Source organism: Toxotes jaculatrix, chromosome 1 (genome assembly GCF_017976425.1).
Source record: "Toxotes jaculatrix isolate fToxJac2 chromosome 1, fToxJac2.pri, whole genome shotgun sequence".
In the NCBI taxonomy this organism is placed as follows: Eukaryota; Metazoa; Chordata; class Actinopteri; family Toxotidae; genus Toxotes; species Toxotes jaculatrix.
The window spans coordinates 12451669-12522862 of NC_054394.1; the positions used below are offsets into that span (position 1 = coordinate 12451669).

The window sequence follows — 71194 nt, forward strand, 5'->3', positions numbered from 1 at the left end:
ACAAGTATTACTGACAAAAATTTCTCTCAAATCAACTTTCAGTCTCGCTCTACCCTCTGAAAGGCATTTCCACAGATGAGGGGGAGGAAGTGGCCTTTGAACATGGTCCTATCAGGGTTTGTTCTGCAGTGTAGCTGGACTGTTTGTATGCAGAGGTGAGGTAAGGTGGTGGTGGTTGAAACAAACTCTGATAAGAGCAGCAGGGAGTGTCAGAGCAGTCCCTGTGGTAACTGTAAGACACCTGAAGCTAAACCCACACTGCCACCCCAGTGTATTTTTTGACACATTATGTGTTGTCCCATTGCTTGGATTGGGGATGGGAATTTGTGACTGGACGAAAAACATGAATAAAATGATGTGTGATGGGGGAAAAGTGTCTGTTGCATTAGACAAAATGACAAAAATAGTTTCCAGTACTATTTAACACATTATCAGATAGTGTAAAATTCATGTGCACACAGTTAAGAAAACTGTTGTCTCACTGGAGAGACATAATAATGACTTTAACTCAAAACGTTTTTTTAAAGTTAAGAGTGATGTGCGTTCTAAGATAGTTTGAAAATAATTTGATTATTGCAGCCACACAAACACATTCTCCAATTTCCTGTCATAATCCAATGTCTCCCAGTAACTTGGTTTCAAGGTGCATGCAGACACAGTCATTGTAGCAACAGGCACAAAAGTCAACATCAAAATTCTTTTAAGATCTTCCTTTGATAAAAGCATTTGTGACATTTGGTGTGGATGACACATCCAGTAGAGATGACAGAGCTGATGATGAGCTACAATCACTTTATCATCATATGTTTTTGTTTAAACAAGTCAGAGTGATTTGTGTGTGTCATCTCTCTGTAACCTTTTGGCACAGTGTTAAAATCCAGGTTGTATGAATCATCCTTGAATGTGATGTATCATGTTAATAATCATCTCCCAGTATGGCTGCTTTTGTAAGCAAATAGCAAATATCAGTAACTCAACTCAAAGTCGAAGGTAGTCAGCTGTTGTGTCTGATGGTTATTAATCCAGCTTTATGAGTGCTAACAAAGGTGTAACACAAGGTTCTATTCTCGGACTATTTTATTCACAATCTTTAGAAATGAATTAGGTGTTAAAGTTAGAAACAGTACAAATCATCTATATGCAGATGTTATTTTATACAATAGTGTTCTCTATTATTACTATTCACTGGAGTAAATATAACTACTCTTAATGGGTCTCTAACTGAAGGGTACGAGCATCCTCCTATACATACTGTAGTTTCTCGCTCAGTGAGGCTCGATAAAGCACAAGCTGTGCTTCAAAGAACATGTTAATGAACCGACCAAACCCTGAAAAGCACAACTTGCCTTTTTTAATAGACAATTGGCATGTTTTACCCCGAAATGAAGAAAGCACACTGTTCAGATAACGTATGGTGATTTATGGTGATTGCATTTATATTCACTCTCCTGCCCCAACTCTTAAACCTGTTGATGGCTTTAGAACGCACTGCTGTTCTGTGCTTTAGTTGTTTAATATGCACTGTACTCAGAGAGCTTGCTCTCAGTGGTCCTCCCTGTTTGAATAAAGGCTCTAATAATATTATTATTTTTTTCTTATTGTAGCTCAGTATGTAATGTATGATGATCTTCAGGACACACCCTGAGCTGCTGCACATGACTGGGAAAAACAATTTGGGATGGGACTAATCATTTGCTCCTGTCTAATTCTACAACTTGAAACTGGCTCGTTTACAGCATTTCCTAAACATGCAACGTGATCAGTTTGTGTGGAGGGGAAAACCATCATGCAAAACATGTCGCTGGGTCCCATGTAAGCAAACTGTAAAAGTGAGCGACAGAAACTTAACATCAGAAACATGGACAGAGGTTCCTTTGAACACATGACACCAACATGTAAAACTACAAAAGCATGTGTAACATTTGTAACGTGTAACAGAAGCTCATGAAATTAAATCACATGTATTAACAATCACAATAATATAGAGGACAACTGGCAAACTGTATGAAAGCCCTGCTAATCTCTCCAGCCTTTTCTACAGTAATAAATCTTTCACCAAAGTGACTGGCGTCCTTGGGGGCTCTGACCGCACAGATCAATATCACATGCCCACCAGTAAGAGGCAGCTGCTTGTTTCCCCACTATCACTGAATAAGTTGCAATAGGTAACCCCATCTAAAATTAAAAAACAAAAAACACCTGTGAAACACACACCTCTAAACTGCAGTTCTATAAAGCGCTTTCAAACTATCAGGAAAAATCCCCACTTTCTTCGCTTCCCAGTATCAACAAGGATAAAACTAATCTTAGAGTGACCAATAGAGAGAGAAAGTAACCAGTGAGACAAAGCTATGAAAAGAGTGAACTGATTGCTTAGGTTAATATTTGAAGGTTCAGCACACAAACTAACCTACAGTGGAGCTGTTACCAGGCCTGTATGAGGCACAAGTGACATCAGCATTTAGACCAAACTCCCATGAAAGTGCAGCCGTCTCAGGTAATGCTCTGAATGTCATAACCCACATAGTACCATTGCATTATAGCCTCTGAAAGACTTTAAAGAAAAATATTTGTTTTAATTGATTGCCCAAACCAACCTGCTTGTGCATGCACAGCATTCAGACTACAGCAGCCCAAACATCACCCCTAACACTGTGGTCCAGCATGATAATGAGAGGGTTTTACACTATGAAATACTGGAGGGGCGGGATAGGTCCACCCAGTGCAAACAAACATTCTTGTGAGGGTGGTTGAAAAACATGTTTGGCAACATAAGCACTTTTGTCAAAACACATCGCTTGGAATGGGAGGAACCTGTAAGCAAAGAAAGCAAATTCACGTCTTGGTCTTAAAGAAGTTGTCGTGAGCGACTGCTGAGGATGTAGCCCATAGATCTGAAGGCCTGCCCTTCTGCCTGTCCTGCAGCCTAAAAGCAAGGTGCAGTCCCAGGTAAACATTCCACCTTCCAGATGTCTGCAGCACAAATCAGGCCGAGACAAGACTAGACCTGTGACTCCTCCTTATCTCCACATGCCCCAGGCTTTGCCCATCCTAGCTTCTACAAACTGTCAGCAGAGTTTAACTGTCAGGGCCAAACCAATGACAGAGCTCAACCAGGTGGAAGACCTTTTTTTTCTTTTTTAAAAAAAATAAAGGTCATCAATGAAATTTGACACTCCTCACATTAACTTAAAGCTTAATACCAAGTCAGGCTTGTCATGTCACATCTCGCTCAGGGCAAATACAAAGAGGAAAGTTGTCTTGGTTTAATTAGCTTCTGAATTTCCCATAATGTTACCAACAGCAAAGTTATTTTAAGGGCTGTTGCTGTGGTTTTCTTAATGTATAAATGAAGTGCACCAGTGAGGTGTTTCAAACTTAGAGTGAAAAACTGAGAACCAGGACTTTAAAGGCCTTCTTTAAATGGGAAATAAATATGTAAACATTCCTTACTGGAGACTGACCAGTGAGACTCACCTGTTGCAGGACTTTGTCCAGGGGCTCAGCTTTGACAATGTCGTCCAGAGTCAGTCCCGTCTCCTCTTTACACTGGTCTGTCAGCTCCAAAGTGTCGGGCTTGACAAGACATCTATGGAGCTTCCCGACCTGTGAAGGGATTTTAGCGTTTCATGGAGCAAAATGAGGCGTGAAAAGAAAATGCTAATTGTATGGCAAATGTATAGGCTATAGCCCCCACATTCAGGAAATAAACTCTTAAAAAGAAAAAAAAAAAAAGGTCAAACAATTGACAATGTAGTTGCAAAAAGCACTTAATTGTCAATAAAGCTGACATGCCAAACCAAAAAGGTGTGTTTTCTCCATTAGGTGAAATTACACTCGCTCACCTGCTTGTTAAATTTTGGTCGCACACCTGTACAAAAAAAGGTGAGCTAACGAGACTGCCGGACAGAGCACTGATGTAGCGTTAGCTAGCATTAGAGAAAAGCAGGCTACAGACGGCTTTCAGAGAGCACACCATGTTGATTTAAATGTCAAACATACTGTTCCACTACAGGTAGACACTATGCCACAAACACACTTGGGGAACATAAGAAACCGTACAACGAACGAACGGGTCAGAAAGGTCCGTACCTTTTTCTCATGTAGATCCACAATTTGCCACACCAAGAGAATTATTTCCCTCTCATCCGAACCCAGTTTACCCCCATTTGCACCAGCTGTTGCCCCAAAGAACACCACCAGAGTATCACTGTGCGAAGCCATCAGGGACCACAAGGGTAAAAACTACAATTAAAGCAAAGATTAAAATAAAAATAACACGAGGGTTCACCTTTTTCCAAGTGATAAGAAGAGCGAACAAAAGGGCTGGAAACTCAATTGAGGTAAACGGAGAGAGAAAAAGGGGGGAGATTATTTTCAGAGGAGCCACGAAAGAGTTTGCGGTCAGACACTCTACCTGTTGCAGTACTTGAGTGTGTTCTATCCAGAGATACTGGTTTAACTGGTAAAGAAGGGTGGAAATCCGTGTTTCTTTCACACGAACTCCATAACAAGCCCTGGAGTTTTTTTTTTTTCAGTTACCTGTGTGGCTCGGTCTCTGCGCGAGGAGAATGCCTGCGGCGTCTACTATTGGCTGGTTTGCAAAGGTGAGGGCGGACGCTGAGGTGAGTACTGTAATATCATTGGACAGATCTGTTAAATCAGGAAGTACTCTGGCAAAATAAGGCCGTAGTACCTACATGAGGCAAACATCCCCATGATGTTTCACGTTAATGGAGCGCATATGAAGAGTACTCCTTAAAGAAGAACACCCACTGGACAACTTTTGAATATTATAAGAGGGTTTGTGTTTTAATAGGTTTATTATCTTCCGTTCAGAGAAGAGAATTTGATTTTTGTAATGTGACGTAAACCTTTTTTTCCCAAAAAGTTTCAGCAATCTGAGTTTCTGGTAATATAGAACTGTATAAGTTGGAGACATAACATCTATGCAGACTGTTAATATTTGTTATTTGTCCTCCATCTTGTCCCGTGTGTTTGTGTTACAGTTTGAAGAAGAGGAGAGAGTGTCTGACCCTTTTGAATTCATACCCTCGGAAAACGTTTATCAGCTGTTTTCATCTTAAACATCCTCATATAAGTAGTTTTGTAGAAATTCACACAAATGAATTTATTACACGTCTGATGCGTCACATACATTTTTTTACATAATGTGCACTTAATATTAACAAAACTTGCACACATGCAGAACATTTCTTGTGTGATCTATCGGGGAACAACAGAGGTCCATTAAGTTGTTCAAGTTGGCAGCAAACTAATTCAACATTAAAACAGCATGTCAGAGCGCAGGCACTGATTATGCCCCCTGGCTGAATCAACATAACATTCATCAAATGGAAAACTAAAGTACTCTGTTGTAGAAAGGAGCTGGAAACAATCTTGTTCTTAAAGTTTGAAACTGTAAACCTGTTATTATTGTTATAGTGTCATCATAAGAAAGGATTTGCCCCAAATTACATCTACTTAGCAGAGTTTCTATGCATTTGTTAATGGTAAAGCAGCTTTAGGTAAAAGGTCAAAGGGAATGCAGGAAGGACAGAAGGAAGGGAGAAAAGAATAAAAAGTGAAAAAGAATGAACAAAAAATCACACTTTGATATTGTATGTAACCATTTTCTGGTCACATATATGAAGTCTCTCACTCACATGCAAGGCTTAAATATTTTTTGTTGTTGTCGAGGATCAGCTATTATACAGAGAAAAATATGGCACTTCAAAAGAGCAACAATATACAATCTAAAGTTGTTAATCACTCCACAGGTCCTTGCTGGCCGGGTGGAGTTTTCACTAGTCTTTGGCTCTGTTCCCAGAATGCCAAGTTTTGTTGCTCCTGACACTCCCAGCTCTGCTCCCTGTGGGCCAGCAAACTGTAGTGAATGCAAGGCTTTTTGTCTGTTCATCTCCTTTCACTCATTTAAATCCCCCAATCTTGAGAGTAATTCCCAGTGTCTCCTTCCTTATGTGAATTTCATTCTTTTCAGATGAACCAGTCTGATTAGTTGGAGGGCGTGGGTGCACTGGGGAACATTTCAGCTGAAATCTTAGACACATAATGATATTTTACCACAACAACAGTGAGGAACATTTATCCTCATGACATCACACAGCAGGCGTGCTTAAACATGTTGTGTGTTCGTGGCACTAAAGTGACAAGCACAAGTCTTTCTTTCAGCAGGTGTAATTGGTAGAAAAGTTTTACAATGGAGAAAGCAACCTGTTCAAGACACTGTCATACCCAGAAAATGGCTTTGCTTTGGTGTATGTGGTGACTTAACTTTGTATGGTGTGAGGTGCATGCAGGTTTTCCACTGAGCCAGAGGCAAAAACAGTGTGTTTCACAAACCAGCACTTCTTAGTCAACTTCAGGAACAGCCAAGATTTGTGGCTCAGTTGTCCCAACTAGCAGGTCTTGTCCTGTGGTGTACTTTTGGCTGGGGCCTTGGAAAGAATGAGTTACATTTAAAGGGATTACAGTAATCTTTTTACTAAAATAAGTGGTTGTTAATACAGCGGGATTTCTGTGAGGCAAGTGTTGAAGCAAAAAGTATTGATAACATTTAATATTTAACCCCAACATGTCACATACGTTAAATGCCAAGGGGCAGGTGTGTGCCTAAACTACTTTTCAGTGCTGTAGGAAATTTTCAATGTCACAGTATTTTATTATTTTAAAAATCCTAAACCCCATCCAGAGCATAAAGGACAATGTGTTAATTTGATGAAGTAATACACAAGCATGTTGTAGGAATACACTCATAGTGAAAGGCAGTGGTTATGTTAGTTGCATACCACACTGCTGATGTTGTCTCATACGTGCATTGCTTCTTCGTTCAGTGAAAAAAACGTCTAGTGCAGGGGTGTCCAAACTGTTCCACAAAGGGCCGTGTGGCTGCAGGTTTTTGTTCCAACCAATGAAGAGCACACAGTTTGACCAATCAACTGTCTGAAGACTGAGATCAGTTGATTAAATGAGTCAAGTTCTGGTGTGCTGGTGCTTGGTTGGAACAAAAACCTGCAGCCACAGAGCCCTTTGTGGAACAATTTGGACACCCCTGGTCTAGTGTGTCTCAGTGGCAGCTATGTTTTCTTGAGTGATCTCGCCTGTATTTAGTCAGACCCTTTGCTCTCTGTAATTTTCCACTGTTACAGTTGAAATAATCCTGACCTGATAATATCCAAGGGCTCCAAAAAAGTGACGAGAACTGTCACACTGGGTTTATTCAATCATCAGTTCAAGTCATTATCACAAATTAGCCATCTCATAGTATTCAACACAATACACAAACGATATCCCATGGGAAAATCATTACTGTGAAATGTCAATTCTTCCTTTAAAAAAGAAAAAAAAAAATACTCAATATTTCTTCCCTGTGTGTCAAAATCTGCTTTGAGCTGCCCTGAAAGGCCATAGTCACTTATATTTGAGGAACTGTAGTGTAATATGAATACCAATATATATGTTGTTGTTGTTATGATTATTATTATTATTATTACTGATATTATTATTATTATTATTATGATTATTATTACACCAGACTGAAATAATTGCAAAACTGAATTTGTGCACAGTGATGCCATTGCCATCTACTGGTCAGTTGGGAGCAACCATTTTGAGTTATTATGGCAACAGACAATCTCAGCATGGTGATAATGGTAATAGAATATTATATATAACTGGCCTGTGTGAGAAAAATATGCAAACATTAGTAAATAAGCTGACACTGAACTGTCAAGATTGACTGTGACTGTGACAAGCCATTAAGACATGATTCCGCTTTTTGCTGCTCACCAAAGGGAACATGCAGTTTTTCATTTTGCAATCTTTTCATTGAGAGGAAGTTGAAAGTATGACTGATGTCTGTAGTGTGATAGAAGGACAATTGTTACCGTATTTGTCGAGAGTGAAAAACATTTTTACAACAGTAGTAATTTTTGGATTCCATGAGAGATTAAAACACGGCATCATGAGAAAATTAAACAAAATTTCTTGTGAAAATTGACATTTGCACAGTCCAGTGGTATCAACGGTTACAGCTCCCGAAGACATAAAGAGACAGCAAGATTAAACATTTCTCAAAGTCTTGTATTCATCAAAACAGCCGCAGCGTGTGAGTTAAATATTTCCCCATGGCACAAGCAGATATAAGAAGTGGGAGATACAATCACAGGATTTCCAGCTACTGTGTTTTGTCTAACCACTTTCCCAGAAATACAGGCAGTTTAAGAAAATGCCTTAAACAGAATTAATAACATGATCAGTACAATTTCTTACAGTGAGACATTGAGACGTCGTGTATATAAGTATTTACTGTACTACTTTTTAATACTGCATGGCATAAGTCTTTGTACATAATATATAACGTGTTTATAAATATATGTTCACAACTAAAAAAAAACATGTAAAGTGGGTCATTTACAGAGTTGGACAAGTATTGTTTGGACGGACAAACGGACATCCTGTTAATCTATGTTGTAATTTCATACAAAATAAGCTTCATTTCAGGCAAAGTTTCCATCATTACAAGATACATATTGTCTACCCATGAATATCTACACTCTCACACACAGCACAGACATTTCCCCATAGATTTTCCATATCAGGATGGATTTTCACACATTGTGACCAATATGTTCATTTGGTCTTTTGACTCCGACACACACTGAGAGCTGTTGGTCTGTTTGCTGTGTCTCTTCGACACAAAGGACACCTCTCTGTTACCCTCGCCTGGGGAGGTGCTGGAGATGTGGCGGAAGAGCTTCTGGATGCCAGTGTCACGCAGGGACTTCCTGAAGGAGCGAGCTGCAAACATGTAGAGGATGGGGTTAACAGTGCTGCTGATGAAGACCATGGCTCCAGCGATGAAGCTCATGGTGCTCCTGACATTCTCCAGACTCTCTGCTGCATCAGAGAAGGAGTATTGAGTGGCCAGGATGATGAGCGAGAGGAAATTTCCTATGTGATGAGGTGTCCAACAAATGGCAAACATAACCACTACACTGGCGATAAGAACAGTAGACTTGCGCTTGGACTTGAAGGTCATCTGAGTAATCCGGCTGCACAGGCAGCCATAGCACACCACCAAGATGGTGAGGGGTAATATGTACCCCACCAGCGTCTCTAGCAGCACGCACACCAGCTCCTGGGTGTTAGAAGTGTACTGGCGGTACAGACAGTGCTCCTTACCAGAATCCTCCCCTACAACCTGAGTTGGGATGACAGGTATGCTGAACAAGAATGCTGCAGTCCACAAAGTCAGCAGTACTTTATTCAGAGCTTTTTTCCTCTTCCAGTCAGCTGAGGCAAAAGGATAGCGCACGGCCACAAAACGTTCCACGCTCATGAGGGTGATGAGGAAAACGCTGCTGTACATGCAGGCGTTGATCATGTACACCATGGCTTTACAGGAGGCCTCTCCAAACACCCAGGAGTGGGCCAGGGAGTAGATCCACACAGGCAGGGTGATGAGGACCAGCAGGTCCGCAGCAGCCAGGTGCAGGATGATCACCACTGTGTGGGAACGCTGCTTGACGTGTCTCAGGATGGTCCAGATCACCAGAAGGTTCCCTGGAGCTCCTATCAGAAAGGACAGACCCAGGATCACACAAGCCACCGCTGTCCCACCGTCAAACTCCTCGGGGGCCATTTTTTCTGAAGAAGACAGCTTAGCTGGGTGGTTCGTGCTGCAAGTGTGTGTGCTAACTGTGGTGTCTGCATGAAAAGAAAAACAAAGTGCTGCACAAGCAAGTCTTCACTTCCCTTTAAGAATAGACTGCACAGGAACAGGGTTTCCTCACAGGCCTATTTCAAACAAAGAGGTGATTCATGCATGTGTCAGAAGTGCATTTTTCACCCTAGATTTGGGTAAAAATGAAAAATGTTTAGAAAAGAGTTTCAAAGAAGCAAGAAAAATCATCTAAGAGAAACTGTTATGATCTAAAAATGAACCTCAGCTGCTGACAGTAAATAGGGACACAGTAACATTATCAACTTAAGAACCACATGTATTAGAACAAAACTTGTTCTAAAAAGTTTTCTTGACAAACACTAAAATTTTTAACTAGATGGAGAACAATAGCAACATTTTTAATTAGCAGGTAATACATTTTCATTTTTATTTAAATAAAATTCAAACGTGACTATGCATCTGCAGTACTTGCTTGTTGCTCAGATATTGTAAAAAAAAAAAGAGAGATGTGTCCGCTCCTTGTATTTGGAAGGTTTCACTGAAATTACATGACTCAAAGTTTTTATAGGGCTCAGTTCTTTTTAACTGCTTGGCCACCACTTTTGTGTCTATGATGGCGACAATCATACTGTAAAAACTCCCGATTTGTGTCTGTGAGCATTTGCCCACATGAACTTGTGGTAACAAATGACTATATTTGAATGTGGTTTGTGGGAACCAATACTTGTTCATCATAACATATTCAGTATAAAATATTACAGTGTTGTTTTGAATGATGCATGAATAACGTGGACCTACTGTCTCCCGAAGAGGCAAGAAATCTAATTAAGTTTTTCTCTCTTTGATCGAAATAAGCTACAATGATGCTCTTATCAAGTTTTAATAATCAACAAAAATGAAATAATTGTATCATTTTCCAAAAATATTGATTTTAGAGGTGTGTCATTTCATTTTTCAAGTCAAAAAACAGATGCTTCATTCATTGTAAAATACACAAAGAACATTATACAAGACAGGAGCATTTCACATTTTAAACTTTTCAAAAAATATATAACTATAACAATAACTTGTTGTAAACAATGAGAACCACGTAAATGTCACAGTCACATGTTTGCTTATATTAAATCTGAAGCAAGGATGTGGGAGTGTGGTATCTGTTAATGATATAATTTGCAGCACATTGCCATTGTCAGCACTGTTTTCAAAATTCAAGCTTTCAGAACCTCAGATCACATACAGGCCTTCAAAATAAAATGTAGTCGCTTAATTAACTGCAGAAGACAAATCTCACATTTTCTTTTTGTCACAGTCTCAGGGATTCAGTTTGTCAGGTCTGACATCATCTCTTCCTGTATATTTGCTGCCCTCTGGCCAGTCTGCTGTTGTACTACCACCTCCCTGGGTTTGTTGGTGTGAGTGACCATTTCCTGGAACAGCCTGACAAGTCGGGACTGCTCGAGGCTTTGTTGTAAGTTCCGCGAAAAGAAGACATATAACACAGGATTCACTGAACTGCTTATGAATACAAGGGCACCAGAGCTAAAGACAATACTCTCCGGCAGACATCCATGTTCTTCACCTAATCCTAAGATACAAACCAGATCAACAATGTTGATAACATGGTAAGGCAACCAGCACAGAGTGAATGCTATCACCACGGCATGGACAAGAGCCATGGATTTCTGTTTGGTGCTGTAATTCATTTTCCTAATCTGGGCAGCTACCAGACAGTAACAGATACTAAGTATGCTGAAAGGAACTGCAAATCCCATCACAGTCTCCAGACATAAGAAGACGATCCCTTGAGTCACAGAGCTGAATTCTCTGATAAAACACTGCTCAGATTCATCAGTTTCATCCAAAGGCTGGGTTAGTAAAACGGGTACTCCTAGAAGGACGGCAAGGAGCCACAAAAGTACGAGACATCTTCTCATAACACTCGTGGTCTTCCGGCGCATCATCACAAATGGATGGCAGATGGCTAGAAAGCGCTCCACACTCATAAGGGTGATGAGGAAAATGCTGCCAAACATGCACACAATGATAATGTACACCACGATATTGCAGGTGGCCTGTCCGAACACCCAGGTGTGTACCAGGGAGTAGATCCACAGAGGTAGGGTGATGAGGACCAGCAGGTCCGCAGCAGCCAGGTGCAGGATGATCTCCACAGGGTGGGAACGCTGCTTGACGTGTCTCAGGATGGTCCAGATCACCAGAAGGTTCCCTGGAGCTCCTATCAGGAAGGACAGACCCAGGATCACACAAGCCACTGCTTTCCCACTGATGTCCCACTCAAACTCCTCAGGGACCATTTCCTCCGAAGAAGACAACACAGCTGAGTGATTCATGTTGCAAGTGTGAGCGCTGTCAGTGGTGTCTGCATGAAAACTAAAACAAAGTGCTGCACAAGCAAGTCTTAGAGTCACTTCCCTTTTAGAATAAATGCACAGGAACAGGGTTTAAGTGAAAAGGAAAACAGAAAGAAAAAAGTTATGGGAATCTACTCTGGACAGCTAATCTGCTGTTGAGTCTTTCACAGTGTTGTTGATTTTAGTCAGCTGAAGGTGTTCCAAAAAAAAAAAAAACCTGGTAAGCCAGTATATTATTAACAGAACAAGTCAGGAAGGACATAAGCAGATAGGTATGTTTGACTATATGATTTACTCTGCATATCAAACACAAAGGTCAAAGGCCTTTTATGGTACTCTCCTCCAGAGTGTGTTTACAAAACAGGGTTTTGTTAATAATAGTTTTGTTTGTTCCTTACATTTGCTTCCTAAAAAACTTGATGAAAAAGAAGAGATTTTGACAGACTGCTGAGCAGTAGTCACTAGGCTAATTTATTTGCAATTTATCTGATATGGTAAGTGAAAAGCTAAGCTGCTGTGCTTATTGTCTCTTATCCTTATTCTCCCTTAACAACCTTCTGTAACATCGCTCACACACACCTTAACTTTGGACTCTCTGTAAACTCCATCTATTGCATAAATGGAAACCATTTGAATAGTTAATTATTACCATCATTTGTCGTTTCAATTATACAGGCTGAATAATTCCTGAGCCCAGAACAATGTATGGAATATTTTGTCTATTATAAACCCTTATCCTCCATTATTTTTAACTTTCACAATTATCCTATTGCATGTGTCGCCGAGGACATGTTTGAAGTGTTGTTCATTTGCTAATAGGCTCTTTCCATTGATACGATTCTGATTAAACAGCAGGTGCAATATTTCCTTGTGACCTCCTATTCATTTTTGTCACAGACTGCAGACAGAGCTACAGAAGTACAGTGCTTTCATTTCCACTCTTGATGTTTAAGCTATCAGCCTTCAAAAGGTTGGAGTCCTGCTATAAAGGTTTATGGTTTAATTATGTCAGTGCTGCATCAAGCTCCAGACTGTAGCTATGTTTTACATCAGATTGTAATCTGGCTTTGTGACACAGCAGTTTAAGGCTATAATTCATGCATGTCACTCATGAATTCCTCTCCCTGCTGGATGTATGGCTTAAAACCCGAGGGTTTCATAATTCTCATACACAATTTCAATGTAATTTTCACAGGACAAATAAACAGTGAGTGCTGCTGCACTGACTGTTTATTTGTGATGTGATGTGATGTGAAACTTTTTGGATTGTGGTCTGATTATCGAATCTTATTAGTTCAGTCACAGCAGAAGTGATACCTGACCTGCTATGACCCCCCCACCCTCCGCTTTTTTTTTAAGTCTATTTCTGACAGTTAAGAGGAACTTCTCTGAACAAACAGCTGTCTCTAACAGCAGTGATGGTTAAAAATACCTGTGCGTTTGTAACGTTTGCAGCAGAGATAGGCTAAGAAGGCCTAAGCAAACGAGGACGCATCCAGTGGTTGTCACATTTTCTAGAAAGTCCCTGAAACTCGCCAAACTCGTCCCTTTAACAAATTTATAGGACGCACCTGAATTTTTATTAAAATAGCAGAATTTTTAAAAGCATATATATATATATATATGTGTGTGTGTGTGTGTGTGTGTGTGTGTGTGTGTGTGTTTAGCGTTTATTGGTCACCAAGAGTGAAGAATTTGTTGTTTAAGTTGAGTTGAAACGGTGAAAAGATGTTTTTAATCGCTATGACTTTAAAGTTGTAACGATGACGTTGTTACAGTGCGCAGCTAAGAAAGCCTCCCCTCAGCCAGCTGCCTGCTCGGTGTAATAAACATGACGATGTTGTCAGCCACGGTGTTCCCAGCGTAGCAGCACTAAAAGTACAGCACTGCACACAGCAAGAGACGTTGGATATTGTCTTTAACTAAGTTCGCGACCAACTGTAAGTGACATTTCATACGAGCTTAACGCCTAAGGTTCTGTAACGGCAGCTAGCTGCGTAGCTAAAAAGTGAGCTAGTATTAGCTAACGTTAGCCCAGGTAGAAAGCTAACGTTAGGGGCGTGAACTCCAATAGAGTCAGTTCAACTACGGTATTTATGCTAGTGAGTTGGGCCGCTGACCCAGGATTTTTTACTGTCTTTGGTTGAATTTAGCCTTTACACATCACCGATGACAGTCCGATACTGGTTTAATTTGCACTTGGACCGACTGTTTTGAGCTAGCATTAAGTTAGCCTGCTTGAGGACTGAGAGTCAGGTAGCTAACATATCCGGTTAACATCAGTCCTGTGACTTCTTGGAGACTACAAAGATCATTTTGCATTCGTGTCCAATCTGGCCATTGCTCTCATAACTCTCATATTGACACCAAATAGCCACAGTCCCGTGCTAGCAATGTTGTATTTGTGAAATATTTACGCTGAGTTTGGTCAAATTTGGCCAACGTCAGCTAACTCACTTCTGCCCTCATAGGTTGTTGGAGCTCTTTGATCGCGACAAACACCATTCTATCAAGTTGAGAAGTGGACCGTAAACACTGCAATGCCTCTGCTGTTTTTGGAGAGGTTTCCATGGCCCAGCCTGCAGACCTACACAGTACTGAGTGTGGCTTTGCTTGCTGGTAGCATCTTTAGTGCCTACACCACTGTGACTGATCCAGGCTTTGGGGTCTTGGAAAGTGATGAAACTCCAGCTCCCTCTGAAGTGGATCTTGAACATCTAAATAATGAAATTAGTAACACAGAATTGGCAACCACTGTCCTGTGGTATCTGGTTACTGACAGTCTCTTTGTATGGGTGAGTGTTGCCCAGTTTAAGAGTTTGCATTGTTTGATAAGAAGATGGTGTTCTTTCAAAACCTAACTGGCTCTTTGTTCTTGTACTCTTTTAGGTGTTAGTCAACACATTCTGCTGCTCTTTGATGCTGATAGCAAAAATGATTCAGTATGTGGTGTTCGGCCCTCTTAGAGTCAGTGAGAAGCAGGTGAGTCTGTGTCTGCAACGGTGTTAAGATGATGCATGCAGCTACTTTCCTGCCAGGGCTTATTAAGCCTTTTCCCCCGAAAATGGCCCAAAGGATCTTTGCAGCTCTTCTTAAGTGTAGCTCTATTAGACAAAGGCATCTCATGTACTCTGTGTTTATTCCTCAGCACCTGAAAGATAAGTTCTGGAACTTCATCTTCTACAAGTTTATTTTCATCTTTGGGGTATTGAACGTGCAGACAGTGGAGGAGGTGGTTATGTGGTGTTTGTGGTTCTCGGCCCTGGTTTTTCTCCACCTCATGGTCCAGCTCTGCAAAGACAGATTTGAATATGTAAGTATTATGAACTACACCTGTGTTTTTTTTACTCTTTTTTATGACCACCCTGTATGATAATCTAGGCCTGGACAATTAAACAAGTTTATTGAATTATCAGCAATAATGTAAGTCTTATTGTGCTAAACCAGTGTTTTCAAGAAATAGTCTGAGTCCTGTATTGGAATCGTGTACAGTTAGGTCATTTTGTAGTGTCAGAGATGAAGGCTGTTTTAAAAGCCTGTTAACTGTGAAAGAAAACACCTCTGAAGTAGATGTGTCATGGTCAAGAACACTCCTGTCACAGGTACCTGGAGAGTATTTCTTTTCTTCTGTTTCAAACAGTTTCAAACAGTACGCTAATGTTATTACCACATTATAATTTGTATGAAGATACAGGCATTGGATATGGCCAGTATGTCATGAAGCAAGTATAGGAAGCAATACAGTTAACACAATTAAATCCAGAGCTTGTTCACAAACATATTTGCAACAAGTTTTCTGTTTCTTTGCTATGAGACATTATAAAGGAAAACAGATGGCACCAATATCCCTGTATGAAACCTGTTCCTATTTAAGCTTCATAGTAAACATGATAGGACTAGACCTACATTCATTCTGGCTGCTGTGATACTCATAGGGATTGAGAGTAAATGCAAGGTGGCAAAAAGCCTGGCACTTGATGATAACTGATCAGTGCACCCACAAACTTCATACAGTAGTCGCCCTTAAAAAGTGTGCTGAGTGTTCCCCAAAAGTCTAAGACTGACTGTACTCTTTTTCAGCTCTGGATCTATTAATAGTTCCCTTGTAATGGCATGTTAGGCTACTGATACAGTTTCAGCCACTATGTTAACATGTCCCTGTATCAGATTGTGCTCTGCATGTTGGGGAAAACAAAATATCAGATTTAATCACCTCCTTGCAAGCAATGACATTTAAAACCGGCAGTAAGCTGGTATGTTTCCTGTGACGTAATGCTGACAGGCTGAGTGTACCATGAGGGTTATGTTTGCCTGCTGTGCTGCAAAATATATCCCAGTTTGTGAGTGTAGATATATTGTTTTAGGTTGAAGTCTGTCAGTTGTGTCAGTGCAGCTGTCTTCCTTCCTGTTTCCCTGCTTCTGTGGGTTCTAGCTTTGGGGGGTTAAACTGCTAAAGATGATAGGTATACCGTGTGTGTTGGTGAAACCTTGTGGTATTAATATTTTACATAATTGATAAAACCTTTATTAACTTTTTTTCAGTTCAGCTGTTTAAATGTTTGTAATGTTGTAGATCCTGTAATTATGGGGTCATGTGTGAGGAGTTTATTGATTGATTGTTTATTTATTTTTTTTTTAAATGGGTTGTGTGAAATTTGAAAGGGGAAAGTTCAGTGTGTTCAAGTGTTTCCCACAAAATTAGATTTAACAATATATACAGCTGCATTTCTTCATGTTGTGTCAAACAAATAACAATCCTCAAGACTTGGGATGGTGAGGGTTGATTACATATTGTGATAGGCCAGTGAGCCCAGTCCCCGGCACACGCATGCAGCATACTGTCATGCGTGCCCCAAATGAAAGGCACACAGAGAGGGCCGATAAAACTTAATGGATTTTCTGTCGGTATGCTGGCCCACCGGTTCAGTGGGATTTCTCCCAACTCTCCCAATGGCCATTCTTACAATGACAGACAGGTCTTTTGTCAATTTGTTTGTGAGACAGAGAGAGAGAGAGAGCGAGTCAGGGAGGGGGTTGAGCAAATCAATGTGCTGCACCAGCTTTACAATGAAATAAGATTTTACCCATTTGAAACAGTAAATAAAAAAAATAGAAAATCAGTATGTTCAGTGCTGATATTGTGGTGGGCCGTGACAAATAACTCCATGTATGGGGAACACTGCACATTTTCCTTTCAAGTTCTACAGTAGAAATGCCCTTTGAGTATGGCACCTGATATTAAAACCTTCGTGTTCATCTGTGGTGGTTTCCGCACTGAATGTTCTTTGGTGGTTGAATTCATTCTTTTGATTATTCCCGTGTTTGAATGTATTTTTTAATATTTGGTTTTGCTGTTTGCCATCAGCTACATGTTCCATGAACATTCAGATGTTGTAGTGTTTTATTTTGTTGTATTCTTTAAATGCCAGAATTATGTATTATGTGTAGTATAAGAATGTGAGCTTTAAAGCTCTCCTAAATCCTTTGCCTCCTGAAATCCACCATAAATTCCCAAATAGTTAAAACCAGTAAACTTTATTTGTATTCATATTTGAGGACAAAGGAAAACTTCCAGAAACCTTAAGTAAAGGTAAACACTTTGAAAAAGACTTAATCCACCTATAATCCCTATTTCTTCCCTACAGCTGTCATTCTCCCCCTCAACTCCCATGAACAGCCATGTGCGAGTGCTTTGTCTGTTGGTCTCCCTTCTGTTGGACTGCTGTGGCCTGGCTGTGGTGTGTGGTCTGCTGGGAGCTTCCCATGGCATGCACACCCTCTCCTTTATGGCAGCAGAGGTGAGAAACTGGAGCCACAACTGTATAACAATGGAAGCCTGTTGTCCACATTTTGATTGTGCTTTGCAAAGATGATTATGTCATTCAAGCTTTTGTTTAGGCCCACATATTTCTTAAAGATTTATTGTTTTATTTAAAATGCTAATGTCTCAAATGGGGCTGAGTAAATCATTAAATGTCCAACTGTGGCAAGTGTGGCTAAGCTTGAGCATATATGATGGACATGTTGTAAAGACCTTAAACTCCTTTATGGTAGACAGTTATACATTATAGCAGAAAAGGCACAGTTGTAATTAATGATATTAATAATGGTTACATTTCATTTATTTGTGCCACTTGCAGGTATCTGGTGTCTTGCATGCTGGCTCATGCACGTTGTTTACTGGGGCACTGGGATCATCATTAATGTTTTCAGTTACAACAGTGCTTTTTCTGCTGTGACAGGTCAAAATTCCTGTTGTTTCCAAAAGGGAAATACATAATTTTAGCCTAAATTTAGTTTGATAAGAAAAACTAATTACAAACTACAAAACATTCCTTCAACTTTTCTCTTGTATTCTTTTTTTCTTAAGTTGTAACTGTCATATTTTAGATTGTTGTATATGTTAATTGGACTAAAAGTTCACCTCTGTGCTTTTGTCCTCAGTGTCTGCTGGTGACTGTACGCACTGGGCATGTCATCATGCGGTAAGTCTCCTTACACATGCATACACGTGCACACACTGCAGCGGTATGGATAGCATAGCTCGTACAAATTTAGAATCGGGTTAATGTTAGCAACACCATTTGTTTTCCTCTAGTTTCATTAGCACCAGTGTGAATGGTTTCTTTGTCCCAAAGAGTGTAGTTAAGGATTTACGCCTCAAAAGTAGCTTTAGTCTAACATTAAAACTTGTAAACTGTTTTTGTCGCTTGCAATGCCTTAGCTTGGTACACTGCAAATTATTTTTGTGGTGACCAACGTCCTTGGACTTGAACAATAAAAGATGCATTTGTTTCACGTTCTTATCTTCGTTTGTGTTTGCATCCATACACATTGTAGCATTGGACTATTTTCTTTACTTTGTCTTAACCAGGCATTTTGGCTTTTTTTTTTTAAGCAAAACTGTGGAAATTAACTTGTATTGCGTCTCGTTACGCTGTTACTCTTTGTTCTTGTGCTATCTGGATAGATTGGTCCATTTGTCAAATTGTTGCTGTCTCATCTTACCGATGGCAGTGTTGCCTGTGTTATTGTTACACTGTTGTGCGTTCATTTTGTCTCAATGACTTGCAATAGTGTCTAAACACAGAGCATCTGCGGCTCTTAAAGTCTTAAAAAGCCCTAAATTGAGTTCTTGTAAAAGTTGTAGTTAGTAATGTTAGTTCTAAAATGTTTCTGTAAGTGATTTCCTTATATATAAACTAAAAGTGAGACCTGTACAACAGTCTCACTTTTTTGTGAAGTTATTACTGATAGCAACAGAGGCTCTGAATCTCATCAAAGAGTCTTGATTTTAACTTGGCAAACCCTGTGGATCCCCTGTGAATATCACCTGTATTTCATGGTATTAAAGAGTTGTGCTTGTCCCCTCAGGTACTCCATTCATCTGTGGGACCTAAACCATCCAGGGACTTGGGAGAGTAAGGGAACATATGTCTACTACACAGACTTCATCATGGAGCTAGCTATGTTGTTTCTGGACCTCATGCACCATATCCATATGTTGGTAAGATACATAGAATGGTGATGGTTTGAAAATCGAATATTTCCCCGTGTCTCTTCACACTCTCCTTATCTTCCACCCTTTCTGTCTGTATTTCTTTCATTAGCTTTTTGGTAACATCTGGCTGTCCATGGCAAGCCTGGTTATCTTCATGCAGCTGCGTTATCTCTTCCACGAGGTCCAGCGTCGCGTCCGACGACACAAGAACTACCTTCGTGTCATCAACAACATGGAGGCCAGGTGATACTGTGTTTTGATTTGATTATTTTTCCCTTTTCACCTTATGTTTTTGTGGTTCTTTGGTTTTTTTTTTAAATTCAGTTACTTCTAATGAAAGGTTTGTATTGACATGGTGAATTTTTTTTTTTTTTTTGCAGATTTTCTGTTGCTACTGCGGAGGAGTTGGCAGCTAATGATGATGATTGTGCCATCTGCTGGGATACTATGTCGACAGCACGCAAACTACCCTGTGGCCATCTCTTCCACAAGTAAAGTGATTTTTAAACAGCAGGAGTTGCCTCTGTCCATGCAGTGTTTAACTGGTTTCACCGACCTGTGTCTCCATAGTCTGGAAAAAGTTTATCCTTTCTTACCAGAACAAAGATGGACTAGAGACTGCACCAGAAACCTGAGTGCACAACAGTGTTGAGCTATAGTAACATTTTTTGCATTGTTTGGATATTTTTATGAGTAAGAGCAGTTTGAACATTCTCAGCTTCAGTAAGATGATTAGATGAAAACCTTTATGCAGAGAAAGGTCATAATTAGCATTTGTGACTTATGTGTGTTCCTCCAGCTCTTGTTTGCGCTCATGGCTCGAGCAGGACACCTCTTGTCCAACATGTCGGACATCCCTTAACATTAATGGGGATGGGGGCCAGGCGAGAGGCCAGCAGCAGGGCGGAGGCTTGGAGGACAACATCGGCCCTGTAGGAGCGGCTCCAGATGCCAGACCACATATCAACCAACACAACCACTTCTTCCACTTCGATGGTAAGTCTGTCAAACACAAACCCAAGGATGAATTTGGGCATGGAGATACCTGACATGTATAGGCTGTGTGTGACAGTGAATTATAAAATCCATGTATTCTCTTACAGGATCTCGCATTGCCAGCTGGCTGCCCAGTTTTTCAGTGGAAGTAATGCACACTACCAATATCTTGGGCATTGCTCAGGCCAACAACTCCCAGCTCATGGCCATGGTGAGTTCATGTTTACAGTCTGATGAAATTTTTGTTGATTTTAAGAGAGATGATACACACACACACAGGTTTTCAGTAAATTGCTGACAGTTTTTTTGATACTTTATTTGCCTGAGCCAGTCCTGACATTATTTTGTTCCTGTTTTGCTGTTTACTAGTAACCAGTGTCTGTTGCTTCACAAGATTGCCTGGGTTGTCAACCATAGGCCAAATGTTATTACTTTACTCTGGTATTTGAATTCCTGGTAAATGCTTTTTGACATAGTGATAACCTCTATTTTTAAACCAACAGATTTAACAGAAACCGTTGTTGACTACAAAAGATTCCAAGAATATTTAAACAAAACAGATTCCAAGTATTTTGAACTGTTTTGTACTTGTAAATCACTAATACAGTTCAGTATGGGGTTAACCATAAAAAAAAAGAATAAAAAAATCTAGTTTTAAGCTGCACTGACTATATTCTGCTCTGCCCTTCTCCATCTGTCTTTTTCTAAATCTTATTTCTATTGCTCACTTTGCTCTTAATGTAATTTGTGGGCATCAGGCCCATCAGATCCAGGAGATGTTCCCTCAGGTGCCCTCCTACTTGGTAATGCAGGACCTGCAGTTGACTCGCTCTGTGGAAGTCACTACTGACAACATCCTGGAGGGGCGCATCCAGGTTCCTTTCCCAGCACAGGTCAGTAAACTGGGGGCTAAATGTTAACAACAGAGTTGTTTTTCATTTTTCCATCGATGCCCATAAAAAGGGGTCTTTCGATAGCGTGATGCTTTCCTGGCTGTCTGATTCATGTTGATAACATAACTGGTTTTCTTGAAAGGCAGAATGCATCAATATGTCACACATTATGTCCATCTGCCCTCTGTAGGCCATAGAGAGCGCCCCTATGCAGGTAAACTCTGCACCAGACGAGCAGGCAGGACCCAGTGCGGCAGCTGAGCAGGCCCTCAGTGAGTCAGACAACATGGAGGTCAGAGGAGGTCGCTTCTCTAAGTCGGCTGAGGAGAGGCAGAAGATGCTTAAGCAGAGGAAGGAAGAGATGCTCCAGCAAGCACGCAGGTTGGTGCACTTTTCTTGCTGTTGTTTTTGAAAATAAATTTTTGTGGTCTTCCTGGGTGGGTACCAGAATAACTGAAACTCCAAGTTGGACAGAACTAAGAAGTAGTAACATGAGAGTTTTTTTTTCTTTTAAACATTTGTTCCGAAATGGTAAGGATACCTGGTTGCTTTCTTTACCCATGACCTTGCATTTTCCCATGATCATATTACTACATTTTCACTTCTTCCCTGTAGGAGATACCTTAACAAAAGTCCAGAGGACCAGGACGAGGATTTACCTGGACTGGAGGAGGACAGTTTCCCAGAGTTGGACCCAACTGTGCTGAGACGTAGAACCGTGGCGGCAGCTGCAGAGAGGCGTGTGCAAAACCAGCAAGACCCTTCACCCTGATACAAAGATTGGCTTCAGCTGAGGAGTCTACCACATCATCATCCCAAGAGGCACCGACAGAGCTATTTCAACCTTCCCCCATTTGGTGTACAGTCAATGGTCATCAACTGTTCAAAACTATAATTAAAAAGCATTGCAAACATGGCCTTTGGACTGTTTTGGGCTGCGTAAATAAGGTGGGACTATTGTGAATAGCCTCTGCATCACTGATTCAAGCCTGAGCATTTGGAGCATTATATAAATTAATGGGTGCAAGTCAAGAAATGGAAAGTTGCATTGCCCTTTATTCTTGTGCCACACTTTGCAACCACCAGCTTCAATAGAGAGTCAGTATTTGCTATGATCGAGACTGGCTGTCAAGAATGAGCATGCATCGCGTTCAGTAGATTTTATGAGAAGGGTTTGAAGGTGTCATTAGATAAAGCTATTATTTGGGTCCTTATTTGTTTTCCTTTTATCAGATTTTTTTTCCACTTGTTTTTGGCTCATGGCAGCAAGCTTCATATTCTGGATGGAGAAACTCATCTTGACGTATTTGTGTGTTATTTTATGAGTTTCAACTGTGAATTGATTGTAGGCAAAAATAACATGTTTTTATTTCTTACCTTGGAGTAAGAGAATGTCACTTTAGTATTGTTCAGCCTTTCTGTCAAATATGAATGTTTCTATCAAAGTAATGCTGCAAGCAAAGTGTTTTTGACCCGCATGGGTTGTTCTGTATTTAGTGTGTAATATCACCCATTGCAAACAATTTGCATTTTGTTATTTAACAAGAGGGGGGAGTTGGCATGTGAATCTTTTGTTTTCTAATACTGATCCCTTGACATGCGTAGGTAATAAGAAAAAAAAGGGGTTGTATTACATTTTGTACAAATACAATGGGTGTCATCTTCTCAGTCTTTCTTAAATTTACCCACTGCTGTTGAGCTGTGGAAACTTTTCAGTTGAGTATGGGGTTATTGGACATCAGCGTCTACCATTTTTTAAAGGTATGTAGAAACGGCTATACTGCAGCAGCTGGACTCACTGCACTGTACTTTGAGGATGTTGTCAGCAGTCTTCATCAGTTCTATATGTGAAGTTCTTTTACTGCCACTGGTAGAAATGGTGAAGCCTATTGGATGAGAAGCAAAACATTGTCAAAACTTAACGGCAAATCCAGCTGCGTTTAATACCTCTAAAAATTATATGACCTGAATGACTGAGACATTTTTTGAGTGTTTTTTTATTTGTGCAGCCTTTATCTACTCACATTGAGGAGTGCTAATTGAAAAGTCATCCCAGCAGGGAAGATAATCATCCTCTGCTAAAAGATGTTATTACGAAAATGTACAGCATCGTACAGCGTGGACTGAGCCCTTGAAGCTTTTTGAGTATTGTCAAATTTCACTGAATCTGTAGCTGGTTGAGACATATCAACGGACACAAAGACGGAGACTGTGTGTATTATAAGTGTTTGGTTTCTATGATTACTGTGCCAGGGCAGTTTGGGGTGAGATATGCATGAATCTAGACAAGAGCTTTTGTTTCCTTCCACTTTATCCCAAAGAGCAGCCCACAAACTTCCACTAAAAGCTGAAGTGGTGTGATCTTAATTGTGTGTTTATTTTGTTGCTCAAATTCTGTTTGGGGGTGTTGTAAGAACACAATATCGGGTTTATATCTCAAATTTCGGTTAGTCAAAATGAAAAAAAAAAAAAATTGAACAGTTTTGTTTTCATTTTTAGTTTCACATTCAGTTACTTAACTTTTAATATCCATGATATATTTTCCTATTCATGGGTTATCTTTCATAACCATTGCTTATTTAATCAAAGCTGAAATACTTTTGGACTGAGCTTTCCTGTATTTTTGTGCCTAAATTTAGAGCGGTTCAGTTATGGATAATTTCTGTAAATCTAGTTTTTGTAAAATATGTTAATACAAAATATTCAATAAATAGAGCTTCTACAGCTTTTTAACAAAAGACAGTGGTAATTGAATTTTTTTTTTTTTCTTTTTTGCCTTGAGATGAACCCACCTCTGTCTGCTTGACTTTGGCTTTGTATGTACGAACCACCTCTGTCTCAATCTTCCAAACACAGAATTAAAAATGCAGCAGTGATAATGGGGCCTGCCTAGTGTGTAGAGCATAGGTTCATACAAACTTTTTGATTCGGTCTATGAAACTGACCTGCTGACGTTATTGGGCTGCGCCTGTACGTCCGGGATCTCTGCCACGTCATACACACCAGGCGGAAACAGCAGCCGAAAACACCCACGCTATTCATCTTAACGATGTAGCCCAGCCTCATTGAAAACTTGTAGATTAAGTACCCGGTTGGCATTGTGCGTTACCTCAGTTGGGGAATTCAGGTGGAACTTCTCTTCCTGTGGCGATCTTTTATCGGTAAGCATTTAAGCTAGCTACCTAGCTGTTTAGCATTGCAGGCCATCCTCGAGGAAGTAACGCTAATGTTTAGTGTGAACTTACAGCTGCTGGGGTGGGTAGTGTGCTTGAGTGAAGGTGGCCTTATGTCGTTGTTTGACAGGACACAAAAGAAAATAATATATATGAAGTTACTGAGACGTGGCAGTTGCTTAATCAGAAGATCATTTTACCGCTAATATTACGTTAGCTAGCCAAAACACTGTGGACGGTGCAACATTATTGGGAGTAGTCAACATGAGCACTTTGGTCTAATGTATCACAGGCTATTGCTGAGAAACACTGTACTCTCCTGGCGCTTAGTAAGCCCATTCATAGTCTTGCTTTATTGACGAGCTTTGTTGAGCGGGACATAATGACAACAGTAAAGTGTGATTGTGTTTTTCTGCCATGGAAACCACATTAAGACGCGTGTAGCGCTTCTAGCTTCATTTAACTTAGTAAAAAGTGAGTGTTAAAGCCACCACCGGCCTCCAGTAATGTTGCCTGTTGGCCTTTCACCGTGAACGGACTCATATTACATATCTTGAAGCACATTATGGAAAAAGAAAACAAGGAATGAATGCTAAAGATAAAAAAAAAGGCATCACGTCTTTGTCCGTTGTAAGATGATGTGTATTTTAATTCATATGAGGGTGTGTTCACGTGTGTGCCAGCTGGCTTGTCAGCCACCGGAGCCATGGCAAGGGAATTTGTATTTGTCGGGTCAAAGTTCTGTGTGTTTTAGATTAAACACATTTCCAGTCAAGGTTGACAGTGTGAGCACATTAAGTAATTGTGCTGATACAATATCGTAGATGGAATAGTTAACGAGACTTTCTGTTCAGTGTCATACTTTCAGTATTTTAAGGGTGTGTATGTGTGTCTGTGTGCGTGTTTTATTCTTAAGCAGAGATTGTGGAATGCTGCTGGACGAGTCTCCACTTTTTGAGCCCTCTCTGCTTCAGGAGCTAGACTGGAGTAGCAACACGGTCTCCTTCTCTCCTCCTATCTCCCCGTCCAGCCCTGGGGAAGGCCTGGTGCTGAGGCCACTCTGTACGGCAGACTTCAACCGAGGTGGGTCAGAGGCTGGATGGGTAACGTATTTCAGGCCAGTACTTGGATTCTCAAGAAAAGTTAAGAGAAGATAAGAGCAATAGTACTTTGTGATGGACGTTTTTTGTTCCTTGGTGTCAAGATGTTAGTAATGTAAGAAAACCATAAAACTATAAAATATCCTTAGTTGTTTTTGTCAGCTGTTCTGATGTTTTTGTGCTGCAGGGTTCTTCAAGGTTTTATCTCAACTCACCCAGACAGGCGATGTCACACCAGAGCAGTTCACGAGTAAGTTTGACTTAACATGGATATATGATATATGAATCAAGTGAGATTCTGCTCTTCCAGTTCAGAACATTTTCCATTAAAACAATGTGAATATTTTAATTCCAAAAGTTGTTCCCATGTTTTTCAAACTTTCTGGGCATCACAGTTGAAATCCAAACCAATATAACAGCAGATCAGTTAAGAATAAAATAATTAAATAAATGAAACATGTCTGTTGTCTGTTGGCTTCCAGAAAAGTTTGAGCATATGAAGAAGACAGGGGACTACTATGTTGTTGTTGTGGAGGACACAAATCTGGGACAGATTGTTGCTACAGCTACATTGATCACAGAACACAAATTCATCCACTCCTGTGCTAAGGTAAACTACAGGCACTAACAGGCATTTTTTTTTTGCCTTAAAGGCCAGTCCCATAAAGAAGTGACTCATTAATGTAGTGGTAGTTCAGATTTTTTATGCAAATCACAGTTGCATTTTTACATTTATTCATATTCATTTGAACCGGTTGAAGTCTCATGTCTTAAAAGAAGACTGTCTCTGTTTGGTTTTATTTGTAGAGAGGCCGGGTGGAGGAGGTAGTAGTCAGTGACGTGTGCAGAGGGAAGCAGCTGGGCAAACTGTGAGTAGTCCTGTGTGAGCCGGACACAAAGACATTTTGTTTTAGCTTGTTTTAATATTTAAAACCTTGAATTTCTACCCAAAATCCTCGCAGACATGTTGTTTTAGAGACTTATTGAGGAAATTTCTTGTGTGATATATATATATATATATATATATATATATATATATATATATATATATATATATATATATATATATTTTAACTAATCCTTTTTCTCTTTTCTCCGTCCCTGTAGGTTAGTTTCAACTCTTACTCTTCTCAGCAAAAAACTAAACTGCTACAAAATCACACTGGAATGTGCGCCCAAAAATGTGGCTTTCTACCAAAAGTTTGGCTACGCCGCTTCAGATGAGACCTATATGCAGTGTCGATTCTTCGACTGAAGATAACAGCAGCTTTTTAACCTCCATTTTGGGGGGGATGGACCATATCTTTTTACACACACTGACATCAGAACTTGCAGTGACAAAACGTCTTAAGAGGTGGGGGAGCAGCCCGAGGATGAGCTTGTGGTTGTGACCCTGCTGAGTGGTTTCTGATCACTCATCCTGATTTCAGCACATTTTAGCAAACATGAATGTACGTTTAAGCCCTCCACTCACTCTGACATCATCCTCCGCCCCCTTGGTAACCATGGCTACCTCACCAGGGTGGAGCTCTGACATCATCTTCCCCACCATCAGCAGAGATGAATGTCAGTTACTGTAAATGTCTTATTGTGTTACACTGCTAATAAGTAATTTGCTGTGTGCCGGTAGAGAATATACAAATATCTGTGACTGCCATGCAGCAATCAGTAAATACAGTTGCTTGGAAAAACAAGATGGTATCAATATAACTACATAATAAGATATTTTACAAAAGTGGACAACTTCAGTTCACTCAAACAAAATGTGTATGCTTGAAGGACTTGCAGTAGACCATGATTCATACATTGCTTTGATCATTAAGGCGCAAGTCACCAAAGAATAGCAACTTTTTTTCTTTATGTGTGATAGCAAAATTACTTTTCTAAGAGACTTTGGGTTTTACTTGGGTTTCATTATTCTCGGTACAAGGTTCTCCCTCTCTCTTAGAAAACTTTTCTTTCTTTGGCAGCAGTATTGCTGGATTACTGTGATGAAGGTTCGAATACTACAAGACTTGAAGCATGAAGTCAAGACTGTTGAAGTGAAAAACCTTTCCAGCAAAAACAAAAAAAATTTTTTGAGGCGGTAGCAAGAAATTTATAGAAGGTTTTTAAAGTTTTTCATTTGGTTGATGTTCACAATCGCTTTTAGGAGAGAACCAGCAATGGGAAGTGGGTAATAATGATTTTTGTAAACAAACTCTTATTTAAGCTTTTTCTAGTTACGTTTTATAATTATTATTCTGGAGAACAGGGGAACATATTTAATGTAATTTATTTCCAAATATTATAATAGTCAAAATAAAATATTCTATGATGTACAATACTGCTTGCCTGTATTTCTAATTGTAAAACAAATGTGAAAAATGTACTGGAAAGCAGATCCATGTTTTATCTCAAGAATCATTTGAGATATTTGTTGAAAAATCCAGTCACCTCTACCATAATCTTATATTAATTCAAATTTAGTTTAATTTCCATAGCCATGTCATCAGTGTTGTCACTGCAAATTTGTTTCAAAATGCCTTATAGACCCATTCTGTCCCCATAGCTCATCACGCATGTTAGGCCTGTGAACTAATAATAGTGCATGTCAGTAGCTGATGTGTCTTTAAGTAATAACATTCAATAATAATAATAATTATGTAAGACTGACAAAGCATCACATTTAGATATAATAACACTGCTGAACACGGCTCAGTCAGACTTCTTTTTATTAAGCAGTGAGTTATTTTCCATTCTTTACTATCCCACATTAGGCCTGATATTAGTCCACAATGCTATTACTCACAAAATAAAGGCATTAGCTATTCCTCTTCTCGTGTCCTCCACTGGGCAACATCCTGGCTACTTTCCCTTTTGCCAACTGCCCACATAGTGTCGTCTACACAAATTCAAGTATCGAAAGTGCATTATTGCAATACTGTCCCGCTGCAAATGCAAAATGCTTTAAATACTATAAAACTGCAAAAAATCTCCCATCAGTGCATACAGTTCCAAAAACAAACAAAAAAAAAGTTATCAAATTTGCCCGTTCCCCGTAAGTACTCCATGTCTCAGACATGAGTGGTCCCCCTCCCGCCCTCATCCCTTCCCCTTAGAAAAAGTTCAAATATTTACATTTTTAATCCCATTAAAAATGTAAAAAAAAAAAAGAAAAAAAAAAAAAGAAAAAAAAATTGAGTGCACTGCGCCACACGGCTAAATGTAAGCAAAGCTCATCCGTTCTGTGCTGCTGTGACCTGCATTGCTCCAAAGTCTTCATCTTCTTCCAGGCTGCGCTTGCGGCTTCCTGTTAGAGAAATGTGGAGACAAGCAAACAACTGAACCTACTGCACACATCAACACAAGCAATTACCCTGTCACGATCCAGTGTGTTGACTTCAAAAACAAGTTTGCAATCACTTGAATGAAAATTATTTAATTATTTTTAACAGTTTAATAAGTGCAAACCCTTCAGGATTTAATAACTTCATAGTCTGAGCTGGGAGAAGTTACCAGCACTCAGCAAATCTAGCTTCAAGGGAAATTATGAGCCAATTCTCCAGGGCTCCAAGTGATTGAATATTAGCGTCTGTGTCTTTTAAATAAAAACACTTGTGATACAGAGAAAAGATGAATGCAGTAAGTTATGAAATCATCCACATGTTTGCTGATGAGAGTCTGATTTAACACATCTAGCACATTATCACTAAAAGCTGGTGACAACATTATGCCAGCCTGCTTCTCTGGAATAATGTGGCTGTGAAGAACTGGGTACAATATGAACAAACCTGGCATCCCAGCTTGTAAGGAAAAGGGCCTGCCCAGCTGCATCGGTGACATCATTTTAATGGTCAATTTGGCTTGGTAGATCGCTTCATACTCCTAGGAAACAAACACTCATTATTGCAGCTATAAGAGTTTAGCAGTTTGCATCAGTAGCAGTAATGCACAGGCAACAACACATAGTATGTTGACAGTAGTGTGTTGTTCATCCCTGAACAAGGTTTGAGAGGATGGCAGTTTCAGTCAGCCACCACAATCAAATCCAAAACCTTGAAAATCTGTCGTGACTAATACCAGAATATCTGTTGTCATATTTCATTAGGATATGTGTTTGGTCTTGGTATTGATAAGCAGTGCGTCTTCACAGGTGCACAAACACATGCTTTTCATAGGACTGACACTGCTCCTTAGGAAATGACTACTCATCCTGATGTTGCTTGCAAGCCAAATGTCTAAATAAATAAGTGGCCCACTAAATGTGGCAGACTAAAAGAAGACTGCAGAGATGAGTACTGAAGACAAGAAAAAAAAATCTGCTGTGTCATTCAGAATTAGTAAGCATACTGTAAGACAGGGGCGTCCAAACTGTTCCACAAAGGGCCATTTGGCTGCAGGTTTTTGTTCCAACCAATCAAGAGCACGCAGTTTTACCAATCAACTGTCTGAAGACTGAGATCAGTTGATTAAATGAGTCAAGTCTGGTGTGCTGCTGCTTGGTTGGAACAAAAACCTGCAGCCACACGGCCCTTTGTGGAACTGTTTGGACACCTCTGCTGTAAAATAGCAGACCAACTACATGATCCTTACCTGTAGCTGATGCACAAATCCCACATTGGGGTTGATGCAGAACCTTCTCTCCTGGACGTGGCTGAAAGCATCCCTATTGAGTGGATATGACAGAGGGTTATAATCGCAGCCTATGAAACACTGAGACACACCCCTGCAAACTGGAACAAGTGTATGCTATAAATTCACCTTTAAATTGTAAAAAAAAGGATTTACTTCTATTTTAGATGAGAATTTAACAAAATCAGTATATATTTTTATGACAGCTGCATGATATCTTACAATTTCTCTTATGTAGTTTTGTATATTGTTACATTAAGCAGACACAAGATAAACTCGAGATTTATGTGAAGGCATGGCATGAATGGTTGTCACATACTGCTGTGGCACGAAAGACAAAGGACAGTGAAAACGGAACTTACTAGAAAGATATGATGAGTTTTCCAGTGGGGTAAAAGAGAAACAATAACGTGATGTGAGAGGAAAAAAAAGACTTACCTGTATTTTACCCCAAATGTTTCCATCAGGTATGCAATCACTAAGGCAGCACTAAAAGAAAGAATACGTAAAGGAGATGTGGTGTTTTATTCACATCTGTAAGTCATTACAGTCATCCACTAATATCCTTGCATACTTTAGGAACCTTTAGCTGCTATATTTTATGGCAATTCAGTGCAATTAGTGAAATGATATTATGAAATCATGTGATGTCAAAAAGCAAAACAAACCACACCTTCTTGATATCCCTGCATTTCCATGAACCAGTACCTTTCCTAAAAGCGAAAGATTGTTGATAAGACTCTTTTCCTACTTGATATTCTGAGTATGAGAGATGGAAACTGCATGCAATCTTACCTCCTGTTGCTAAGCAGCTATCAATAAATTCCTTAGTCTGTTAGGAGGAAAATGAAAAACAGTATGTCAGGCACAATGAAAATGCCAGATGTCTCATTTCATTTCAGTCAATGAAAAGCTTGCCAAGAAGGAAGCACAAAGCCTACTTTGTAACTCACCGTAGGGAAAAATCGTATTATATTTTCCACTGGATTGTCAGCAATGTCTAATACAAGGTATCTGCAAAGATGCAACGACATTTGGTTCATGGGTTGGCAAGAAAGGCTTTGATCAAGTCAAACAAATTTTCAACTTTTCACATAAAAATGCTGTTAGGACTTCACATCAGATATTTAATCGTATAAACACTTACCTAAATGTATGAGGGAAATTAGGCTTGATAAAATTGGCTTCAATGTCTTGGCGGACACACACAATATGCGTTATGCCCTGTCTCTCAAGAATTGGCAGCTGGGCAAAGAAGAAAGAAGAAAAGTAATATGAGCTATAAAAGCATAAGCAGATAATGTATTAGTTTCTCTGTGTCTCCAAATACCAGTGCTAAAATTCTGTAAAAGTCACCTTGCTTTTCATTGCAGCAGAGTAGGGACCTAAAAACAGTCCCGGTAATATCTCCTGAAAATTAAAGATCAAGCAACACAACAAATTAACAGCACAGTCAGTAAAAGTGATAGATGTTCAAAAGAATCACCCAAACCTAGGATACGTTAATTCGCTCAGGAAGAGTCCCTTTATGGACCTGAAGTCTCTACTAGTGTACATGACATTATAGTGGTGCATTCAGCAGCCATGGGCGGGATCTGTCCTCACCCAAGAGACGTGTATCATAGTGTGTACAGAAATGATTGACTGTCATATTATGTAAGCTGCGTCTCTAAATGTACAAACTTATCTCTGAAGTAGAGCTGAGCGATATGGTTGAAATCAACTAGAATGAGATTACATTTTCTTATACATTAGCCTATAACTGAATTACATTACTGCTGGTAGAGACTGTGCCAGCCAAGATCCTTTTGTCAGTATTAATTCAGAACATGCTATCACATGTGGGGGGATAAACCCTGGGAATCCACAGACTTGTTTTGTAATGAACCACTGAAACGAGAACAAGGACATTCTGCTGTCAAGATAAGCCTTCCCACTGCAGACAACAAACTCATTCTACAGACCTGCATTTCCCGTCTCATTGGATAAGCCCAGTCCTGTAAAAGGGGAATTTAGAAGGAAGGTTAGGAACTGAGGAAAATCCTGCTACAGCTGCTTTTTTTTTTGATGTGACAACTTCTGGAGATATTCCAGCCACAAGACAGGAGAGGAAGGGAATACCAGTTAACTTTGTGTACATACGTGGCTAACTGTTGTGTTAGGAGGCTAAGCTACTCAGTGTTGGTTCAGTAAAGAGCAATGTTAAGATATATGGACTCAGACGTATTCAAAGAAAAGCACAAGAATGTTTCAATGATCCACATTAATGTGCTATGCCCCCGAACACACATTTAATTTCTTGCTGGGCGTATATTTTATCTACCCGACCACAGGGCTGGAGTGGAGGCTAGCTCAGATTAGCCGCACAGACACAGTGGACATGTCGGCTAACGCAGACTCACCAGAAGGTCCTCCTTGGTAGCGGGCAGAGACGGGAACTGAAGTTTGTTCTCCTCGTCCATTCTGCTGTCTGTTCGGGCACCGCCGGCCCGGCGTTAACGCGCAGTTTCGATGTTTATCGCGGCGGGGTTAGCTGGACAGTCGATGCAATTTGTTTTGAGGCTCCACATGCATGTCCGCCATGCTGTCCCCTGACAGATGTGTCACGTGACCCCGCGGCAGATGGCAAGCGGGTGCGTGGACAGAGACGAAAGCAATGGCGACGTCTCGTGGACAAGGGGGGAGTTGTGGGTTTCAGCAGTGAGGATCACTTCCGCGTTCAAAAAGCTGCAGTTTCTCGGCTGTCGCTGGGGGCTGGCTCCAGAAGTGAGCAGCTCTCCATGTTAAAATCGCCAACTTTACAGCCTAAAGAAAACATATTTACAGCCTGGTACATTTTTTGCTTTTGGGGGAGATTTTTTTGTACCACAACCGTTTTAGTGTTATTTAGGCTTAAAATTCTTACATAAATTAGGGTGTGCTTACGTTGAGTGACAGACCCATAGACAGGCACTGGCAGTTAGCTCTTTGCTAAAGCATCGGCTGGGCTAGGCGGCTACATCCAGAGGCCTCCGGCTACCTCCAGCGGTTGACAGGGTCTGCAGTGTCCGTGTTTGTTTGCCAATGTTCGGATAGGTTTTTGTGACAATATGGCTTGTTGTAGTGTAGACTGTACTAACCGACCGTCGAAGGAGTCTGTGTTGCAGTTTTCTCGGTAAGTAAATTTCTCACTATTTTACCTGGATGGTTGCACTAATTAGCATGTATTAGCATATTTTGCCGCTGGCTTATGACTTCATTGCCGATTTATGGTCGCTGCTGATACAGATAGAGGACCGGAGCAGCTAATGTTAGGAACGCTGCTGCGGTGTGTTCCCTGCTCTCAGAGTCCGTTTATTGCGGGAATACTAGGAAGTAAATAGAAATAAATTTCCCCCCACAACTCCTCCAAACCCTGCAGCTCCACCTAAAGCCTCTCTATCTGAAACAGTCATGTTTAAAACACAGCAGCAACATTATGATCTCTGTTGTTTGCTGTGTGTCGCGGTTATACGGGGTCGAGCTTGTCGGGTCGGACTCGGGGACTGTGGTGTGGTGGATGTAGCTGCGTGTAGCTGCCGCTTAGCTTGTTAGCCTAGCTGATTAGCCTTAGCTAGCTCAGTTGCTCTGTTAGCTAAGTATACAATTGGGTGTAGCAACATTTTACAACAATGTCGTCGTTCTGTGTGTGCTGTCCTGATGTGCAGGTATGTTGGAGCCAGACTCTGCTCTTGTCTCTCCAAACACCACTACTGTAATCAGAGTTAGTAAATTCACATCAGGGATGACCATATGGCCTGATTTCATCTAAATGCAGATTACATTCAGTATCAGCCCACATGCTTTCACTGAACTCCATCGTATTTTTCTCTTTTTCTTAAGATATCACTCACCATTTTTCTGCCATCATTCCTGTCTACCATTCGTCCCTGCTTAATAATCGCTTCAGCAGTGGCTGATAATGATCTAAAACAGAGAGCATGAATCATTTTTACATGGGTCTTTGGTCTCTCAGAAGTGTCATCTGTTTGTTGTTGTGTGACAGTGTAGCATTTGTAATTCTTATTTACCCCTGAGAGGGGACAGCACTTTTTTTTCCAGATCAGAGGGAGATGTAATTCAACAGCAGAAAAAGAAGCAGTTTTGAAGAATGTTTATTACTTCATCTTCAATAATGTTCACCAGCCTCTTAAAAATCATAGGATTGGTTTCTCCATGTGAGGTGGTTTCCCTGCGGCGCAGACATCCTGGTGACAATGGCTCTTTGATATTCTCTTGCTCCCGGCCGAATCAGAAATTAGCAGCCGTGCCAGATTGCTTTGGTAGAAATGTAGTGGCAAGAAATAAGGGCGGGGGACGGACAGAAAAGGAGTGAGAGAGAAAAACAAAATGATCGAGGAAAAAAACAAGCAAGAAATGGACAGCTGCGGGATGGGGTTTGATATAAATAAGATATGGCGGCTGATTTAACTGGCAATTCAGACAAAGTGCATCAGTATGGGTCACAAATACTTTCTTTTTTAAAATGTGTTTTCTTTTGGTGGTTTTTGTCCCTATTCTGCCTTCACAAAGTACAGCAAAACAGTTGACAGGAAAATTGGAATGACATGCAACAAAGATACCTGGCTGAACTCATATATTTATCTAAAATCACTGGGCTCTAGAGTTTTTTGTACACCTTTAGTGTGTGTTAAATAAGTAAATTGTGCATTGCTTTGGGACTATTTTCAGGTGTGGATGAAGTGTTCTAGCTAGCAGATAAACAGTGTGTGGGACTTAAACTGTGGCCATGTTTGTGGTAATAAACATGACACTCATGTTTCATTCATTCATGTTTTCTCACATGAAAGTCTTAAATGGTCTATGGACAGATTTATGTTAGGTTTATGCAATTAAACTTGGTGTTTTTTATGCTTTAATCAGAGGCCTCTAATCAGGATCTAACAGTAAATCAGGCCAACACATATCATCTCTGAGTAAAGAAGAGGCACACTGTATTGCTCATGACTCTTGCCATATTTTGTTACTCCAATATGATTTATGTGTGGTCTTAAACAATTTTCATTATAAATTGAGAATAGTTACGGAGATTATTTTTTACTACCATATTAGGTGATGACTGCTGGAACTGTGAAAGAACTACAAATAAAATTTTTTTGTTTTTTTAAAACACAGATACACCTCAAAGAGAGAAAATTATATTTCTACATGTGACTATATCTTTGCCTTAAAGAGATTGGTATTCATGACAACACAACATACCACTTTTGACAGGCTTCTCCACTTCAAAGTGGTACATCATACATCATTTTTTAAAAAACTTACCAGGACTGGTTGCTTGAACATGAGCATCCAGATGAGAATAACAATGATTTGCTATTTACACTTCTTCTTCTTTACACCTACCAGCATGTTGTTTACCTGAAAACCTGCACCCTTTGTTAAGCAGAATCTGAAGGGTCTTTTCCATCTCACTGAGGTCCCTTAGTCTGCTGGGTGCCACCACCGCTCTGAGTAATTTCTCTGTCCTCTCTGGGGGGACTGGTTGTACACCTATAGTGAATAGATAGAGGACAGTAAATGTGCCCATTACAAGAATTAGTATTTTGTGAGGACATGTTCCATCCATCAGGCTAATTACTTAAAAATTTAAATTTGAAAACATTTCTGATTTTAATGTATTACTCAGCGTAATATACAATATCATAACTTTGGCTCTACTTCTGTTGTGGACTCTTAATTAGCAATATTAAAAATACGTTATTAGGCAGCACTGGCCCTGATGTATTACTCCCGAATTAACAATCTTCTCTGTGGTTTTCATTGGCTTAGTTAACGGTTAACTGTTGTGCTATTCCCCTTTGTCTGTTGCAAACTGGATGGATGATGACAAAGTTAAGCCTATTAATTTATGTTTTGTTTTGTTTTGGTAAAAGACTCCATGAGCGGCCATCTACTGCCCCCAAGGTCAAGAAGAAGATCTTAACTCATATACTCCAGCAAAGAGAAACAGATGGCAATTACAGTAGATCCCAGTGCTATGAAAATATATAACTTATGCCAGAATAACTCTGGGAAGGAGAGACATAAATTTTACTTTGAATCCTCTGTTTTCTCATTCACACACTTGAATGTATGGGATTTGCTTGAAGCATCCTAAAGAATAACCATCATTGAAGAAAAAATACCTGCAACAGCTTTAGAAACGTTGATCATAAGTTGATTCTTTTGTTTCAGTTTTCTGATGGGAAACTGATAAAAATGTTTTCTTTAATACAAACAGGAAAACATCATATCTACAAAGGTAGATCTACTGAATCATGCTTTTACAGTCAATAAAACCCTGACAGTGATACTGCAGCTACTGTACGTGATGGATAGATCCCACACAGACAGAGGAAGCATCACAGCAATTTGTTGAAAGTATGGTAGAGAACAACTTAAATATCTGTCTCAAACTTTGCACACTGTGCCCAAAGGGGCCTGTACAGAGTGGCATTATTTATCATAAGTCATATTCATGGCCCTTGATATAACTTAGAGAGAAAAATTCAAATCCCTAGAGATTAATAAAAGCCTCCCGCCTCCTCACAAAACCTCATCTTCAACTATTAAATGCTGTCGGCATTGCTAAAAAAGAAACTTTACTTATTTAGGGAATTGTAGTTGTCACTGTGTTAAAGGTGGTCATGCATTTATCAGTGCATCTTCTAAAGGTGCATGCTGGGATGCTTGTTCATGGAGCTAAAAGAGTGTCTAAAATGGCCCACCATGACCTTGGGGATGGACATGAATGTATGAAGAAAGTAAGAATTTCTATGTTTTAGGTCACTATGACAATTCTCAGGTGGTTAGCATATACCTTCCTCTTTGATTCTATAGTAAAGTTTGGCTGTTGTAAAATACACAAGGCATCATTAAAAAAGCACCATAATGCCAATGAGGCAGCGCAGAGTCTTTTTGCTGCTCTAAAAATCTTACATGTATGCTTACCTGTCAATCATCCACTTGCTAATCTCTCACACTAGATGGCAGTCAAACATAAACCTTCAGAAGCCACGAGGCGCCAACAGCAGCTGCTGTAGAAGTGTGTCCACGTCCATGGTGGGAGCTTCAGATGGTGGTGGGAGCTTGTTTTCAGTGAATATGCACATCCCTTTTGTACTAGGCATGCTAAAAACAGATCATAAATGCACGCTCGCTCGCTCGCTCGCTCAACCGCACCTTTCATTTTGACACTGCCTTCAGCCCAAAGGCTCTTGAGTTTGGTTTGATGAAAAAAAGGGCCCGGAGCTGGAAGCGTTATCAATATTAAAGTGAATGTCACGGTACATGAGCATCCAGACTCTGTTTGCTTTTGTTTGCCTGTACAGCAGAGCATCAGGTAAATGTATAGTTAGCTCATGGCTGTTCAGACTTAATAATGAGGCTCTAGATAATCAGAACAGAAATCCATTACATCCATTTTTTGTCCTATGTGGAAACTTTCAGTTTCTTTACAATTTTTCTGCACATGAAGTAGACAGATGCTCAACCATCACTGCCACCCACTTTCACCTCCTCACTGGTTATTGCGTCTGAGGCTCAGATTCAGCACATCATTACTAAATTACTGATTACTGACGTAAAGCGATACAAATGAGGAGGTTGCCCCTGATGCTTAATTGCTAGGATGTAATAACGGTGCTGTGATATGTGGGCCCTTAATTGTGTGTTTACTGCACTATTTATTGGAGAGCGTCCCTCCCCTGGCTGGTCGCTGATGAGGTGAGCTGTGTTTCCGCTGGCGTGCTATCAATCCTGCTTCATTAAGGACACACAGGATAGGAAGTGAGAAGAACACAGAGTTTGCCTTCCAGCTTGACGTGGGCAGAGGAGTCAGCCGTGTTAATGAATTTCAAATTCCCTCTGACAGGAAATGCATGCAGAAAAGCAATCATGAAAAAAAGCCATTTTAACTTCTTGGTTGATTCGTAGGTTTTTTTTTTAAACTGATACCAAATGAGGATACTTAGAGAGGAAATAAGGATGATGTTTCTAAATTACAGGACCACCTTTTCTAGTCATGAGGAATGATTCATATTATGTGTGCGTAAATATCTGTGCAAATGTCAACAGTGGAAATTTCACATTGGTTCAAATTATTACATAATCAGTCAATCAGTCAATCAATCAGACTTTATTTTATTTGTATAGCACGTTTCATAGAAACATGTTGTAGCACAAAGTGCCCCCCCATGTGCACACACACGTGCACACACCCAAAATCCATCAATAAACACTGTAAAAGAAGACTCAATACAACCGAGGAACAGAGGAAATAGCAAAACAATATAACAATAAAAATAGATTGATTAAAGTGAATAATATCAAATTAATCAAAGTGAATCAAAGTGGTCTGAAAAAGGATAGGAAAAGAGAAACTGTTGAAGTTAGTAAAACCAGAGATCGAGAAACGAAAATAAAAATAAAAGGATTAAAATGTGTGAATAAATTAAACCAATAAATAAACGGAAAAACTTCAATTAAAAGCCAAAGAGGTAGGTCTTGAGTTTGCTTTTAAAAATATAAGAATTCCCTGCTGCCTTCAGGTCTTCAGAGAGGCTTTTCCAGAGGCACTGACCATGGTAATAAAAGGAGGCCTCACCGTAGGTTTTTGTTCTGACTTAGATATAATTAAAAGGCCACTACCAGAAGACCGGACAGTTCTAGAAGGTTCATAGGTTAAAAGCACATCTGATAAACAGGTAGGACCAAGACCATTTAAAGCTTTATAAACCAGTAAAAGAATCTTAAAATCAATCCTGAAGCAGACAGGAAGCCAATGCAGAGATTTTAACATCAGTGTAATGTGTGCTCTCTTTCTGGTCTTAGAACACGTGCCGCTGAGTTTTGAAGCAGCTGAAGGTATATTCTTTCTGAGGTATATTCTTCTTTGGGAGACCAGAACATTGCTGTTGTCAGTTCTGCAGGTGATAAAAGCGTGCAGTAGTGTCTCTGGATTGGCTTGAGAGAAAAATGGTTGTAGTCTGGCAATGTTCTTCAGATGATAAAAAGCAGTCTTAATTACATTTCTAATGTGAGGCTCAAAGCTGCTATCTGAGTCAAAGATGACTCCTGGGTTTTTTACTTGTTTACAGGGTTTAGTGCCAGTGCTTGCAGTTTCACATAGTTTCCCTCTCTAAGCTTCAGTACCAATGACCACTATTTCATTTTTTTTTCCTGACAAGAGCTGCAGAAAGTTCTCTACATCCATAACTTGATATCTAACTTACAGTCAAAAAGATTGATTGGCCTTGGGTCAGCAGGAGACACAGAAATATAAAACAGCATATCGTTAGCATAGCTATGGAAGCTGATGATGTGCCTTCTACAGATGTTTCTTTCATATCCATACTGTATCTGAGGTCATTTACAGTCTTGACTAGTGCAGTCTCACTATGATTGGTCTGAAAGCCAAATTGACATTTTTTAAAGATACTGTGACACTTTATAAAATCATTTAACTGATTAAAAACAAACTTCTCTGAAATTTTACTTAAATGGTAGCTTGGAGCAGTTGCGAATACACCCATCTGAAGAGCAGTCGGTGGTTTTTGTTTGCGCATAGATATGAGATTATTAAGATTCCCGCTGTAAGCTTGTTTAGCCTTATGCAGTTTAGTGTTATGCCTGGTGGTGATGATGACGGGAATTACTAAATTGTGACAGGTCTCAGAGGGTCTGAGTCCGTATCACTGTCTGCAGTAGAACTAACACAATAGTGACTAGGACCTGGAGGACATCAGTCTCTGACAGACTGGTCACCTGGCAGTGTGTACACACAAAGGACATCTGAGTTTTTTTTATGCTGGAGTTTGTGTTTCTGACTTCTTTTCCTCCTTAGATGATTTTTAGTTGCTTGACTTTTGAGTTTTGACTCTATTCCAGTGACTTTAATAAAAGGACATCATCCGTCCATCTAATGGTGTCTGCATTTGGGTCCTCTCCCTCGTATTCCTGCCCACCACCCCCATAACAGTTATTGGATTTTTTTTCTCCTTTGTTTTTTTTAAATTTTAATTCAAACAGAAATCCAGAAAGAGTCTGTCATGTCACGTGACAAAATTGGACTAAAAGCTGTTTCTCTAAAATACACACAAAAAAAAAAAAATCCTCCTCCTACTGTTCTAGTGAAGTCTCGGCCTTCACAGCATGCAACGCTAGGAGGTCCAACATTGCATAAACTGAAATTGCTTGTCCCATTACAATGTTCCAACGTACAGGATATCTTTAGGCAAAACATATATGTTTATCTGCTACAGTTTGGGTGGAAAACATGGTTTATTATAAAAAAAAATCCATGACTTCGTTTGTGCTGTATTCACACCAATAACATGGGTGAGAAGAAGAAGAAAGCATGCTGGACCTTCTCATGTGGGCTTGCATTATTATGATTCTTTATACTCAGATTTGTAAGTTTGCATGTTTTTTGGTGAGCGTGGGTGGAATATGGCTTTATTTCAGTTTGTTTATTTCAGAAAGTGTATCTAACTCTCTGAAGTCCATTTTAATGAAAAGGTCAGGGCATCAGTAATGATGAACTCGTGTCTTTTTCTGGTAACAGATTGGTGTCTTTAATCATAGGGTCACCCTACACATTCATGGTGAGTTTAACTCAAAGATTTCTTTTTCATTCTGCAAAGCTCCCTTTTAGGAAATGGACACTTTATACCTAAAAGCGACAGCATGGTACTATATATACTTTTGTCCAACTTTAATTGCTCATCTATAACTGCAGTCTGGTATTTGATCAGAGACGCTGGTGAGAGAAATCATTAACCATGGCAATGTATTTGGCTTGTAATTTGGGTTTGTCAGGGAAAACCACAGTTTTTACTGTCAGTTAATTATGCATCGACATCTATGCACCGTTCACACACTGATCAGGCGTTTTGTGTCTTTTTACGGGGATGCCATCCACTGAGACCAGCTGTGACGCCTGACAAAGACAGCAGGGTGTCGGTGAGGCTGCAGATGAGGACCACACCGAAGTCTACTCCTCCTCGCACTGTATACCGCGATGGTTTAAGTAAATTATAAATCCAACCTGATTCATTACCCTTTGTTACAGCCTGAATTAGTTTCTGCAGAAGAATTTTTAAAGAACTTCAATTAAGTTCTCACCAGGCTAATTGCCCTCCATTTCAAAGTAAGCACGAAAAATCAATCAGCCGTTGAGAAAAGCATTAATTGACACTCTTAGATGCATTTATGTGGTTGCCATGGAGATTCCCTCTGTGACAGTATGTGCAGTGTATATTTACAATAACTAGATGCTGTAAACATTAAAATGTGGGATGATTAAAACTACTTGCCATCAGCAGCTCGAAGAACAGTATCAATGTTAGCCTTTAAAAATACATAGCACATAAAACCTGATAGACATGTCCACACTGATGATAGTTTTGCTTTCATTTCTAGTTTCTGCTCGTAGGCAGAGCACAGTTTGAATTTCCCAGTCTTACCGAGAATGCATAGTTGCCCATGGGAAATCTACCCGAGGCTTGCATAAAGCAAGGCCAATCAAAATAAATTGGGAAGGCTCTTGTCACATCAAGTGCAGCTGCTCCACAGTCATGTTTTCATTTCTGACCTCCCTGTACAGAGATGAAAAAGGACTTTACTGGGGACTTCTGCTTACTAAAGTGACACTGCATCTTTGTGGGCATGTTTGTGTCCATGTAACATTTGACATGGAAAAATACAGCCACAAATAGGTTTGAGATGAAGGATCAATCACAGTCTAAATGTTGGAATGAAACAAAAATTATTCAGCATGCCATATTTAAATATCATGTATTTTATTCATTTGACGTGTTCTTGCAACTTATTCCATTTATTGGACAAGTTGTTCTATACGAAGCCTATGATGAGTTTACATGTCAATGCACTACTAGTAGTAATAATATCATGTGTAGACAATTATATAACACTGACAAAAGCCTCTTTTCTTCACTTTAACATGGAGTATTTTTACATGCTGGTATTCCTTGTATCAAGTCAGTTTTTCTTTACACTGTGTCAAATAGTCTGTTTATGGTTACACTGAATTTAAAGGTTTTTGTAATGTTTTATACTGTATATCCTATTTATTAGTAACATACTACATATTGTGTCAAACAGATTTTCAGGATTTATAGTAAGAAGTGAGAGTTTATGGTCAATTTAAAAGACATACTGTATGTAGCATTTTGTTTTGTGACAATGTAAAGTGTATCTATATTTCAGATGAACTCATTTAGACACAGTTCAGTTACAAGTTGTGCTTTAACACAAGGTGTAAAGGCAGCCATGGAGTAGCATGCAAGATCAGAATATTTAAAACTGTCTTAACTGTTTCATTGTTTAGTTCAGGTCACATTCTTGGCGTCTGCTGGAAAGCTGAGAACAGGAAAGACAGAATATTAATGTTTAACAAAGAACAGACAATAACGCAAACAGGGGCAGCACATGTATTAAATTGAACAAAGACCACTATGCCGCAGAAAAGAGAAACTGGCTGAATAAAAGAAAGAATAAAACACATAAATGGAAGAACAAGTGGAAAAAGAACAGTGTTTGTTACAATCTGTCATTTTTTGTGTGATTTCTCTGTTGTGATTTTCTTTTTGTGTCCAACTTCAATCTGTTCCTTCACCTTTTGTCCATTCTTTCTGTCATTCTCTGCCATTTCTCTCCTCTCTCCTCTCCTCTCCTCTTCTCTCCACTCCTCTCATCTCCTCTCCTCTCCTCTCCTCTCCTCTCCTCTCCTCTCCTCTCCTCTCCTCTCCAGGCAGACACTTCTTTGATCCTAGGATCCCACGCCTTTCACCCCCCCTCTCCAATCCTCTCGGGGTCTTATTACCAGACACGCAGTTCTCATGTTTTATTGCCTATGATAAAACCTCGCCTCTGATCTCTCATTACAGGCTGGCTCTTTGGAAATGGGTCCTGCACCCTTCGGCTTAATATTGCCCGTAATGGGGCAAAAAGCTAAATGCACAATCTGAATGTGTCGAGTACATACCAGGTCCCTGTGCATTAATAAGCCATCAGCTCATCCAGGGTTTGGCCTGATTCTGGTCTCTCTGCAGATTTAACATGGGAATATGGTGGTTTCTGCTTGTGAAGAGCACTGTGGTTTCAGATAGTTATCATATTCACACACTATCGCATAAACACACATGGAAACACACTGACATGTGCAATCTCCCACTTACATGTGCACATTGACACACATACAACTACATACAAATGCCTATGAACATATGCTGAATGTGAGCGCACAAAAAGAAAATACACAAACAGGCTGGCTTGTTCAGGCTGGTGTGTCTTACATGCTTGCACAAATGTCTTCCATGATATATTTCATGCTGAGTCTGTCTTTCACCTCCCTGGAGGAAACAGCTATACTCTTTCTGTCTCTGTCACACGTCCCTCCAGTCCCTCTGGGCGACATAATGACAGAGACCGCTGGCTAAAGAAACCACAGTTAGCTGTCTTCTTCCTTTCCTGCTCTTTTCCATCCCCACAGGTTTTTATTTTTACACATTTGTAGGTCATACATGAATGAAACAAGTACAATTATTGTTCACTTTAAAGGAAGGTCATCCATCAGGTGGCCTGATTCCATTTTTTTTAATGCAGAACATAACCAGGATGACAGTGATGTCTTTTTTATATTATATCACAGCTAAACCAGTTTAAAGGTAATAAATGTGCAGTTTTCTTATCCTATGTTGTGCACCATTGAACTGTGTTGAATTTCTTTTGTATGTGGTAAGAGGTGGCTAGATCTGGCCTGCTTTATCTATCAGAACTATTTACCTATCACCACTAAAATGTTCTTTATTCAACTCTAAGCTCAATACTTAGGATCAGCTACAGTGTGGTGATGTTTCATATTATGGTAACCTAAATTTCACCGAAACACAGTTGTGGGTAACGTATGTGAATGAGCTCAGATGTTCTCAGTCCCATCAGCCTTGTTGATGCCCTTGTTGTCAACCACTTGCCTGCACAGCTTTTCCTTGTTTACTAATTAGCTTCAGTGTTTACAGGGCAGTTTTACACATGCTTTAACTGGATTGTTAATGTTGCCAAGTTGTTGCAGCGTTAAGAACCATTCAGGCATGCCTTTTACCTAATGCTGCAAACACTTATAGCTAATTACTAGTTGGTAATTGCTGATTTCTCGCTCATTACAGAATTCTGTCATGGCAAACATTAATGATGGATCCGTTCCATTTAGTTGTACCAGTAAGCCACAGGACCATAGCACACCTAAACAGACACACACAAAAAAATCCCAATTTTCTTAATAAACACTGTGCAGACACTGTCCAGAAAACTACAGTTCTCATATCAGATAGTGGAATAAGACCACACACCATAATATTGTCATAGTCCTTGCATTGTCTAAAATAAATGTTCTGAATTCAAGGTCTCCAGAAAACAGAATGTCCATTTAGCAATACATTTTTTACACTTAGATTTTTGTTCAAATCAACAAATTAGATATAAAACGTGTTAACTTGTTTTATAGTTTTAGAGGTGCCGGAGTAGGCGTTTTTTTTTTCCCCTTTGGACAGAGTGAGACAAGCTGTTTCCCACTGTCTTCAGTCTTTATACAAAGCCAAGCTGTCTCCTGGCTTCAGCTTCATATTTTATGGACAGACATGAGAAGGGTGTCCATCTTTTTATCTAACTCTCAGCAAGAAGAAGAAAAAGCCTTTGTCTGAAAATGTTCAACTATTCCTTTTGTCCTATTTTATTATTAATGTCTACTAAGATAAGATAGCACTCACAGCGCGGAAATTTACTTGTTAGGCGGATCGCAAAATAACCCTTGTTTCCCAAATGTCCAAAGTCTGATGAACTTTTTGGCAGCACACATTTGTCCCATTCTTGCCACATGTCAAATTAAAATCCAGTGTTCAGCATTTTAGCCCTTGCTTTGTCCTCTCTCTCCACAGAAATGATGACATTGTTTTTTGTTTTAGCCTTCCTAGTGCACTCTCACAGTCCATGGTTTTATATGGAGTTCAGTGAGAGACCATTCGGCGTGGTGACCCAAAACAATGAACTGGGAGAATGTGAAAAGTGCTGTGGTGCTGATTCTAAGTGGTGTCAGCAGTAACATTCCCACCAGAATTACAAGAAATTATTTAATGCCGTGTAAACATATACATATAGCTTAATTGAGCACTTTAATATAGATCGACTGCAAACTGCTTATTGTGTTTCAGTGCATTTTCTCTCCTTGCCTGGCCTTCTGTCAGCCTGCCAGAAGGAAAGGAGAAGTAAAGACGTAGGGAATAATTAACAGGGTTTGACAGGCTGCTACCTCTAAGCGTCTGCTCCCGATATTTGACTGACAAGTGGGGTGTGAGGGTCACACTTGTTTTGCCTCTCTCTTTTCTCTCTCGCTTGTCTCTCTTGCATTGCCGGTCTTATTTCTTGAAACTGTTGGTAGCTGGAGGGGCATGAAAAAGATGACCCACAAAGGTCTAAACACTAAAAGAGTCTGATACTTGCTTGTATGAGAGCTGCGTGGTCCTGTTTGTTTCACGAGGAGAGAAGCAAAAGAACAAATTCAGAGCCGCAAGGCTTCTTCAAACACAAACCCACACTCCCAGCAAGCCTCTCTGCTCCTTTTATACACCCGGTTCAAACATAGTCCACTGTTATGGCTTATCTTTTCTTCTGCAGGTATTGTTGACTTGTTTGTTATCGTTCTTGCCCCCCCCCCCCCCCCCCCCCCCCCCATTTTTTTATTAAAAGGTAATAAAAATAATTGATGGTGAAAGGCTACTGAGACACCAGCAACACCAGCACCACCATCCCAACACTAGCAGCTTTAGCAAATTGTCTATTCCCTGCTCTTATTGTGAGTAAGTGCCAACATAATGTTTTATCTTTTGGAAAGATCTCATAATTCATCATTATCGCATCCTGTTATATGCTACCAAAAGCACAATTTAATATCACTGGAGCTGTGAGCCAAAAACAAATAAGTAAGCTGCACTGCAGACCCACGCTCCTTAAGATTTTTTTCTGCATCTTTTCTTTGATTAATAAAGGTAATTAAATCAGGGAATAAAACATATCCATAGAAGAGGGCTTAGCTTTAATTATTACTCCTGGCACTGCGCAGTCCGAGCAGCACAATAAAGTCGGGGGAACCTGAAGACTTAATTAGAAGGGGTGCCATATTTACAGGCGCCCACCCGTCCACTGCCACCTGAGATTTGCTTGATTGCAGTTAGATTGGAGAAGAAAATGAGAAATGGAGGGAGGGGGCCTTTAGTCCCACAATTACTTCTTGGCTTTCATTAGGCCAGTGTTGTGATATGAGGGCACATCTTAGTAGCATCCGCATCACCCTTGGGCCCTTGAAATGTATTGTCACACGCAACATGGAAAAGAGCAGGCATTTCCAACCAGCAGCTCACAGACATGTATTCCAAGTAACACACAACAAGAGGCAGTACACAGAAGTTTGACTCACGCTGAGTAGAAGCAATTTTGAGTTTCTATACTGATGAGAAATCTTAAATAAAATGACTGAACTCATGAAAACACTCACACAGGCATAGTCATAGGCACTTACACTGAAGAAATACATTCACACACACACACACACACATACTGAGGCGAAAAAAGCACTCAGAAAGAAACACATACTCCTCTTGCTTACAGTTTATTATGGGTATGTGTTTGTGTGTGTGTGTCCAGTAAATAACACTGCTAATTACTAGAACCTCAGCTGCTGGCCACCACTAGCTGTTGATAATTTCATCCTTCCTTCCAGGCTGGGGATCACTGTGGTATGTGTGTGTGTGATGTGTTTTTTTTTTTTGTCTTCCTTTCATGTGTTCATTGGTGCACATTCACAGCATGTAAAGCATCCGTGTGCCGCTGGATTTTGTGTGCCTACAGGTGTGTCTGCGTGTGCTTTGTGAGTGTGTGTGTGTGTGTTTGCAATTATGTGTGTAAGTGTCACAGTGTGTCAGAGATTACAGAGATTCACAATCAGTTGTTCTGCAGTTTTCTCATCAGCATGACCTTGCTGGTTGTAATCAGAGGTATAATTGCACTACAGGACTCTTGTCAAACACGGGGCGTGGAGACTTGTTGCCGAGTCTCTGTTCATTTTTGTTTTCGCTTTCTTAAGGCTGGGAGACATGCCAACTGCCCACTCACACACTAATCATAAATGTAGCCATACAGCGTGTGTGAAAACACACACACACACACACACACACCCCTTTATAGCACCTGCCCACATTTCTGTGCATTTTTCTCTAACACTTAGTCACAGTAACTTCTCTCTCCTGCTGTACTGTAGCTTGATGCATGTTACCATCTGACCCTATACTGTGAGGTAGTTCAGTAACAAAACAAAATCGTGCAGGAAAGGAAAATTTGTCTTGATGGCGTAAAACTGCAGTTGGACAGAACAAGAGGGAGACTCCACATTTAGGGTCAGTATGTTAAATATGCCAAGAGTGTGATGATTCCCGTCTTTGAGACGTATGTTGTGTATTTTATTGTCTCTCTTGAAGCTGTGCTTAAATCTGTGAAATCGGCTGGCGTGGTGTTCGCGGCGAAAACCTCAAACCTCTACTTTTGGATGGGTTGCCACCTCTACTGCAAATTCATAAGTATCTTCACATATTATCAACCACTATAAAACTTGTATATTAAACTTGTATAACAAATTAATTATTTTTCATAATGCTTGTACCTGTCATAGGATCAATAAGTACTGATATTATATGTTGTTGTACTTCAACTGCAATAAATCGTTTCCAAAACATGTTAATATCGCGGTTAATGTGGTACATCTGAACGCCTGTCATTGTCACTGCTTGTGCATAACATATAAAATCTGTTACACATGTAACTGACAGGACAACCAAATGGACGTCTGTTATGTGTAACACGGCTTGAAATTCAGATCTCCAAATGTTGCCAATTTCAGTGGAAATTTCACTGTAAATCTCAGCTCTTCCTGTCTGGCTTTGAGACTTTGACATCCCTTCTTGAACTATAATTCAAGACATCGTTATCTTGATTGATCGCTCGCATCAGACAGGCTGTTTGAGAGTCAAAACTTTAGGCAGAGAAGATTGATAGGCCCAGTGAAGTGGTGGAGGTGGATTTCGGGGCGAGGTGGGGGTGGGGAGGGGGGGGTTGCTACAGAGCCAAAGGAGCTCAGCAGCTCTGTTGCTGTCCCCACACTGACGCTCTTGTCATTCGATGAAGAGCTCTCCACAATGCTCAAGCAGTCATTACTTGAACTCTGAGACCACTGCAGTCACTGGGATTTGAACGATGTTTGTATGGAAACTTGCTGCACTGAATATGTTCAGCTGTTCAAGCCTTATTGTTGATTTATTCCAGGCTTCTGTTTTCCCTATGAATACCTTGGCAATTTGAAGTGCTTTTTTTTTTCCCCTCAAACCTAATTCATCAGAATCTGATAAAAAAAATCTTGGCCAGTGTTCATAATTGCAAACCTGAGTTTTACATCAGAATATATGATTAGGATCATGAGTAAACAGAGACGTCTTGAACAAAAGACGAATGAAACAAACTGTCTTGCATAAAACTTGGAGTGGCTGATGGAGTCTGGGGACATTCTGAGAAATATTAAAAATAAATGTTGGAAATAAATCATATCACACTGCTTATATCAGTCATGCCACAGCTCAGGCTAGGCCAAATTTAAAATTGGCTTTAAAATCACAACTTTGAACATGTCTCAAAGATTTTCCTCTCTTGCTAAGGGTTAGATGAAAAGACAAATACCACTCTCATGTCTGTATGCTAAATATGAAATGCTACTACTGGCAGCAGCCGGTTCACTGTAGCTTAACACATAGACTGGAAACGTGTACATCATCAGGGAAAAATACACACTGTCTGAACAGTCAGCAAAAAGATATGTCATAGATCTTAATGAACTCGGTTGAATGAGCCTCTCACACTATTACTTAGTCTGCTGAGATAAGCTTCTCCTCCACATAGTAATATGTCTCCATCTTTGCGCTTGCATTTTTTGCTCTTGCAGTTTGGGCAAAGGGTAAAAAGTACAGTATAAAAATTCTACTACTAAGCTCCAGTAATTTAAGTTCAATACCACCACATTTACGAAATTGTATGTGTAATTACTTTGGTCTACATTTGTCCAATTAATATTAATGAGCACGAACAACTTTTAGCCGAAGCCAGAGGCTAAAGAACCAAGACTCATCAAGATGTAAAATCTAGGGCTCCCTTGGCGGGAGTTGCTTCAGCATTTACGGTATCTTCTACTGGAAAATTCAACATTTAAGGTACCCTCTGTTACTCCCTTGGGGAGATTGCATTGGGCAAATTACTTTCTGAACTTTCAGGCCTTAAACAAGAATGCCTAAATTAGTAAGTTTCCAAACAACTCTTGCATGCACTGCCTAAGAGGACAGAAAGTAAATCCTACACCCTGCAAGTGTGCCTTCATGTGGATGTGTATGTATGTATGAGATGTCAGCTTTAGGCCAGGTATTTTCCTCTCACTGAACCTGCTGCCTTTGACAGTTTTCGGGTGTGAACAGAAGTGAATGAATGAGATGCAGGCACAGGGGTTTTTTTTTTTTTAAAAAACACCACACTTGGCAAAAAATGTACAGTTAAATATATACTTCACAGGTCAAGAGTGTAAATCCATAGCTCCTTTGTAGCAGAGGAAAATATACTGTAAAGCTTTTCAGTTACATTCAGCCTTTTTCTGGGCCATTGGCGTGTTTTCAAGGTTTGAGTCAGTATTTTGGAGTGAAACAACTTTAACTTTAGCCAATGTAACAAAGCAGACAATAGATGTGTGGATTTAATAGGCTGACTGAACAAGAAAGACATCAAGCTGGCAGACGTGAGGGAGTTGATTGATGGGGGAGGATGAGTCAGGGAAATTTAAAAGAAAAGGATGTGATATTTGACAAATGTTTTGATAGAAGCCTAAAATGCATGAATTGAATAAATTAACCACTGGGCTACACTGTGTTATTGTCCCTTTGGGCCACTTTCAAGCAGGAAAACAAACAACAGTAAACTTGAAATAAAATCTATTACTCTTAGGTTCCCTTATGCCCTTGGAAGCCTGCAAGAATTCACACAGACTATTTACGACTGGAAAAGTGTGGCATACATGAGAGTCTAACAGGAAGAGACCCAAAATGTCTTAGCATCTGGTTGCTGAGAGCAGGCAATGCTGAAGGTACAACTCATGCCAAACATGTCTCAAGCTGACTCATAAACTTAAGGGATGCTCTCTCACTTATGTAAAAATGTCAACTTCACGGTGGCTTTTGATGGAAAATTAGAGGATCACTAAAGTCAGCAGAATTTATCCTCTGGGGACCACGGTTATTTGTACAAAATTTCACGGCAATCCATCCAAAAGCTGTTCAGATATTTTAATCTTGACCAAGACCGGCATTGCCGTCTGTACAGCCACATGGTGCTAGCATGGCTTAAAAGGATGCTGCCTGATTTTTCTTCCCATGGAGCAGCTAGAGTTCATTTGCATGAGACCTACAGATGAAGTCTTCAGATGCCTGAGAATGTGATTTGCTACAATGCAATTTGTGGCTGTGAGAGAGGAGAGTGTGTTACCTGCTTGTGTCTGTCAGCCATTTAGTCAAGCTCACCATGAGTGTTCTTTCAGTGAGCCCACCCCCTCGTAACTGAGAGCCCCCAGCATGTTAAAACACGGCATCCTCTACAATTAGCATGATGATAGGATCCACGATAATGAGACGACTTATTGCCAACAACACATGCTAATGATAATTGTAATAGCGGCAATCATTTCCTTGATACTCTCCCCTCTCATTTGCATTCTCTGCTTGCTGCTTCCCTTCTCTCTGTCTTTTTACTCCTTTACTTTTTCTTGACTATTTTGTCTTTGTGTTCAACTGTACTTTAAAAAACAAAACAAAACAAAAAGTTATTTATTCCCTGTTTCTCTCCCTGTCTCTCCCCTAACCTTCTCATTCCTATTGTTTTCATTCATATTACTTCCCCTGACACAAACTGTCAACCGGGCAACAAATCAACATCTCTTTAACTTTAGCACCACTTAACTTGTATTGTGCTTATTCTGCAGCTTGTTTTGTTGTGGGAGATGGATACCGGGTGTGATAAAGTGATACAGCGCTGCAGTGTGAGCGTTGGCTGCTTCAGACAGGGACTTAAATCAGCATTATTGTGCCTTGCGTGGCCGGGTAGTTATGAAATACAGCTGTCAAGTTGCTGTAACTCATCTGAATTTCCACTGAGACCCAACATTACACTCAGTCATGGAGGAAATCATGATTTGTTAACTGCTCGTTAGTCATAAATAAAACCCTAACATATGTAATGCATTGTTAATTGCTCATCTTATGAGAGACTAAGGGAAGCTGAGGGATGCTGTGTGTTCATCACTCTGTATTATAAGTGATGCTTTGACATCAAGGGAGGGGAAACTTTTTGTGCTCATAACAAAAGGCTTAAGTGGGCTGTGCCAGGGACAGGAACTGGCTCTGCAGTACAATGCATACTGTGTTAACAATAATTACACCTGTATGGTCTGTTGCAACCCAATGAAACAAATAAATAAAGATTTAAGGTCTGTCTACTTAGGCCTTAGGAATGCACAATGAATATAATTACGCTTTCCCGTTCTCTTAACTCAATTTTTACTCAAGAATTAATAATAATTTGTGGAATAAATACATCAGATCATAGATCCAGACACTTCACACCAAAGTAGCATGTGGCCAGAAGTTGTTCAGGTCTAGGACATATTCACCTAACCTTTTAGAAATGGGACATCATGTCAAGTTGAATTAATAAAACAGATACTATATGTCTGTACTCTGGCCACTGCAACACGTTATAGGTATTTTTTTGTTTAAATTACAGTAATATTATATTATGATTGTATTATATGTAATCAAGATCTCTAACAGGTTATACTAGAAAAGTTGCCATAAATAATTTTTGGTCTTAGGTACTTGTTGAAACGGTTGGTCCTTTTCTATCTTAACAGTTGCAATACCCTCCGAGCAGGACACCCAAAATATTGCTTCTATCCAATAATTCTTCTGGTTCATAAAATATTTCTAATCCTTGGCTGTGAAGGCTCAGTATCCTCAAACCCTCACACCAGCCTGTGGTCTGCATACTGCCAGCACTGGTTTAGGTTTCATACACATGATCAGTGGCAGAATCGCTTTGCACCAGTGTGAGTCATTCTTTTCCCACAGAGGGAGCAAAGATGTTGCAGCTCACGCTGTAACATCGGATTTTAAGCCTCACCGCTGCGCTCCAAGTTCCAACTGTGACTGTGTTCGTTGGCGACTTTTCAGTGCACGAACAGTGTCACAACAGCTGTCTGTGATCTAACCTGGAAGTGACGAGTGAAGTAAAAAACAAAAAACCTCTCTTGATCATCAAGCTCCTACTCGTCTTCTTTTTCTTCAAAGGACAACTTCTATTCAACATCTTATTTTGTTCCAAAATTAAAAACTATTCATGAAGGGTCTTTGCAAAGTTTATTATTTTGTCTTTTGATACTTTCCTGCTGCAGTACCTGGCTCACATGATGAGAACACGGTACGTTGAGCACAGATCGTACCCGCCAACCCACTCATACCTAAATTGAATCCTTCTTCTTTCTTTGATCAGAACTCAACCCGGTATTGTAGGGATAATTAAAAAAAGAAAAAAATTATCGTCACTGTTAACAAAGTAAAGAATCCAGGCTCATGAAAAACCCTAATATCGATGTTCTGTCTGAAATAATGCTTGAAAACCTGCATTACAATCTGAAAATATTTTGTGTAACCAAGGACTTTCCACTGACTGCATTAAATCACTTCTTCCTCTCGATTGCATCTTATTTCATCATTTTCTTTGCTTCTCTGTTACATGATTGTTTCATGTTTACATTCGCCAGTGGTCGCAGGAATGCTGTCAGACTCACCTGAACCGTTTCAGCAACATGAAACAAGCTGCCTTAGGAAAACAAACGCTTGCTAAGTCAAATTTTGGCAGAGAAAAGGCAAAAAGTGTAAATATAAAATCTGATTTCTCTCTTTGATTTCAAAGACAGGCCTGCTGGGAATCTGGGTGTCAGTATTGCAGGTGACAAAAGTGGCATTTGTTGAACCTTTCTGCACTGCCTCCACATGTGGTCCGTGTCTGTTGACGCATTGGATCGCACTCTCTTTTTGAGATCTAATTTATTTCTAGCAGAACTCAAATTTTCCAGGCTGTGAGCTTGTGACTCCACTTCCGCTCTGAAGCGTTCCTCGAGGACGCAGAAGACAACCGACTCCTTCTCTCTAGTAATGGAATCTTTCTCCCTTTCTCGCCAGTCACGACCCCTCTCTCGCTCTCTCGCTCCCTGCTGTCTGATGATGTCTCTCTCTTCTCCCTTTTTTCCTCAAGTCATCAACCACCGACTGCACTAAGTTGTCCTCCTCACCACTCTTCTCTCCCCACTCATCTCCCTCTCCCCTCCTTCCTTGAACCTCTCCATCACTGTCACCTTCCGCTCTACTTCACTGGACAACAGCCATCAACACCAAGCAGACACACACACACACACACACACACACACACACACACACACACACGGCTGCATGCATGCACATGCATGAGCACGCACACTTTCTTCCTCTTATTCCCACGCACGCACCAGAAACATTCTTCACTTTCTCTTGCAGTCACTCTCCCTCTCTCTCACACACAAAATGCCCATCTCTGTCTCTCTCTGTCAATGATGTGGAACGCTTCGACTTGCTTTGGGATGCCTGAACTCATCCATCACTGTGGGGCGAGACTTGTTATGTCACCTCCTCCCCAGCATATTGCTGCATTTGTTTATTTGTATAAGTGTGTGTGTTTGAATTTTTACAATTTCTGGCATTTCGTCCAGTGTGTTCGTGCAAATACATCTGTGTGTACCTTTCACTATGTATGTGTGTATTGCATATATATGTCTATGTATGCATTGCATATATGTGTGTATGTATTGTATATATGTGTGTATGTTCCATCCTGAGACTTTCTGTAGGAAATCATAACAGTGGAGGGTTGAAGCATGAGAGGAAATATTGGAGGGTCTTGATAACTCAGGCTGTAAGGTCACAAGTCCAGGGTCCACTGTTTTTTTAAGATTCCACGGTCACATGCTATAAAGCACAAACATTTCATGGAAACCTGCATTAATTGATTGTTTGGCCACTTGGGGGCAGCAGAAGAAGCTGTAAAAACAACACTGACATATTATCATTTGATGAAGTTGTTTGGTTAACGTGTTTGCAAATAGTTACCTATTTACACATCCAGCTGACACAGCACAATGTTATCATTCTTTTGGAGTCGTGTTCCTGGCTATCTGAGAAATGGAAGTCCAATATAAGGTTTGCTGTAGCTTTGTTTTAGACTTCACTAACACCTGAAGGAATTATCAGGGTCTTCGTCTTGCCGCTATGATCAACACTAACAATGTACATATCTGCAGCTGTGTTAGCGGCTCTGTGAGGCTGTACTTCAGTTCAGCTGTGCTTTGAACCTACTGCTAATATCAGCATGCTAACGTCTGACAATGCTAACATGCTTATATTTAGCAGCTACAAAGTTTCTCATGTTAACCAGCTTTATTTAGCATGTTGGCATGCTAACATTTGCTTATTCACACTGAACTCAAATTACAGCTCAGGCTCAGTTTAATGGGAATGTAGTTCTGCAGATATTTGAACCAAAGTATTGGACACATTTGACTTGCTGATAGTACAATAAAAGGAAAAGTCAGAGGATCACCAAGGTTACTGCAATTTATCCTGAGGAAACGTGTGTACCAGACTTAACGGAAATGTATAGCTGATGAGCTATTTCAATTTGGGCCAAAGGATGGACAGACTGACTGACTGACCATGAGACACACATTGGCATTCTATTAGAAAGGCCAAAAATATTGATAAGATTCCATCTTCACATTAATCTTTTGCCGTGAAAACCACAGTACTCATTAAACAGGTCCACTAAAGTAAGGATTTTTGGTAACTGTATGAGCAACTTCTCCAATTAATTCACTGTCATGTCAGTGTATTCACAGTCAAACAAAAGGTAATGTAATTTGTATACAACAAACCCATCACTCCAGTTTACATTTTAATTGTAATTCTTCAGTAATTATGAATTCACTCTGTTACAATTGTTCTTGTTTGGCTTTGTCTGGTTTAGAAATGGGAGGTTTGTATAACAGCGCTATTCTTCTGTCCTGTGCCCTTCTCAAGGTTGAGAGATGCTCTGTCTATTACCTTGGTCCTCTGCAGAGAGACGTGCTACTATTTGTTCATAACATGACATGTTTTCCACCTGCTTCGGTTGCTGTCAGAACAGTTATCTGGCTGTATTGTCCAGATATTTTATGTGGCTGTTTGATATCAGAAATTGTTTTCTACTTTCCAGCGTTTTGATAAAGAAATTAATCAGTGTTATTATCTGTACTGGCTGGAACTGTGACTCTCACCTTGATAACCTGCAAAAATATACTGTAAATAAGCAATAGAGGTGAGAAATAAAATCTATCACAAAGTGACTCTGAGATACTGTCTACAATATAAGCGCAGAGATTGCATTATTTTTAGAAATGGGATTTAATGTGTATTAAATACTTATTACATACACAGCATTTGTCCAATAAGCTCACCTGTCTTCACTCTCTCAAGAAGTTGCTTATGCTCTTCATACTTTTTAGACTTCATCACCTCACCATCCATCATTTTCTATATCACTTATCCTGTAACACCTTGACATGCCTTCAAAATAACAGATAATGTGATAATGTGTCAGGTAGAGCAGCACAGAGTCGCACTTCAACGCGTGCCACTGGGGTCACACAGTTCTAAATATGTACGTTCTTTCCTTCCTCAATTACTCGGTGCAGTGTTCTTTATGATACTGCAATAACAACATGGCTCGGTAACATGAAAACCAGCTACATAGGGAGAACTTTAATTAATAAGAGAGAAAAGGCAAAAAGGGAGGGAAAAAAAAGGATGGTGTGAAGAAAAATATATAAAAAGACAAATATAAGGAGACAGACAATGCTTTCCTCTTCATGCACTGCAGTCTCGGTGACTAGGAGCGGTCTTACAGTAAGTGATCCAGACAGCAAGTCGTTTAAAAAGCTATTAGAAATGTTTCAAATCTCCTTGGAGAAAATGCAATAGAAAATAGAAAGTGCATAATGGAACAAGATGTATCTAATCACGCCAACAGTCAACAGTCAAGCAGGAGCACCTAGATTGCTTCTCCAGTACGGACCGTGGCTGCCTACCTCTCTACCCCACTCATCCTTTCCATTCCCTGCCTTTTTAATCTGGCTGAGTGATTTTGAAATGCTGATTTGGATGTCGGGTAGCAGCTTGAGGTGAGGCCTTCACTTTTCCCTGACCTCGTCATCCCTCTGTAGGTCTCCGGTGGATGTAATACATCTTAATAGATCAGCTTGCCTGGTACTGAATTATAGCCAACTACTGCCTGCCTGGATGTTTTTAAATAGGTGCAGTAGCCTAATGGAATAACTGAATCTCCATGGGAAGTTATTAGTCTGCTGAACCACCCAGCAGCTGTGCTGGACGATTCCTACCATAAATAAACAATATTTTCTCTTTCAGTCCTGTTGTCCTTGTTTAAAAGCCTTCAGCTTGATATACTGTAAATGTTTCTTCGCTGTCAAGACAGTATTTCCTGAAGATTATATCAAAAGAAAAGGTGGGCTGCAGGAAAGGCTACACCACGACCCCAAATTGCTCTGTGAGGACTGCTATCTACTGTAAATGGCCTTTGTCTGTGCCCCGTTATCCGCCAATAGAACTCCATGGTGCTGACAGTTGTGGTTACAGAGAGATTTGTGAGGCAACTATAAAGCCTGTACATAGGTTTTTAAGCCTTAATAGAATATAAACAAACATGGCAAACTAGATTTCTATGACAACATTTTAAAAAAATTTTTTAAATATTTTTTTAAAATTTTGCTCTTCTAAATATGTTTTGGAGGAAAGGCAAATGCCGTTTTGATTACTCTTGCTGTGTAAGTGGCACCGAGCCCTTACCAATTTTACACGGAAGAACAGCTAACTATTCAAACCACATTTGGGTGAACAAGCTACACAGACAGGACAGGAAGAAAATACCCACACATTAAGCCAAAAGTTGCATCTTTAGTTTGAGGAGCCTTTGAGTTGGCTGTTTTTTAAAATAGCCATAACAATAGTTGCCGGGAGTATATGACAAACAAATGAAACTGGAAACATTTCCATATAATTCTTAAAAGAAACGTAATCTTGCATTACAATTCCGACAAAACACATTTGCTCCTGCAAATTAGTGTGTGAGATTTTTGTGACAATAGATGGTCTCAAAATATATATATACAGTTTTGTCCATAAAGTTGGAATAATTTTGTTTTCAGACACATTCCTCTTTTTATTCCTATTTGTACACATCAGTAATCACATTGGAAGAGACTGATTAATAAAGTTTTGAGAAGATATACACTATATCTATCAAGAATAAATCACATTGTCACAATCATTTCAAGAATTTGAGAAGAGGTAAAATATATTTTATTCCAACTTTATGGGCAGCAGTGTATATATTTAACACTAAGGATTCAGAGGTGTAAGTAAAAGTTAAAATCTTTCTCTAGCTGTCTTGATACAACCATACCTTCCCCATTTTTATTTTTTATTTTCCAGAACCACAGTCTTTCCCTAACCTTGACCATACCACTGGCGTTGGCTGTAAATGTTTATGTTTGCCAGTAAGGCTGGTGAGCATTATATTAGAGATATATTCAAGTTTCCTGTTTGAACTGATTATTATGGATAGCTAAATGTAAAGTCCAGTTCAGAAGATATGTGTACTCCTGACCAGATCTGGTTTGTTCAGGCATGATATGAAACATCTTCACTGTCTCATGCTTCTCATCTCATGCCAGGTTCTATCTGCAGCATTGGACTGTGGCTGTGAAAAGCCATTGATAACACTGTGAGAGTATATAACACATGAAGGCAGCCTCAGACACCTTGTCTGGGGTGGGTGGATACAGTCACGTCTGCTGTAGAGATGTGGAACCACCCTTAAACAGCGGGGTAGATGATCTTTATTGTTGGCCACAGTGTGGATGCAGCTGTTTAAAATCTGTGGCTATAACAGTAATCTGGGTGGCTCCGACTGCTAGTCAAGTGTGAGTCGCGATAACGTCTCTCTCTCTTCCCCTCTTGCTGCTCTTCTCTCCTAATCTCCTCCTTGCTGACTGGCTGATGGTTAAGTGGCGGTTTCTCTTTTCATTTGAGGTCCCTACAGGGCTTGGCAACAGTGGACCCTACTAAGAAATGGTGTCGAAATTGCTTTCTGCTTTTCTCCAGCCATCGCAAGCTGGGCAATTTACACCTGGATGTCCCCTACCTTCCTCTTGATACAAGGTGAGAATACTGAATTTATAAAGGGGAAAAAAGGAGTGAAAGAGACATGGTAGAGAAAGAGAGAGGAGGAAGGAGAAAGGAAGACATCATATCTGTGAAAGGGTAAGAGATCAAAGGCCTGGTTTGGAAAAGAACAAGGAGATACACATTAGATGGAGAGACAGAGAAAGCAGGTGAAAAGATTGTGAGAAATGTAAAGGCTAAAGAGAGACAATGGCCAAACCTGCCATATTAGTCACTCTGAAACAGTCTTTTGTTAAGCTCTTCAGACATAACTGTCTGTAGATGGCTAGAGACAGTCTCTCTAACCATTCGTACATACAGCTATTTCCTCATTTACAACATTTCCTCTGTTCTGACTCATTTCCCCAGACACACACTTGGTGTTTTTCCTCGAGTGTGAAACGACCTCAATAATGTTGCCCAAACAGTCGCCAGCTTCAAATCCCTGGACGGCGAGTGAAAACAACTGTCTCTAATCATAAGTCTTTTATTTCTTTTTTTTTTTTTTTGTGAGTCGTCTTATTTTGTGGTGTGAGTATCTCTGACAAGGGAACTACCAAATCAGGCTCCCATTAACTGCTCATGGAACAGATCCAGGATTTGCTTCTTGAGGACGTTGTTTCACCTTACACCTGCAGCAGCTGTGACTGTTTCCTATCATTTTCTTTTTATTTGTTAAGTCATTTTTTTTAATTAGCGTGATGAGCTTATGGTGGATTGGCCCAGTACACTTGCATACAATATGGCACTTCACAGGACAGCTTGAGCCATATTCTCTGTTGTGTATAAACAAATAAATCAAGTCACACACCATTGGACGGTCGGTTGGTTGTTGCTATTCCTGGTGACACTGCTGGCTTTAAAGGTCAAAGCTGTTTCCCTGATCTGCTTCAGGTGCTGTGTCTGATAGTTGCCACTGACTGGACACGGTGCAAAGCTGCAGTCACACTGCCCTGCTTTTATTTATTTATTTTAGTTTTAACCAAAAACACCCACTGATCTGTATTTTATGCTATTAATCTGAGGTTCAAAGTGCAAGTACAACATGTGCCACAGAACCGCACCTCTTCTTCCTCATGACTGATCCACTCATTGCTGACTTCAAAAGGCTGGAAAAAAAAAAACCACAGGGTGTAACAACCTGAGAGACAGAAATGTAGAGAGTGCACTCACTGAAGCTGACCTTACGGTTAATAAAACCCACAAGAGAAAGACTAGATGCCCTAGCATAACTTATTTCCATCAACACTAAAATATCTTTTAGTTTCTCTGCAAAAGGAGCTGGTTGTGAGGAAACATTTTAAGAGTGAGCTAAGCTGTGGCTCTGCACCAAAACCTGAATGAACTGAAAATTGTGCCAACATGGTGCACTGGCCTATTTTTTTCCCTTTTTTCCATTCTCCCTATATTTGATTGCCAGCAGTCCTAATTCTAGTTGTAAAAATCGGAAGTGTTTAAAATAATCATAAGGAAAAAGATCACATTCCTTTAACACCAAATACTGCTTTTAACCCTCAGCTGTCAACTGTTGACTCGCCCGGACTGTAGATAAAATTATAAGTAGCAGCAGGGTGCCTGTACCGTGCAATACAGGCTGCTGCGATCCGCCCACTCTAATCTAATCACATAGCCAAATAGAGGAAATGTCAAGCTGTTGTGCTCATTAGTATTTGAAAACTAATATTTAAAAGTGATGTTGCTCCAAGACTGTTTCTTTTCATTGATCTGTTTATTCACTGCTGGTGAAGAGGTGTATAATTTAGGGAACTCAGATAACAGCAATCTCTACTCAGTGACACGCATGATTCAGTACAATTAGTTCAGCATGAGAATTGGATGCTAAGCACTTGTTTATGTACTGAACATCTCTAGCAGACTGTAAGAGACTTGGTCTGACTCCAATCAGTCATGACACTCAAATCATAATCAGTCCAACAGTAGTGGTGTTTGTCCCTTATGTGCACATATTTGTATGAATGTGCAGCCTAAACATGATGCAGAGTATGTCTGCGTGTTAGCGTGTGCGTGGCATTAAACTCTGATGTAAATGGATGCGCTGTGATTGGCCGCGTTGTTTATTCATAATCAGAATGATCAGAGCCAAATGTAAAACACAGCAGGCCATCAGAAGGAAAATCTGAGAAGAATAGTAATGACCAGGGTAAATCAGGAAGAGAATAAGAATGCTAAACTCGGAAGCTAGTTTGTGTGCATGCGTATGTGTGTGAGTGAAAGAGCGAGAGAGGGGGCTGAAATGTAAACTTGACTGATGAGCGAGGGTGAGCGGGAAGGAGCAGGAAAGAGATCAACACATGCATATTCTATGCCGCTTCGCTGTTGTACACGCAGGCTCTCTCAAGCAAATTAATACATATGATTGCAAATACATATGCATGCACGACTGGAAACTCTCGCTAAATTATGTAGTGATGATATCATGAGCGCATGCGGATGGCTGCAAACACGAGACAAACCAACGCTATACACTAAAAGACATGTATGAGACAAAACTGCTGATTCTAGAAAACAAATAGCCTGTTTCACTTTTGCTGTATATCCATCCTGCCAGCCTGTTAGACAAACAGTGAGATATCCCTTTCTGGGTGCGTTGGGGATTTCTGCTGAAAGCACCTCTGAAGGCCCCTTAAAGGCTGTCTCAATCTCCAGCTGGTTTCAGAGTGCCAAACAAGACGAAGCAGCTCCCTGAGAAACAAATTTGAACATTTTCAGTTGGCTTGAAAAAAAAAATTAAAAGGAGAGAAACAGAGATGAGGAGCGCCGAGAAAGACAAAGGGGGGAAAAAAGAGGGAGTCTTTACAGAGAAGCAAAGTCAACATCATCAGTTGAGAGAGAGAGAAAATAAGTGGGAGGGAGAAATAGAGAGACAGCACATGGATAAATAAAATCTCCTAAAGGCAGAAAGGGAAAAGCCTCACAGCAAAGACCTCCTGGAAGAAAAGCAAGACAGGGAGGAGCAGAACATCTTTGTGAGGATAAAAGAAGAAGTGTAATCGCCCAGTTGTTTCTTTTTCTCCCAGAGGCCCCTTAGAAAACAACTGGCGCTTTAAGCTTGGACAGATAGCAGACAGAGGGATGACGGTTAGAGAGGAGGAGAATACCGCAGAGGGTTCACGTACACACACACACACACACACACACACACACACACACACACACACACACACACACACACACACACACACACACACACACATTCTTCCACATGCAAAAGATGCACACAAATACACACAGAGAGACAAACATGCATTCTTTCACACACGCTCACAGACACAAACAATGTACACACACGCACATATCCTTTCTAGCTTGCTTTGGTACAAAGGCAGCAGCGTTCACACACATACACATGCACGCACAAACAGTGCATATATCTCTCTCTCTCCTCTTCCTTCCGAGTCCCTGTGGAGCTGTGATGATGGAGATGGAGAGCAGTGTGTATTGACTGTGACTGTGACACAAAGCTGCATCCAGCACAAGAACCTCAGAGGAAAAAGGCTCTGCTTCAAAAACAAGACCTCCAGTCTGCCGCTCCAACATTCTCTCATGAAATTTTGTGAAGCGAACACAAACTCTGAGATGCAGCTTCCATTCCAGACAGAAATAAGGTGAAAGTTTTAATCCGTCAATAAGATTTCATGACAACTACAAAAACTGGACATCATTTTTTTGAATGTTATTACTGAAAGTTTTCTGTGTGGATTAAACGTTAGGGAAGGGAAGTAAAACAGCCTTCACTACAATGTTCACTACACCATTTCAGTGTCAGAGGAGCTATAGAGCATACCTCCACAACAAACATGAAAGATTTATGGAAAAGAGTTACATAATCTCATGGTGTTAAAATGTATTTATATTTCTTGCAGGCACAACGCATTTGCATTTTTAGGACATCATGCAGATTTCACAGCCAGGCTCACTTTGTCTTTCTATCTGTAAGCCTGTCCCTCCATTTGTCTCTCTGTCAGTATGTTGGTCAACTCAGTCTCTGACAAGCCTGCACACGAGATCCTTTAACGTTGCAGAAGAGATGCAAATGAACTACTGCAGTTTGGCAACAAAATTGGAATCCTGGTGCCAAACATAATGGCGCATGACTGAAGTCCTGATTTTGATTTTACTGTCAAATCCAACTTTTAATTAGCGTCAGCCTGAAAATGCGATTTAATTCAGTTTCTAGCAGTTTTTAGTGCCTACAGGTCTTTTTTTTCCTCCAATATATTGTAAACATAGTTTACAGTTCTGTTGGCCTTTTTCTGCACCGGTAACTCCTACTACTTGGTCGGGGTGTCTGCACAGTGGGTGGTAGAAGTGGGGTTACAGTGTGATCAACCTCCTGTTCAAGGTTTTCACAGAAGGGTGAAAAGATGTGGCCCATGTGTCACAAAGGCAGCACATCTCTGCCTACTCTCTGCAGGCTAACAGTTGGACTGGACTGGATATTCTGACATCAGGATAAAATGAAGAAAAAACTGAAAAATATATCACAACTCAAGTTAAAAGATTGCAGTTGTCTGAGTATACCATGCATTGTCACGCTGAAATATCAGGACTGTTTTTAGCCAGTGGCATTTGTATTTTATTATTTTATTTACAGCACACATACTGTTGTTGACTGATTAACCACTCAGATATTTAAGGGCACGTGTCCTTAAATTCAGACAAATTGGACAAAAACTGGCTTCTCATAGATTTTGTCTGAAATTACAACTATTGTTTGCATATCTATTAGCTGTAGCTAGCTAGCTAATTATTGCACTTTATGGCTTGTAGCCTAATATAATGCTAAAGGAAAAAAAAAGTTGGATTTGTGCTTTACTTGTATTTTCAGACTGTGTGTTTTACTATGTGGTTGTGGTTGCGTGACTGTTAACTTTGGCAAGTCCAACACAGAGCAGAACAGTATTGTATAGTATTGTAGCACAGGCCACAGGAATGGCTTACACACATAAATAATACACAGCACATATACTGTTGTGAATGGGATTTTTTTCTAACCCCACAAAAAGTAGTTAGCAAATTAATTGCCCCTTGCAAGTAATACTGTGTTGTTTACTACTGTAGATAGTACAGTCGTACAGATAGTGCACACCTCTTTGTCATGTGGAGAATCTCAGAGCTGTGTGTTGCAAGTGACTGATTAAGACATGCATTATAATTATAGAGATATAGAGTATATCCTACAGACTTACATGAAAACAGATGATATCAGCAGTGAAGAAAATTGCTGTAAGTTACATTAACAAATCATTCAGCAGGTGTTTAGCAACATTTTTATAGTCTAGCAACATCTCAAACCTCCACTATTGCACCACAAATGGTTTAGCCAACAGATGTTCCTCATAATTGCAGCATTTAGTGCTCCTGTTTGGAGATGCAACACTGGTAATTATGATACAGTTGCTGACAGAGGAAATCCTCTTATCTGGCTGTGGATGTACAACATTTTATGGTGCTTTGCTGGTTACAGTCCAAAGTCCTGCTGTGAAATATTTCATCTTCTTCATATATGGCAGATATTTTCTACGGTAATAGTAAACACAAGAACACAAATAGGGCTTGTCGCTGATTGGATGAGTCTGTGTCAGAAACAAACAACCAAAAAATGGTTAAAAAAAAAATGTTAAACCACAATCTGTAAGCCACATAAAAGAAGAACTTACACTTTACTATCATTGGCCCCAGTGGGAATCAAGCCCAATACACTCTTTCCCTAGGGCTACAGAGGACCACAGGACCTTGTTTTAAAGCAACAACAAAAAAATGGAATTGCCTTAAGGCGCACTGGTAAGCACGTTGGGGGAATTAAGCAAATGTGAAAGATATTCCTTTCCTTCCCCAGGGTGACGGATGAGCGATGAGTGTTGGGATAACAAGGGATCAGAGGCGAGAGGAGGAATAATGAGGATCTGCCCTCACTATCCACCTCATCCCTCCACTTATCTACACATCCAGTAGCACTGCTAATGTTGCTGCAACTTCCTTTACTACTGCTGCGAATAAAAATGTCTCTCTTTTTCAGTGATCCTTCTTGTTTTTCTCTTGACCGTTACTAGGAGGCCACAGTGCAATCAGCAACAGAGCAGCAACCCACTGCTCAAAGGGAATAAGTGTCACCTTGGACACCTCAACAATGCAAATGCCAATGTCATGGTATGCTATTCACTATTCTTTCATGAACAAGGACTTCAGGTTTTTATTACAAACTTCCTAAATGAACTGAACTGAAAATAAATCACACTCACTCCTGATCTTCATCTTTTCATCCACAAGCCTTTTCACAACCAGAAGTCATTTTCCCCTTTGGCCATTTCCTTTTTCTGCATTTCAGTTCTCTAATAATCCTGGCCAAATCCTCTTCACCTGCTTATTCTACCTCACAGTCAACTAACACGTTTCTAACAGACCAGCCTTGTCTCTGGTTCAAGGGTTGAGAAAGAAGCAGAATGTCAAAAAAACAAACCAACAAACAAACAAACAAACCAACCAACAAACAAAACCCCAAAAAACACTGAAAAACACTGCAGAAACTTTAAATCACAGCAAAAACGTGTGGTTCGAGATTCAGTTTCCGTTTGTTTGCAAACCAGTGCTGCAATGAAATAATTTGATAGTGAGGAAACAGTAAGGAAAAACATCCAAGTACATCAGTAAATTCCCCACTAGCAATAGCACCCACGCACATCAGTAAAGTCAATTACAAGAGGCCACATTTATCAGTCACAGCAGTGAATCTCTCAGGCCTCATTCCTCTTCAAATTGTCCAGAGCAATAAGATAGCTTATTACCTCACAATAAATATGACTACATTATACAAGTGCAATTTATCTACGGTAATTGTTGACAGGTAGATATTTATAATATATTTATATTATTTATGCTGTTCCACTGATCAACTGGTGGTGGTAACAGAAAAGCAGGTGACTGCAGGCTAGTGAACAGGGATGAAACCAATGCTGGATTAAGAATACGTATGAAATGCAAACGTTTCAGACCTCAAAGATGAAACAATGGTTGTAGATGAGAAACCATTTAATGTAAATATAACTTGTGTGGGTTCACAAGAACACTCCACAACTCCACAACTTTTACAGCAGGCAAAAAAACACAAAACAAAACAAAAAACAAAACAAAACAAGTTTCTCTCAGCCCCCTGTGGTTGAAGGGGTCAAGTCTGTTGCAGCTCTGAGTGCATCAAGCTTCACTGATGGGTGTGGTTGGGTGTGGTCAAAAGTGCAAAGCTCGTGGTGGTGGAGCAGAGCCATCGGGTGGTTGATGGAAGCCTTTGGACTAATATGCCTGGGCATCATGAAGGTTGTGGTGCTGACAGAGGGAGGATGTGGGTTGTGCAATAGTAGGTCTGAAGGCAGATGAACACAATTACAATAGTTTTTATGGAAGAGCATTCAGTGATTGCTTGGCTTGAGGAACACGGGCAGATATGGTGACGCTGGGACTGTGAATTAGTGGGATTTAATAGTGTGGGAAAGGGGAAGTGAAGAAGAGAAATAGATCGATGTTACAACCAACTTTAACGTGAGAAAAGAGATCTTCCTTTTGCCAAAGCTTCAGAAAATGACCATGTCTTATTTTGTAGATACATTTTTTCATGAACAATCACTGTCAGTTCTAACCTCAATGAAAAATATGTTATGTTTCCTGTGACTGCTTCACAATAAGAGCCATCCTGTATTTCACCACTTCAATGCAGCAGGAGGAAATGTTGGGTTTATATTGCCAGAATTAAATGCATGGATTGTTTCCTGAGACCAGTTAATCAGGAATAAGGGATGTGTTCACTGGAATATCTCTCTGAGGCCACATGTATCAAAAGTGCCACAGTTAAACAGATAAACTTGTAATTAAGTAATTAAGTTTGTCATCTTCTCTTCTCTTTTCCTCTCTTCTCATCTCATAATACGATTGCTTGCTGACTCTTATGTATCTTTGAAGGTAAAACCAACTCAGATGGGTAATGTGGTGTTCAGTTCACTTCTTTCATGTCTTGCTCTGTTTCAGTTTTCCTGCTTTGATGTAAGTGTGTATTCTCTTTTACAGCTCTGGCTCTTGGTTTGCTGAATTTTACTGTCATCAGAGAGCCTGGTTAGTTTTTTTGCTGTCTTTATGCTTATTTCTTTATTTTAGGGTTGAACTGGACCAAATGCTGTTGATTTTTCTCAACTATTGAATGTACTGGTGCACACGTAGGTAACTTGCCTATGACTAGATGTCCAACTCTAGTGTTTTAGCAGTTTAAATCTCATAAAACAGATGTCACAGTTCGCCCTCTCTTGTGTCATTCAAATTCTACCAAAATATTGTCTCAACTCTCAGCTATGAATCTGTGGCACAACCTCTGGCAGACGAGATATTTCTCACCTCTCAGCGATCACTCGCTTTCACATTCAGCACGTCAAGATGTCTTTCTCTCCCTCACTTTTACAAATCTCAAACAGAATTATTCAGTCATCGCCTGTGGCTATGAAGACAAAGGAAGAGGCAGAAGGGGAGAGAGAGCTTAAGAGAGAGGATAGCAAAGAGAGAGAGAGAGAGGCTGTTTTTCTTCCTTAACTTAAATCATTTTTTAATCAGCAGCGCTGGTTTGGGATGAGGTTATGTGGACCTAGATCAAATAACTGGACAGAGGAGTGTTTAAAGAGCATGGTATTCAGTAGTTTAGATATTTCTCCTCTCTTTTTCTTTCACGTTTGCCTCTTTCTCTGGGCATCGATGCCCTCTCAGTCTGTATTCCTGTTGCACTCACTGTCTTGTCTTACTCCTTATCTCCCCCTTTTCTCCCCCGTGTTTCACTCACCCTTCCTGAAAGAAGGGATTGTAGATGATTGTGGAATTTAAACCTTAAAAATCTCATGTATCTTAACCACAGGGTGCTGCTAAATTAAAGTTACCTGTTACCCAGAGGAATCAGCAGGGGGCAGGAGAGGCCCTCAGCGGATAGTAAGCAGCACCCAGAGGTGGTCAGAGGAGTTTGGGAATTGGCAACACTCCATACTCTTTAATTTTCTTCTTTTTTTTTCTCTCTCTTTTCAATCAAATGTGGAGCTCTGTAAGTAGACAGAAGCAGAGCACTCCTGATTAAAAGATGGCTATTTTGATTAGTTTTAACAGTGCAGGTCTGGAGAAATTCTTGTAATAAAATGCAGTATAATGATTTAGGAAGTACTGGTTTCTTTTTCCACTAAGGCGGATCACAGTTTGACTATTAACATAGCTGCAATGCTAGGTTCTAGGTCACTCCATCTTTGATCAGGTAAGCTCTGGGCTAATAACACTTTATCCCTTTTAACAAAAACATACTTTTTCTCTCTTTAACTGCAAAACAAAGCGGTTTTAAAAAAATCTGTTTAAACTTTGTAGCTCCATTTGGCACCTCTAACACCACCTGCAGTCAAACCAGCATAGATCTGAGCTGCTCTTTTAAACGAGATCCCGCCATGTTGCAGTTAAGAGGATCTGTCATTATGCTGGCTTTGCTTTTTTTTTTTTTACACTAGAACAAACGAAGCTGGCATAATGCTGTCTTTTACACAGATAGTGATTTCACTCACTACCTCTGCTGCTGGTTCGTACCTGTGATTTAAAACTTGTTTTGAATGCTGACAAAACAAAACTCATGTTGTTTTCCAATGTAAAATCAAAGCCACTGAACCATCCATCACCACTTTTCTCGACTGAGATTGAGTCTGTATCTCAATACAAACATCTAGGAGCTGTAATAGAAGAATCTCTTTCACACCTCACGGTCATCAATAAGTGAAAAAAAAAAAAAAACTAAAGCTGAAATTGGGTTTTTATTTTCAAATCAAGTCTTGCCTTTGCTTCGAGGCCAAAAGGAGACTTGGTGTTACAACCTTTAAGTCTGTGCTGGACTGTGGCGATGTTACATACATGCATCTACCAGGGAGCATGAGGTTCATTAAAAATTTTAAAGCCGTTACTCACCACTGCTTGTTGTACACTCAGACTGGAGAGTCTATCTTGTCAACCTGTAGACTTAACCACCTGCATATTCTTATTTATAAGGCTATTCTTGGTCTGCTCCCATCTTTTCCACACCCTTCAAAAGAGTATGGGAAGTTACTGTCTTTGCTCGCGGGGCTTATTCGTACTATCTGTCCCTAAAGCTAAACTTAATTTGGAAAAAGGGCGTTTAGGTATGCTCTTCTCCCTGCTTGTAATTAGTTCCAAAATTACCTGAATCTCTGGGAGCTGGTCTCAATGGATGCATTAAAATAATTTTAAATGACTTGGAGGCAGGCACATCTGGCTGTAGATGTTTTGACTGACTCATATTGTCTCCGTTTGACCCCTGATGTTGATGAATTGTGGCAAATATGTTATGACTCTGTAACTGAGTCTTTATTTTCATATTGTTAACTGACACTTGTACAGCATTCCCGCCTTAAGAAGGCTGTGTCTATAGGGCCAGTGTTTTCACAGGCAGGTATTCTTCACCATGTCCATGTTCCTCCTTCTTCTCTAACCTTTTCCTCTGTCTGGGATTAACAGGCTGGAGATGAGGTGAAAGGATTAAGGATTGTTTGCTGAGGAGACGGTGACACGGTGTCTTGCCATTTCAAGATGGGCTTTGGTGATTGAGAAAGAGATGGAGAAAGTGACGGCAAAAATGCACACTTACACATCTCCTTGTCTGTAAGGGTCAGCTGGCTTACCGGAATCACTCCAATACACAAACAGATATAATGCAAATGCATATAGCACTTTAACCTTTTCCTCAAACAAAACACTGCTGTTAATGCAACCACCAAGAGGTTCTGAACTGTAAATATTTACAGGGTAATCTAATACATATTGCCCAGGGAGAGCTGACAAAAGACACGGGGAATCATTTAGGGGAACTTCTAGTGGCTGTATGTCAAAGTCTGCTACCTCATTAGGAAGGATTTCACAAAGAAAATGCTAATTGGCCTTACTTCCTAAATAAAGGCTTATTTCTCTCTGCGTATCACTGTGGCCTACAGCTAGACTTGCTTAATGAGATGGGTTGTCTAATGAAGGATACCACAGTCTTGGATCGTGTGTTCGGTTCACCTTGGAGTGTAACGTCGCTTCAAGGAGCTCCTCTCTATCTCTCTCTCATTATTTGTCCACCACTTTATCCATCTCTGCCTTTACACCACCTACTAGGTGCACTCTGAGTTTGCATCTGCAAGAGACAGGACAGGGGATGCAATGGTAGGTGTTGGACTACTAGTGATATAACTTATCACTGTTTCATATAGTTTGGCAGCTATTTGAATACATTAGCTTTATTTGCATTTTTATGCTATCATTAAAAATCTCTGGTACTCAGTTTTTAGCTTTGGCAAAAGCACGTTCAAGTTCACAAATTAGACAACACTATCCATAATCAAAGGAGCACACTGTCAGAATATTAGTAATTTTTTATTTTTTATTTTAATTGGACAGTCTACAGTGGCCAGTTTGAGTGGCAGAGAAGATGGGAGTTAGACAGAGGGTGGATGACATCCCACAATGACTGTCAGTCCAGTTCAAAGGCATTGCAAGCACATATTAAGCACCACAGCCCACTGAACCATCAGCTTCTCCAAACAGCTGCCAGTTGGAGGCAGACGGGACACTGTGCTATTCCATGGTCACTGCTCAAAACCTCTGATCATATACTCTCTAATGTTTAATGGCCTCAAATGGAGCTTCCAGTGGCCAGTGGAATTTCTTATTGTTGGTACTGGTCATCATTATCATTTTGGATCAATGACTGGATCCATATTGGCCCTGGTTTCACATTGTGGAGATTTGTTAAAAACACGTTTTATTTAAAAAGCCTTTATGAAATAGGGAGACAGATACAGTAGAATCACATTCAGATATACATGTAACACTTACCAACAGTTGACATCAGCCTTTGAAATGGCAGGTTAATGAAAGGCACTGATGTTTGTTCAAGCACAGGTCATGGCTGTTACTGTGGATACTGTGTATAACATAACCAGTAGCAATAACAAGGTCAATGCTGCAGGGTGATGAGATTATGAGACATCAAATCAAAGGTCAACTGACTTTGGCTTTTCTGCACTTCAGTGATGCAATAAAGTATGAACCAAACACAAAAAAACAAGTACTCTGTTTTATTATTTTCCACGCATTGATTCTTTTAAGTGCTTTTTAGCGAGATAATGAAAAACACTTACATTTACCAGGGAAATTATACAGTACAAAGCAGAAGTCCTGGATTTTAAAGGGCTGCTGTTACTGTTTCCTGTCAAAATACTGCCTGGTTGTG

At 40.1% G+C, this 71194-nt stretch overlaps 6 protein-coding genes across 10 annotated transcripts in view; 2 read left to right on the forward strand and 4 right to left on the reverse strand.

Annotated features, from left to right (window-relative positions):
- Positions 1-4544, reverse strand: part of esrp2 (epithelial splicing regulatory protein 2) — a 24526-nt gene extending 19982 nt beyond the window's left edge. For 3 of the 4 annotated variants that reach the window (XM_041031561.1, XM_041031642.1, XM_041031408.1), the window contains exons 1-2: positions 4093-4410; positions 3478-3606 (exon numbers count right to left, since the gene is read on the reverse strand). In XM_041031561.1, the coding sequence (XP_040887495.1) occupies positions 3478-3606; positions 4093-4224 (261 nt within the window). In that variant the 5' untranslated portion in view covers positions 4225-4410. The other variant, XM_041031485.1, reaches the window with a different exon arrangement.
- A 2692-nt stretch (positions 4545-7236) lies between these two features.
- Positions 7237-10184, reverse strand: si:dkey-148a17.6 (uncharacterized protein LOC108190685 homolog). Its single transcript, XM_041042799.1, has one exon. The coding sequence runs from the start codon at positions 9662-9664 to the stop codon at positions 8618-8620; it is 1047 nt and encodes a 348-aa protein (XP_040898733.1). The 5' UTR covers positions 9665-10184; the 3' UTR covers positions 7237-8617.
- Positions 10185-10213: 29 nt separating this feature from the next.
- Positions 10214-12082, reverse strand: LOC121184892 (leukotriene B4 receptor 1-like). The gene has a single exon (XM_041042812.1). It carries the CDS (start codon positions 12055-12057, stop codon positions 11026-11028), a length of 1032 nt encoding a protein of 343 aa, XP_040898746.1. The 5' UTR covers positions 12058-12082; the 3' UTR covers positions 10214-11025.
- A 1768-nt stretch (positions 12083-13850) lies between these two features.
- On the forward strand, positions 13851-24206 carry LOC121182568 (E3 ubiquitin-protein ligase AMFR-like). The gene is made up of 14 exons (XM_041039159.1): positions 13851-14018; positions 14550-14873; positions 14968-15060; positions 15227-15391; positions 17724-17876; positions 18523-18563; positions 19453-19585; positions 19689-19822; positions 19960-20070; positions 20379-20575; positions 20683-20786; positions 21334-21468; positions 21659-21849; positions 22084-24206. The coding sequence occupies exons 2-14, from the start codon at positions 14619-14621 to the stop codon at positions 22238-22240; spliced, it is 1869 nt and encodes a 622-aa protein (XP_040895093.1). The 5' UTR covers positions 13851-14018; positions 14550-14618; the 3' UTR covers positions 22241-24206.
- A 274-nt stretch (positions 24207-24480) lies between these two features.
- Positions 24481-28087, forward strand: gnpnat1 (glucosamine-phosphate N-acetyltransferase 1). 2 transcript variants are annotated; one of them, XM_041040786.1, is made up of 6 exons: positions 24481-24629; positions 25558-25724; positions 25929-25991; positions 26224-26351; positions 26549-26610; positions 26849-28087. In XM_041040786.1, the coding sequence occupies exons 2-6, from the start codon at positions 25571-25573 to the stop codon at positions 26994-26996; spliced, it is 555 nt and encodes a 184-aa protein (XP_040896720.1). In that variant the 5' UTR covers positions 24481-24629; positions 25558-25570; the 3' UTR covers positions 26997-28087. The 2 variants fall into 2 exon arrangements, with proteins under 2 accessions (XP_040896720.1, XP_040896729.1); XM_041040795.1 differs by having other exon boundaries at positions 25561-25724.
- Positions 28088-28830: 743 nt separating this feature from the next.
- styx (serine/threonine/tyrosine interacting protein) lies at positions 28831-32952 on the reverse strand. The gene is made up of 11 exons (XM_041040775.1): positions 32758-32952; positions 32320-32352; positions 31712-31765; positions 31503-31600; positions 31309-31369; positions 31151-31187; positions 31029-31068; positions 30794-30844; positions 30317-30389; positions 29515-29608; positions 28831-29033 (listed from the first exon to the last, which is right to left on the reverse strand). Exons 1-11 carry the CDS (start codon positions 32815-32817, stop codon positions 28960-28962), a joined length of 675 nt encoding a protein of 224 aa, XP_040896709.1. The 5' UTR covers positions 32818-32952; the 3' UTR covers positions 28831-28959.
- Between the last annotated feature and the right edge of the window lie 38242 nt (positions 32953-71194).

Coding starts and splice junctions, on each gene's coding strand:
- LOC121184892 (XM_041042812.1), bottom strand. CDS start 12,057: ATGAATCACTCAGCTGTGTTGTCTTCTTCGGAGGAAATGGTCCCTGAG.
- styx (XM_041040775.1), bottom strand. CDS start 32,817: ATGGACGAGGAGAACAAACTTCAGTTCCCGTCTCTGCCCGCTACCAAG. Junction 31,188..31,308: donor TAATACGATTTTTCCCTACG/GTGAGTTACAAA, acceptor TCCTCCTAACAG/ACTAAGGAATTTATTGATAG. Junction 30,845..31,028: donor AATGCAGGGATATCAAGAAG/GTGTGGTTTGTT, acceptor TCTTTCTTTTAG/TGCTGCCTTAGTGATTGCAT.
- LOC121182568 (XM_041039159.1), top strand. CDS start 14,619: ATGCCTCTGCTGTTTTTGGAGAGGTTTCCATGGCCCAGCCTGCAGACC. Junction 15,392..17,723: donor GCAAAGACAGATTTGAATAT/GTAAGTATTATG, acceptor TCTTCCCTACAG/CTGTCATTCTCCCCCTCAAC. Junction 20,576..20,682: donor CCACTTCTTCCACTTCGATG/GTAAGTCTGTCA, acceptor ATTCTCTTACAG/GATCTCGCATTGCCAGCTGG.
- si:dkey-148a17.6 (XM_041042799.1), bottom strand. CDS start 9,664: ATGGCCCCCGAGGAGTTTGACGGTGGGACAGCGGTGGCTTGTGTGATC.
- gnpnat1 (XM_041040786.1), top strand. CDS start 25,571: ATGCTGCTGGACGAGTCTCCACTTTTTGAGCCCTCTCTGCTTCAGGAG. Junction 25,992..26,223: donor CACACCAGAGCAGTTCACGA/GTAAGTTTGACT, acceptor GTTGGCTTCCAG/AAAAGTTTGAGCATATGAAG. Junction 26,611..26,848: donor GGGAAGCAGCTGGGCAAACT/GTGAGTAGTCCT, acceptor CCGTCCCTGTAG/GTTAGTTTCAACTCTTACTC.